Source organism: Pseudophryne corroboree, unplaced genomic scaffold, assembly GCF_028390025.1.
Source record: "Pseudophryne corroboree isolate aPseCor3 unplaced genomic scaffold, aPseCor3.hap2 scaffold_121, whole genome shotgun sequence".
Classification (NCBI taxonomy): Eukaryota; Metazoa; Chordata; class Amphibia; order Anura; family Myobatrachidae; genus Pseudophryne; species Pseudophryne corroboree.
The window spans coordinates 200,522-266,050 of record NW_026967835.1 but is presented as its reverse complement, the minus strand read 5'-3'; the positions used below and the strand labels follow the sequence as shown (position 1 = coordinate 266,050).

Sequence of the window (65,529 nt, the reverse complement as noted above, 5' to 3'; positions counted from 1 at the left end):
GCTGTGGCGCAATCAGTTAGTGTGTAAGGCTATTAACCAAAAGTGTTGGTGGTTCAATCCCACCCAGGGACTTAATTGACCTTGTGATCAGATTTTGGTGATCTTTAAGTAGACAAGTCAAAATTTCAAACCCCCTGTTATGGTGTAGGGTACCTGGCCTTCTCTGATGTAATCAGAGTTAGATTTGATTCAGTGATTTTATAAAAACTGCTAGGAAGCACAATTTAGCAGTGGGTTGCAGAGAAAAAGAAATATGCTGGCAGAAAAATCCAATTGAGTGATTAAACAGCTCTTCATTTTCTGGCTTTATTTTTATGCTAACTAATTTGTTCTCTGAAAAGTGTCCACAAAGCCAAGTATCTGATTAACATATTTGTAGTGATGGTTTTTCACCTATTACTAAATTAAACTTGCTTCATTGGAAAGGCAGCAAGATGCATCCTCATTTCAATATCTACTGAAATAATACAGGTTGACACCAGGAAACATTAACGCCACTGCATCCTTGCTGCTTTCTCATGTGGAAGTCTGTTTAATGTGAAAACAAGGTGATATCTAATTAGCACACAGGTAAGGAATTAAGAAAATCTTTATTTAAGGGTGAAGATGTTTCTCACAAAATCGTTGCCCCAATGCATCATTGAAATTCAAGCTGGAAAGATGATTTTAATATATCACTTGTACATTTTGTATTGCTCTTCTGGTGACAATGTAGTTTGTTTTTGTCAATTACCATTTTAATAATCGGGTAAAGAAAATTAATTGGATTTTTGAAAGAAAACAATACTGTCAATATACTATTAAAACAAATTAAAATGGTAAAAGTTATTGTACTTTAAGTAAAAATAAAAGAGCAAAAATATCAATCCCAGTTTTGGATTACTTTAATTAACAAAAAAAAAATGCATATAGCAGAGGATAGTTTCAATCTGCCTACCTCTGGGTTATGGACCCAGCATGCTTCCATTACAGTACTCTGCTGCACATGTAAGTGCAAGAGATCCTGAAGCACTCACTCATCATGGGAAAGTACCAATGTGTTTCTTCATTGGTTGATGGAAGAAACATCATACAAAAACTCTCCACATTATTGACTTTTTAAAATGTTTCTAGGAATCGTTCTAGATGAATGCTTATTAGCCTTTGTCAGTATGTACTTTTGCAAAGTGTTGCGGTGGCGCAATCAGTTAGTGTGTAAGGCTATTAACCAAAAGGTTGGTGGTTCAATCCCACCCAGGGACTTAATTGACCTTGTTATCAGATTTTGGTGATCTTTAAGTAGACAAGTCAAAATTTCAAACCCCCTGTTATGGTGTAGGGTACCTGGCCTTCTCTGATGTAATCAGAGTTAGATTTGATTCAGTGATTTTATAAAAACAGCTAGGAAGCACAATTTAGCAGTGGGTTGCAGAGAAAAAGAAAAATGCTGGCAGAAAAATCCAATTGAGTGATTAAACAGCTCTTCATTTTCTGGCTTTATTTTTATGCTAACTAATTTGTTCTCTGAAAAGTGTCCACAAAGCCAAGTATCTGATTAACATATTTGTAGGGATGGTTTTTCACCTATTACTAAATTAAACTTGCTTCATTGGAAAGGCAGCAAGATGCATCCTCATTTCAATATCTACTGAAATAATACAGGTTGACACCAGGAAACATTAACGCCACTGCATCCTTGCTGCTTTCTCATGTGGAAGTCTGTTTAATGTGAAAACAAGGTGATATCTAATTAGCACACAGGTAAGGAATTAAGAAAATCTTTATTTAAGGGTGAAGATGTTTCTCACAAAATCGTTGCCCCAATGCATCATTGAAATTCAAGCTGGAAAGATGATTTTAATATATCACTTGTACATTTTGTATTGCTCTTCTGGTGACAATGTAGTTTGTTTTTGTCAATTACCATTTTAATAATAGGGTAAAGAAAATTAAGTGGATTTTTGAAAGAAAACAATACTGTCAATATACTATTAAAACAAATTAAAATGGTAAAAGTTATTGTACTTTAAGTAAAAATAAAAGCTAAAATATCAATCCCAGTTTTGGATTACTTTAATGAACAAAAAAAAATGCATATAGCAAAGGATAGTTTCAATCTGCCTACCTCTGGGTTATGGACCCAGCATGCTTCCATTGCAGTACTCTGCTGCACATGTAAGTGCAAGAGATCCTGAAGCACTCACTCATCATGCGAAAGTACCAATGTGTTTCTTCATTGGTTGCTGGAAGAAACATCTTACAAACACTCTCCAGATTATTGACTTTTTAAAGTTTTCCTAGGAAACGTTCTAGATGAATGCTTATTAGTCTTTGTCAGTATATACTTTTTGCAAAGTGTCTCTGTGGCGCAATCGGTTAGTGTGTTCAGCTATTAATCAAAAGGTTGGTGGTTCAATCCCACCCAGGGACCTAATTGACCTTGTGATCAGATTTTGGTGATATTTAAGTAGACAAGTCAAAATTGCAAACCCCCTCTTATGGTGTAGGGTACCTGGCCTTCGCTGATGTAATCAGAGTTAGATTTGATTCAGTGATTTTATAAAAACAGCTAGGAAGCACAATTTAGCAGTGGGTTGCAGAGAAAAAGAAATATGCTGGCAGAAAAATCCAATTGAGTGATTAAACAGCTCTTCATTTTCTGGCTTTATTTTTATGCTAACTAATTTGTTCTCTGAAAAGTGTCCACAAAGCCAAGTATCTGATTAACATATTTGTAGTGATGGTTTTTCACCTATTACTAAATTAAACTTGCTTCATTGGAAAGGCAGCAAGATGCATCCTCATTTCAATATCTACTGAAATAATACAGGTTGACACCAGGAAACATTAACGCCACTGCATCCTTGCTGCTTTCTCATGTGGAAGTCTGTTTAATGTGAAAACAAGGTGATAGCTAATTAGCACACAGGTAAGGAATTAAGAAAATCTTTATTTAAGGGTGAAGATGTTTCTCACAAAATCGTTGCCCCAATGCATCATTGAAATTCAAGCTGGAAAGATGATTTTAATATATCACTTGTACATTTTGTATTGCTCTTCTGGTGACAATGTAGTTTGTTTTTGTCAATTACCATTTTAATAATCGGGTAAAGAAAATTAATTGGATTTTTGAAAGAAAACAATACTGTCAATATACTATTAAAAAAAATTAAAATGGTAAAAGTTATTGTACTTTAAGTAAAAATAAAAGCTAAAATATCAATCCCAGTTTTGGATTACTTTAATGAACAAAAAAAAATGCATATAGCAAAGGATAGTTTCAATCTGCCTACCTCTGGGTTATGGGCCCAGCATGCTTCCAGTGCAGTACTCTGCTGCACATGTAAGTGCAAGAGATCCTGAAGCACTCACTCATCATGCGAAAGTACCAATGTGTTTCTTCATTGGTTGCTGGAAGAAACATCTTACAAAAACTCTCCAGATTATTGACTTTTTAAAGTTTTTCTAGGAAACGTTCTAGATGAATGCTTATTAGTCTTTGTCAGTATGTACTTTTTGCAAAGTGTCTCTGTGGCGCAATCGGTTAGTGTGTTCAGCTATTAATCAAAAGGTTGGTGGTTCAATCCCACCCAGGGACGTAATTGACCTTGTGATCAGATTTTGGTGATATTTAAGTAGACAAGTCAAAATTTCGAAAACCCCTGTTATGGTGTAGGGTACCTGGCCTTCTCTGATGTAATCAGAGTTAGATTTGATTCAGTGATTTTATAAAAAATCAGCTAGGAAGCACAATTTAGCAGTGGGTTGCAGAGAAAAAGAAAAATGCTGGCAGAAAAATCCAATTGAGTGATTAAACAGCTCTTCATTTTCTGGCTTTATTTTTATGATAACAAATTTGTTCTCTGAAAAGTGTCCACAAAGCCAAGTATCTGATTAACATCTTTGTAGGGATGGTTTTTCACCTATTACTAAATTAAACTTGCTTCATTGGAAAGGCAGCAAGATGCATCCTCATTTCAATATCTACGGAAATAATACAGGTTGACACCAGGAAACATTAACGCCACTGCATCTTTGCTGTTTTCTCATGTGGAAGTCTGTTTAATGTGAAAACAAGGTGATATCTAATTAGCACACAGGTAAGGAATTAAGAAAATCTTTATTTAAGGGTGAAGATGTTTCTCACAAAATCGTTGCCCCAATGCATCATTGAAATTCAAGCTGGAAAGATGATTTTAATATATCACTTGTACATTTTGTATTGCTCTTCTGGTGACAATGTAGTTTGTTTTTGTCAATTACCATTTTAATAATCGGGTAAAGAAAATTAATTGGATTTTTGAAAGAAAACAATACTGTCAATATACTATTAAAACAAATTAAAATGGTAAAAGTTATTGTACTTTAAGTTCAAATAAAAGAGCAAAAATATCAATCCCAGTTTTGGATTACTTTAATTAACAAAAAAAATGCATATAGCAGAGGATAGTTTCAATCTGCCTACCTCTGGGTTATGGACCCAGCATGCTTCCATTACAGTACTCTGCTGCACATGTAAGTGCAAGAGATCCTGAAGCACTCACTCATCATGGGAAAGTACCAATGTGTTTCTTCATTGGTTGATGGAAGAAACATCTTACAAAAACTCTCCACATTATTGACTTTTTAAAATGTTTCTAGGAATCGTTCTAGATGAATGCTTATTAGCCTTTGTCAGTATATAGTTTTGCAAAGTGTCGCTGTGGCGCAATCAGTTAGTGTGTAAGGCTATTAACCAAAAGGTTGGTGGTTCAATCCCACCCAGGGACTTAATTGACCTTGTTATCAGATTTTGGTGATCTTTAAGTAGACAAGTCAAAATTTCAAACCCCCTGTTATGGTGTAGGGTACCTGGCCTTCTCTGATGTAATCAGAGTTAGATTTGATTCAGTGATTTTATAAAAACAGCTAGGAAGCACAATTTAGCAGTGGGTTGCAGAGAAAAAGAAATATGCTGGCAGAAAAATCCAATTGAGTGATTAAACAGCTCTTCATTTTCTGGCTTTATTTTTATGCTAACTAATTTGTTCTCTGAAAAGTGTCCACAAAGCCAAGTATCTGATTAACATATTTGTAGTGATGGTATTTCACCTATTACTAAATTAAACTTGCTTCATTGGAAAGGCAGCAAGATGCATCCTCATTTCAATATCTACTGAAATAATACAGGTTGACACCAGGAAACATTAACGCCACTGCATCCTTGCTGCTTTCTCATGTGGAAGTCTGTTTAATGTGAAAACAAGGTGATATCTAATTAGCACACAGGTAAGGAATTAAGAAAATCTTTATTTAAGGGTGAAGATGTTTCTCACAAAATCGTTGCCCCAATGCATCATTGAAATTCAAGCTGGAAAGATGATTTTAATATATCACTTGTACATTTTGTATTGCTCTTCTGGTGACAATGTAGTTTGTTTTTGTCAATTACCATTTTAATAATCGGGTAAAGAAAATTAATTGGATTTTTGAAAGAAAACAATACTGTCAATATACTATTAAAACAAATTAAAATGGTAAAAGTTATTGTACTTTAAGTAAAAATAAAAGCTAAAATATCAATCCCAGTTTTGGATTACTTTAATGAACAAAAAAAAAATGCATATAGCAAAGGATAGTTTCAATCTGCCTACCTCTGGGTTATGGGCCCAGCATGCTTCCAGTGCAGTACTCTGCTGCACATGTAAGTGCAAGAGATCCTGAAGCACTCACTCATCATGCGAAAGTACCAATGTGTTTCTTCATTGGTTGCTGGAAGAAACATCTTACAAAAACTCTCCAGATTATTGACTTTTTAAAGTTTTTCTAGGAAACGTTCTAGATGAATGCTTATTAGTCTTTGTCAGTATGTACTTTTTGCAAAGTGTCTCTGTGGCGCAATCGGTTAGTGTGTTCAGCTATTAATCAAAAGGTTGGTGGTTCAATCCCACCCAGGGACGTAATTGACCTTGTGATCAGATTTTGGTGATATTTAAGTAGACAAGTCAAAATTTCGAAAACCCCTGTTATGGTGTAGGGTACCTGGCCTTCTCTGATGTAATCAGAGTTAGATTTGATTCAGTGATTTTATAAAAACAGCTAGGAAGCACAATTTAGCAGTGGGTTGCAGAGAAAAAGAAATATGCTGGCAAAAAAATCCAATTGACTGATTAAACAGCTCTTCATTTTCTGGCTTTATTTTTATGCTAACAAATTTGTTCTCTGAAACGTGTCCACAAAGCCAAGTATCTGATTAACATCTTTGTAGGGATGGTTTTTCACCTATTACTAAATTAAACTTGCTTCATTGGAAAGGCAGCAAGATGCATCCTCATTTCAATATCTACTGAAATAATACAGGTTGACACCAGGAAACATTAACGCCACTGCATCCTTGCTGCTTTCTCATGTGGAAGTCTGTTTAATGTGAAAACAAGGTGATATCTAATTAGCACACAGGTAAGGAATTAAGAAAATCTTTATTTAAGGGTGAAGATGTTTCTCACAAAATCGTTGCCCCAATGCATCATTGAAATTCAAGCTGGAAAGATGATTTTAATATATCACTTGTACATTTTGTATTGCTCTTCTGGTGACAATGTAGTTTGTTTTTGTCAATTACCATTTTAATAATCGGGTAAAGAAAATTAATTGGATTTTTGAAAGAAAACAATACTGTCAATATACTATTAAAAAAAATTAAAATGGTAAAAGTTATTGTACTTTAAGTAAAAATAAAAGCTAAAATATCAATCCCAGTTTTGGATTACTTTAATGAACAAAAAAAAATGCATATAGCAAAGGATAGTTTCAATCTGCCTACCTCTGGGTTATGGGCCCAGCATGCTTCCAGTGCAGTACTCTGCTGCACATGTAAGTGCAAGAGATCCTGAAGCACTCACTCATCATGCGAAAGTACCAATGTGTTTCTTCATTGGTTGCTGGAAGAAACATCTTACAAAAACTCTCCAGATTATTGACTTTTTAAAGTTTTTCTAGGAAACGTTCTAGATGAATGCTTATTAGTCTTTGTCAGTATGTACTTTTTGCAAAGTGTCTCTGTGGCGCAATCGGTTAGTGTGTTCAGCTATTAATCAAAAGGTTGGTGGTTCAATCCCACCCAGGGACGTAATTGACCTTGTGATCAGATTTTGGTGATATTTAAGTAGACAAGTCAAAATTTCGAAAACCCCTGTTATGGTGTAGGGTACCTGGCCTTCTCTGATGTAATCAGAGTTAGATTTGATTCAGTGATTTTATAAAAACAGCTAGGAAGCACAATTTAGCAGTGGGTTGCAGAGAAAAAGAAATATGCTGGCAAAAAAATCCAATTGACTGATTAAACAGCTCTTCATTTTCTGGCTTTATTTTTATGCTAACAAATTTGTTCTCTGAAACGTGTCCACAAAGCCAAGTATCTGATTAACATCTTTGTAGGGATGGTTTTTCACCTATTACTAAATTAAACTTGCTTCATTGGAAAGGCAGCAAGATGCATCCTCATTTCAATATCTACTGAAATAATACAGGTTGACACCAGGAAACATTAACGCCACTGCATCCTTGCTGCTTTCTCATGTGGAAGTCTGTTTAATGTGAAAACAAGGTGATATCTAATTAGCACACAGGTAAGGAATTAAGAAAATCTTTATTTAAGGGTGAAGATGTTTCTCACAAAATCGTTGCCCCAATGCATCATTGAAATTCAAGCTGGAAAGATGATTTTAATATATCACTTGTACATTTTGTATTGCTCTTCTGGTGACAATGTAGTTTGCTTTTGTCAATTACCATTTTAATAATCGGGTAAAGAAAATTAATTGGATTTTTGAAAGAAAACAATACTGTCAATATACTATTAAAACAAATTAAAATGGTAAAAGTTATTGTACTTTAAGTAAAAATAAAAGAGCAAAAATATCAATCCCAGTTTTGGATTACTTTAATTAACAAAAAAAAAATGCATATAGCAGAGGATAGTTTCAATCTGCCTACCTCTGGGTTATGGACCCAGCATGCTTCCATTACAGTACTCTGCTGCACATGTAAGTGCAAGAGATCCTGAAGCACTCACTCATCATGGGAAAGTACCAATGTGTTTCTTCATTGGTTGCTGGAAGAAACATCTTACAAAAACTCTCCAGATTATTGACTTTTTAAAGTTTTTCTAGGAAACGTTCTAGATGAATGCTTATTAGTCTTTGTCAGTATGGACTTTTTGCAAAGTGTCTCTGTGGCGCAATCGGTTAGTGTGTTCAGCTATTAGTCAAAAGGTTGGTGGTTCAATCCCACCCAGGGACGTAATTGACCTTGTGATCAGATTTTGGTGATATTTAAGTAGACAAGTCAAAATTGCAAACCCCCTCTTATGGTGTAGGGTACCTGGCCTTCTCTGATGTAATCAGAGTTAGATTTGATTAAGTGATTTTATAAAAAATCAGCTAGGAAGCACAATTTAGCAGTGGGTTGCAGAGAAAAAGAAAAATGCTGGCAGAAAAATCCAATTGAGTGATTAAACAGCTCTTCATTTTCTGGCTTTATTTTTATGCTAACAAATTTGTTCTCTGAAAAGTGTCCACAAAGCCAAGTATCTGATTAACATCTTTGTAGGGATGGTTTTTCACCTATTACTAAATTAAACTTGCTTCATTGGAAAGGCAGCAAGATGCATCCTCATTTCAATATCTACGGAAATAATACAGGTTGACACCAGGAAACATTAACGCCACTGCATCTTTGCTGTTTTCTCATGTGGAAGTCTGTTTAATGTGAAAACAAGGTGATATCTAATTAGCACACAGGTAAGGAATTAAGAAAATCTTTATTTAAGGGTGAAGATGTTTCTCACAAAATCGTTGCCCCAATGCATCATTGAAATTCAAGCTGGAAAGATGATTTTAATATATCACTTGTACATTTTGTATTGCTCTTCTGGTGACAATGTAGTTTGTTTTTGTCAATTACCATTTTAATAATCGGGTAAAGAAAATTAATTGGATTTTTGAAAGAAAACAATACTGTCAATATACTATTAAAACAAATTAAAATGGTAAAAGTTATTGTACTTTAAGTAAAAATAAAAGAGCAAAAATATCAATCCCAGTTTTGGATTACTTTAATTAACAAAAAAAATGCATATAGCAGAGGATAGTTTCAATCTGCCTACCTCTGGGTTATGGACCCAGCATGCTTCCATTACAGTACTCTGCTGCACATGTAAGTGCAAGAGATCCTGAAGCACTCACTCATCATGGGAAAGTACCAATGTGTTTCTTCATTGGTTGATGGAAGAAACATCTTACAAAAACTCTCCACATTATTGACTTTTTAAAATGTTTCTAGGAATCGTTCTAGATGAATGCTTATTAGCCTTTGTCAGTATATAGTTTTGCAAAGTGTCGCTGTGGCGCAATCAGTTAGTGTGTAAGGCTATTAACCAAAAGGTTGGTGGTTCAATCCCACCCAGGGACTTAATTGACCTTGTTATCAGATTTTGGTGATCTTTAAGTAGACAAGTCAAAATTTCGAAAACCCCTGTTATGGTGTAGGGTACCTGGCCTTCTCTGATGTAATCAGAGTTAGATTTGATTCAGTGATTTTATAAAAACAGCTAGGAAGCACAATTTAGCAGTGGGTTGCAGAGAAAAAGAAATATGCTGGCAAAAAAATCCAATTGACTGATTAAACAGCTCTTCATTTTCTGGCTTTATTTTTATGCTAACAAATTTGTTCTCTGAAAAGTGTCCACAAAGCCAAGTATCTGATTAACATCTTTGTAGGGATGGTTTTTCACCTATTACTAAATTAAACTTGCTTCATTGGAAAGGCAGCAAGATGCATCCTCATTTCAATATCTACTGAAATAATACAGGTTGACACCAGGAAACATTAACGCCACTGCATCCTTGCTGCTTTCTCATGTGGAAGTCTGTTTAATGTGAAAACAAGGTGATATCTAATTAGCACACAGGTAAGGAATTATGAAAATCTTTATTTAAGGGTGAAGATGTTTCTCACAAAATCGTTGCCCCAATGCATCATTGAAATTCAAGCTGGAAAGATGATTTTAATATATCACTTGTACATTTTGTATTGCTCTTCTGGTGACAATGTAGTTTGTTTTTGTCAATTACCATTTTAATAATCGGGTAAAGAAAATTAATTGGATTTTTGAAAGAAAACAATACTGTCAATATACTATTAAAACAAATTAAAATGGTAAAAGTTATTGTACTTTAAGTAAAAATAAAAGCTAAAATATCAATCCCAGTTTTGGATTACTTTAATGAACAAAAAAAAAATGCATATAGCAAAGGATAGTTTCAATCTGCCTACCTCTGGGTTATGGGCCCAGCATGCTTCCAGTGCAGTACTCTGCTGCACATGTAAGTGCAAGAGATCCTGAAGCACTCACTCATCATGCGAAAGTACCAATGTGTTTCTTCATTGGTTGCTGGAAGAAACATCTTACAAAAACTCTCCAGATTATTGACTTTTTAAAGTTTTTCTAGGAAACGTTCTAGATGAATGCTTATTAGTCTTTGTCAGTATGTACTTTTTGCAAAGTGTCTCTGTGGCGCAATCGGTTAGTGTGTTCAGCTATTAATCAAAAGGTTGGTGGTTCAATCCCACCCAGGGATGTAATTGACCTTGTGATCAGATTTTGGTGATATTTAAGTAGACAAGTCAAAATTTCGAAAACCCCTGTTATGGTGTAGGGTACCTGGCCTTCTCTGATGTAATCAGAGTTAGATTTGATTCAGTGATTTTATAAAAACAGCTAGGAAGCACAATTTAGCAGTGGGTTGCAGAGAAAAAGAAATATGCTGGCAAAAAAATCCAATTGACTGATTAAACAGCTCTTCATTTTCTGGCTTTATTTTTATGCTAACAAATTTGTTCTCTGAAAAGTGTCCACAAAGCCAAGTATCTGATTAACATCTTTGTAGGGATGGTTTTTCACCTATTACTAAATTAAACTTGCTTCATTGGAAAGGCAGCAAGATGCATCCTCATTTCAATATCTACTGAAATAATACAGGTTGACACCAGGAAACATTAACGCCACTGCATCCTTGCTGCTTTCTCATGTGGAAGTCTGTTTAATGTGAAAACAAGGTGATATCTAATTAGCACACAGGTAAGGAATTAAGAAAATCTTTATTTAAGGGTGAAGATGTTTCTCACAAAATCGTTGCCCCAATGCATCATTGAAATTCAAGCTGGAAAGATGATTTTAATATATCACTTGTACATTTTGTATTGCTCTTCTGGTGACAATGTAGTTTGCTTTTGTCAATAACCATTTTAATAATCGGGTAAAGAAAATTAATTGGATTTTTGAAAGAAAACAATACTGTCAATATACTATTAAAACAAATTAAAATGGTAAAAGTTATTGTACTTTAAGTAAAAATAAAAGAGCAAAAATATCAATCCCAGTTTTGGATTACTTTAATTAACAAAAAAAAAATGCATATAGCAGAGGATAGTTTCAATCTGCCTACCTCTGGGTTATGGACCCAGCATGCTTCCATTACAGTACTCTGCTGCACATGTAAGTGCAAGAGATCCTGAAGCACTCACTCATCATGGGAAAGTACCAATGTGTTTCTTCATTGGTTGATGGAAGAAACATCATACAAAAACTCTCCACATTATTGACTTTTTAAAATGTTTCTAGGAATCGTTCTAGATGAATGCTTATTAGCCTTTGTCAGTATGTACTTTTGCAAAGTGTCGCGGTGGCGCAATCAGTTAGTGTGTTAGGCTATTAACCAAAAGGTTGGTGGTTCAATCCCACCCAGGGACTTAATTGACCCTGTTATCAGATTTTGGTGATCTTTAAGTAGACAAGTCAAAATTTCAAACCCCCTGTTATGGTGTAGGGTACCTGGCCTTCTCTGATGTAATCAGAGTTAGATTTGATTCAGTGATTTTATAAAAACAGCTAGGAAGCACAATTTAGCAGTGGGTTGCAGAGAAAAAGAAAAATGCTGGCAGAAAAATCCAATTGAGTGATTAAACAGCTCTTCATTTTCTGGCTTTATTTTTATGCTAACTAATTTGTTCTCTGAAAAGTGTCCACAAAGCCAAGTATCTGATTAACATATTTGTAGGGATGGTTTTTCACCTATTACTAAATTAAACTTGCTTCATTGGAAAGGCAGCAAGATGCATCCTCATTTCAATATCTACTGAAATAATACAGGTTGACACCAGGAAACATTAACGCCACTGCATCCTTGCTGCTTTCTCATGTGGAAGTCTGTTTAATGTGAAAACAAGGTGATATCTAATTAGCACACAGGTAAGGAATTAAGAAAATCTTTATTTAAGGGTGAAGATGTTTCTCACAAAATCGTTGCCCCAATGCATCATTGAAATTCAAGCTGGAAAGATGATTTTAATATATCACTTGTACATTTTGTATTGCTCTTCTGGTGACAATGTAGTTTGTTTTTGTCAATTACCATTTTAATAATCGGGTAAAGAAAATTAATTGGATTTTTGAAAGAAAACAATACTGTCAATATACTATTAAAAAAAATTAAAATGGTAAAAGTTATTGTACTTTAAGTAAAAATAAAAGCTAAAATATCAATCCCAGTTTTGGATTACTTTAATGAACAAAAAAAAATGCATATAGCAAAGGATAGTTTCAATCTGCCTACCTCTGGGTTATGGGCCCAGCATGCTTCCAGTGCAGTACTCTGCTGCACATGTAAGTGCAAGAGATCCTGAAGCACTCACTCATCATGCGAAAGTACCAATGTGTTTCTTCATTGGTTGCTGGAAGAAACATCTTACAAAAACTCTCCAGATTATTGACTTTTTAAAGTTTTTCTAGGAAACGTTCTAGATGAATGCTTATTAGTCTTTGTCAGTATGTACTTTTTGCAAAGTGTCTCTGTGGCGCAATCGGTTAGTGTGTTCAGCTATTAATCAAAAGGTTGGTGGTTCAATCCCACCCAGGGATGTAATTGACCTTGTGATCAGATTTTGGTGATATTTAAGTAGACAAGTCAAAATTTCGAAAACCCCTGTTATGGTGTAGGGTACCTGGCCTTCTCTGATGTAATCAGAGTTAGATTTGATTCAGTGATTTTATAAAAACAGCTAGGAAGCACAATTTAGCAGTGGGTTGCAGAGAAAAAGAAATATGCTGGCAAAAAAATCCAATTGACTGATTAAACAGCTCTTCATTTTCTGGCTTTATTTTTATGCTAACAAATTTGTTCTCTGAAAAGTGTCCACAAAGCCAAGTATCTGATTAACATCTTTGTAGGGATGGTTTTTCACCTATTACTAAATTAAACTTGCTTCATTGGAAAGGCAGCAAGATGCATCCTCATTTCAATATCTACTGAAATAATACAGGTTGACACCAGGAAACATTAACGCCACTGCATCCTTGCTGCTTTCTCATGTGGAAGTCTGTTTAATGTGAAAACAAGGTGATATCTAATTAGCACACAGGTAAGGAATTAAGAAAATCTTTATTTAAGGCTGAAGATGTTTCTCACAAAATCGTTGCCCCAATGCATCATTGAAATTCAAGCTGGAAAGATGATTTTAATATATCACTTGTACATTTTGTATTGCTCTTCTGGTGACAATGTAGTTTGCTTTTGTCAATTACCATTTTAATAATCGGGTAAAGAAAATTAATTGGATTTTTGAAAGAAAACAATACTGTCAATATACTATTAAAACAAATTAAAATGGTAAAAGTTATTGTACTTTAAGTAAAAATAAAAGAGCAAAAATATCAATCCCAGTTTTGGATTACTTTAATTAACAAAAAAAAAATGCATATAGCAGAGGATAGTTTCAATCTGCCTACCTCTGGGTTATGGACCCAGCATGCTTCCATTACAGTACTCTGCTGCACATGTAAGTGCAAGAGATCCTGAAGCACTCACTCATCATGGGAAAGTACCAATGTGTTTCTTCATTGGTTGATGGAAGAAACATCATACAAAAACTCTCCACATTATTGACTTTTTAAAATGTTTCTAGGAATCGTTCTAGATGAATGCTTATTAGCCTTTGTCAGTATGTACTTTTGCAAAGTGTCGCGGTGGCGCAATCAGTTAGTGTGTAAGGCTATTAACCAAAAGGTTGGTGGTTCAATCCCACCCAGGGACTTAATTGACCTTGTTATCAGATTTTGGTGATCTTTAAGTAGACAAGTCAAAATTTCAAACCCCCTGTTATGGTGTAGGGTACCTGGCCTTCTCTGATGTAATCAGAGTTAGATTTGATTCAGTGATTTTATAAAAACAGCTAGGAAGCACAATTTAGCAGTGGGTTGCAGAGAAAAAGAAAAATGCTGGCAGAAAAATCCAATTGAGTGATTAAACAGCTCTTCATTTTCTGGCTTTATTTTTATGCTAACTAATTTGTTCTCTGAAAAGTGTCCACAAAGCCAAGTATCTGATTAACATATTTGTAGGGATGGTTTTTCACCTATTACTAAATTAAACTTGCTTCATTGGAAAGGCAGCAAGATGCATCCTCATTTCAATATCTACTGAAATAATACAGGTTGACACCAGGAAACATTAACGCCACTGCATCCTTGCTGCTTTCTCATGTGGAAGTCTGTTTAATGTGAAAACAAGGTGATATCTAATTAGCACACAGGTAAGGAATTAAGAAAATCTTTATTTAAGGGTGAAGATGTTTCTCACAAAATCGTTGCCCCAATGCATCATTGAAATTCAAGCTGGAAAGATGATTTTAATATATCACTTGTACATTTTGTATTGCCCTTCTGGTGACAATGTAGTTTGTTTTTGTCAATTACCATTTTAATAATAGGGTAAAGAAAATTAAGTGGATTTTTGAAAGAAAACAATACTGTCAATATACTATTAAAACAAATTAAAATGGTAAAAGTTATTGTACTTTAAGTAAAAATAAAAGCTAAAATATCAATCCCAGTTTTGGATTACTTTAATGAACAACAAAAAAATGCATATAGCAAAGGATAGTTTCAATCTGCCTACCTCTGGGTTATGGACCCAGCATGCTTCCATTGCAGTACTCTGCTGCACATGTAAGTGCAAGAGATCCTGAAGCACTCACTCATCATGCGAAAGTACCAATGTGTTTCTTCATTGGTTGCTGGAAGAAACATCTTACAAACACTCTCCAGATTATTGACTTTTTAAAGTTTTTCTAGGAAACGTTCTAGATGAATGCTTATTAGTCTTTGTCAGTATATACTTTTTGCAAAGTGTCTCTGTGGCGCAATCGGTTAGTGTGTTCAGCTAACCCTTGTGCACTATCCTGACTTCTCCTCCTGTCTGCTTACTTTGTGCCTTCCAATGCACAATGCAAACTACAGGTAGTGCTGCAGGGCCCACACCCTTTTACTTGCCTTACGGAGCAGCTCTGGAGCTGTTTCAGTGCCAAGCTGCTGTAAGAAATAAGCTTGAATGCTTCAGAGGCTGGGGCATTGTCAACATGAGCCCCACACCAAAGGAGGGTGGAGGTGTTTAATGCGAACTAGGGGTCATCCAAGCGCCGCAAAAGGCCGCCATACCCTGCACGCCCCTTTTCTCTTTTCATATGCAGATGAGGATTGAAGCCAACTTTGACCCACTGCTTGGATGACATCACCATATGCAAATCCATCTGCTGCAGGCCTTCCCCCCGGAATGCTTGCACTAGTTGTTGCATTTGGTTTGTTGTTTGGGGGTGCTTCAGTATTAGGCAGCCTTCTGCCCTCCCATGTTCATCTGAAAATATGTGTTCTCCCTGCAGTTGTTGTCCCCAGATGAGAGTTCCCTTGTGCTGCCTCAGTTGAATCTCCTTTACTTGACAGAGATGTGCCTGAGCAGCGGCCCTCCCCAGCCCTATCCCAAATCATACTTATTTTGCATAGGAGATACCATGGTCATGAAGATTGTTCTCCCAGGGTGAGGTTCATTCATTGCATTTTGGGTATGCTGACCCCTGTGATTTCCCCAAATGTGGGTAACTCGACTGCATTATTTGTGGTAGTGGGGGACTGTGTTTGTGTTTTCCTCTGGTCAGCTCTGGTAAAAGTCAGATTTCTTTGTTTCAGATCTTCCTCTAGCCTTGTTCTTCTTTCGAGAGTTCCCTTGTGCTTCCTCAGTTGGATCTCCTTCAGTTGACAGGGCGGTGCCCGAGCAGCGACCCTCCCCAGCTCAAGCCCAACTCCTACTTACCTGCCAGGTGAGATACTATGATCATGAAGGTGCTTCTTCCAGGGCAAGGCTTACCCATTGCACTCTGGGTGTGCTGCCCCTGCGATTTCCCCAAATGTGGGAAACTTGACTGCATAATTTGTGTTTCCCCTGGTCGGCTCTCGTATAATTCAGATCTCTTTGTCTCAGGTCTCTCTCCAGCCTAGTTTGCTGTCTGTTTCCACTTCTTTTTTCTTGAGCCCCTCCCTTTTATACCCTTGTGCACTATCCTGACTTCTCCTCCTGTCTGCTTACTTTGTGCCTTCCAATGCACAATGCAAACTACACACCCTTTTACTTGCCTTACAGAGCAGCTCTGGAGCTGTTACAGTGCCAAGCTGCTGTAAGAAATCAGCTTGAATGCTTCAGGGGCTGGGGCATTGTCAACATGAGCCCCACACCGAAGGAGGGTGGGGGTGTTTAATGCGAACTAAGGGTCATCCAAGCGCCGCAAAAGGCCGCCATGCCCTGCATGCCCCTTTTCTCTTTTCATATGCAGATGAGGGTTCCAGCCAACTTTGGCCCACTGCTTGGATGACATCACCGTATGCAAATCCGTCTTCTGCAGAACTTCCCCCAGGAATGCTTGTACTAGTTGTTGCATTTGGTTTGTTGTTTGGGGGTGCTTCAGTATTAGGCAGCCTTCTGCCCTCCCATGTTCATCTGAAAATATGTGTTCTCCCTGCAGTTGTTGTCCCCAGATGAGAGTTCCCTTGTGCTGCCTCAGTTGAATCTCCTATACTTGACAGAGATGTGCCTGAGCAGCGGCCCTCCCCAGCCCTATCCCAAATCATACTTATTTTGCATAGGCGATACCATGGTCATGAAGATTGTTCTCCCAGGGTGAGGTTCATTCATTGCATTCTGGGTATGCTGACCCCTGTGATTTCCAAAATGTGGGAAACTCGACTGCATTATTTGTGGTAGTGGGGGACTGTGTTTGTGCTTTCCTCTGGTCAGCTCTGGTAAAAGTCAGATTTCTTTGTCTCAGATCTTCCTCTAGCCTTGTTCTTCTTTCGAGAGTTCCCTTGTGCTGCCTCAGTTGGATCTCCTTCACTTCACAGGGGGTGCCCGAGCAGCAATCCTCCACAGCTCTGGCCCAACTCCTACTTACCTGCCAGATGAGATACTATGATCTTCACTGTTAGGGCAATCAGGATGTGGAATTCCCTGCCAGGGAAGGTGGTAATGGCGGACTCTGTAATTGGATTTAAAAAAGGAATGGATACATTTCTGAATGAAAAAGCTATCCAAGTTTATAATACTTAAAATATCAACATGGTTAATCCGGGGGTAACATGAGTTGTAGTAGCTAACTAGTCATAATACATTATTAAGCAAGTATGTAGAATCATCACAACTTAAAACAGGTTGAACACGATGGGCAATTTGCCTCTATTCAACCTCAAAAACTATGTTACTATATGTTACTATATTACTATGTTACTGTAGTATACAGAACACCACAATGCAATGAGCAGTGATAGTGAGCACTGATGAGGATACTAGAACTGACACTGAGCAGCAAGATGCAGCACTGGACTATTAGTAATGTACTGTAGTATGCTGAGCACAACAATGCAGCACAAGACAATGAGCAGTGATACTGAGCACTGATGAGGATACTACTGAGAACTGACACTGAGCAGGAGAGACACACTACTAGTATTACTGAGCAGCAATAAGTATCCACTGATACTGAGCACTGATATTGAGATTTCCACTGAGAGAACATAGCCACGTCCTCTCCGCTCTCTCTTCAATGCACGAGTAAAAATGGCGGCAACGCGCAGCTCTTTATATGGAATCCGAATCTCGCGAGAATCCGACAGCGGGATGATGACATTTTCCCTTGTTCATAGAATTTGGGAGTCATTTTGATCCCAAAGTATTATTAACCTCAATAACCATAATTTCCACTCATTTTCAGTCTATTCTTAACACCTTACACCTCACAATATTATTTTTAGTCCTAAAATTTGCACCGAGGTCGCTGGATGACTAAGCTCAGCGACCCAAGTGGCCGACACAAACACCTGGCCCATCTAGGAGTGGCACTGCAGTGTCACGCAGGATAGCCCTTCCAAAAAACACTCCCCAAACAGCACATGACGCAAAGAAAAAAAGAGGCGCAATGAGGTAGCTGTGTGACTAAGCTCAGCGACCCAAGTGGCCGACACAAACACCTGGCCCATCTAGGAGTGGCACTGCAGTGTCACGCAGGATGGCCCTTCCAAAAACACTCCCCAAACAGCACATGACGCAAAGAAAAAAAGAGGCGCAATGAGGTAGCTGTGTGACTAAGCTCAGCGACCCAAGTGGCCGACACAAACACCTGGCCCATCTAGGAGTGGCACTGCAGTGTCACGCAGGATGGCCCTTCCAAAAAAAACTCCCCAAACAGCACATGACGCAAAGAAAAAAAGAGGCGCAATGAGGTAGCTGTGTGACTAAGCTCAGCGACCCAAGTGGCCGACACAAACACCTGGCCCATCTAGGAGTGTCACTGCAGTGTCACGCAGGATGGCCCTTCCAAAAAACACTCCCCAAACAGCACATGACGCAAAGAAAAAAAGAGGCGCAATGAGGTAGCTGTGTGACTAAGCTCAGCGACCCAAGTGGCCGACACAAACACCTGGCCCATCTAGGAGTGGCACTGCAGTGTCACGCAGGATGGCCCTTCCAAAAACACTCCCCAAACAGCACATGACGCAAAGAAAAATGAAAGAAAAAAGAGGTGCAAGATGGAATTGTCCTTGGGCACTCCCACCCACCCTTATGTTGTATAAACAGGACATGCACACTTTAACCAACCCATCATTTCAGTGACAGGGTCTGCCACACGACTGTGACTGAAATGACGGGTTGGTTTGGACCCCCACCAAAAAAGAAGCAATTAATCTCTCCTTGCACAAACTGGCTCTACAGAGGCAAGATGTCCACCTCATCATCATCCTCCGATTCATCACCGTGTACATCCCCCTCCTCACAGATTATCAATTCGTCCCCACTGGAATCTACCATCTCAGCTCCCTGTGTACTTTGTGGAGGCAATTGCTGCTGGTCAATGTCTCCACGGAGCAATTGATTATAATTCATTTTAATGAACATCATCTTCTCCACATTTTCTGGAAGTAACCTCGTACGCCGATTGCTGACAAGGTGAGCGGCGGCACTAAACACTCTTTCGGAGTACTACTTGTGGGAGGGCAACTTAGGTAGAATAAAGCCAGTTTGTGCAAGGGCCTCCAAATTGCCTCTTTTTCCTGCCAGTATACGTACGGACTGTCTGACGTGCCTACTTGGATGCGGTCACTCATATAATCCTCCACCATTCTTTCAATGGTGAGAGAATCATATGCAGTGACAGTAGACGTCATGTCCGTAATCGTTGGCAGGTCCTTCAGTCCGGACCAGATGTCAGCATCAGCAGTCGCTCCAGACTGCCCTGCATCACCGCCAGCGGGTGGGCTCGGAATTCTGAGCCTTTTCCTCGCACCCCCAATTGCGGGAGAATGTGAAGGAGGAGCTGTTGACCGATCAAGTTCCACTTGACTTGATAATTTTCTCACCAGCAGGTCTTTGAACCCCTGCAGACTTGTGTCTGCCGGAAAGAGAGATACAACGTAGGTTTTAAATCTAGGATCGAGCACGGTGGCCAAAATGTAGTGCTCTGATTTCAACAGATTGACCACCCGTGAATCCTGGTTAAGCGAATGAAGGGCTCCATCCACAAGTCCCACATGCCTAGCGGAATCGCTCTGTCTTAGCTCCTCCTTCAATGTCTCCAGCTTCTTCTGCAAAAGCCTGATGACGGGAATGACCTGACTCAGGCTGGCAGTGTCTGAACTGACTTCACGTGTGGCAAGTTCAAAAGGTTGCAGAACCTTGCACAACGTTGAAATCATTCTCCACTGCGCTTGAGACAGGTGCATTCCACCTCCTATATCGTGGTCAGATGTATAGGCTTGAATGGCCTTTTGCTGCTCCTCCATCCTCTGAAGCATATAGAGGGTTGAATTCCACCTCGTTACCACTTCTTGCTTCAGATGATGGCAGGGCAGGTTCAGGCGTTTTTGGTGTTGCTCCAGTCTTCTGTACGTGGTGCCTGTACGCCGAAAGTGTCCCGCAATTCTTCTGGCCACCGACAGCATCTCTTGCACACCCCTGTCGTTTTTTAAATAATTCTGCACCACCAAATTCAAGGTATGTGCAAAACATGGGACGTGCTGGAATTTGCCCAGATATAATGCACGCACAATATTGCTGGCGTTGTCCGATGCCACAAATCCACAGGAGAGTCCAATTGGGGTAAGCCATTCTGCGATGATCTTCCTCAGTTGCCGTAAGAGGTTTTCAGCTGTGTGCGTATTCTGGAAAGCGGTGATACAAAGCGTAGCCTGCCTAGGAAAGAGTTGGCGTTTGCGAGATGCTGCTACTGGTGCCGCCGCTGCTGTTCTTGCGGCGGGAGTCAATACATCTACCCAGTGGGCTGTCACAGTCATATAGTCCTGAGTCTGCCCTGCCCCATTTGTCCACATGTCCGTGGTTAAGTGGACATTGGGTACAACTGCATTTTTTAGGACACTGGTGAGTCTTTTTCTGAGGTCTGTGTACATTTTCGGTATCGCCTGCCTAGAGAAATGGAACCTAGATGGTATTTGGTACCGGGGACACAGTACCTCAATCAAGTCTATAGTTGGCTCTGAAGTAATGATGGATACCGGAACCACGTTTCTCACCGCCCAGGATGCCAAGGCCTCAGTTATCCGCTTTGCAGCAGGATGACTGCTGTGATATTTCATCTTCCTTGCAAAGGACTGTTGGACAGTCAATTGCTTGGTGGAAGTAGTAAAAGTGGTCTTACGACTTCCCCTCTGGGATGACCATCGACTCCCAGCAGCAACAACAGCAGCGCCAGCAGCAGTAGGCGTTACACTCAAGGATGCATCGGAGGAATCCCAGGCAGGAGAGAACTCGTCAGAATTGCCAGTGACATGGCCTGCAGGACTATTGGCATTCCTGGGGAAGGAGGAAATTGACACTGAGGGAGTTGGTGGGGTGGTTTGCGTGAGCTTGGTTACAAGAGGAAGGGATTTACTGGTCAGTGGACTGCTTCCGCTGTCGCCCAAAGTTTTTGAACTTGTCACTGACTTATGATGAATGCGCTGCAGGTGACGTATAAGGGAGGATGTTCCGAGGTGGTTAACGTCCTTACCCCTACTTATTACAGCTTGACAAAGGCAACACACGGCTTGACACCTGTTGTTCGCATTTCTGTTGAAATACTTCCACACCGAAGAGCAGTTTTTTTTGGTATTTTCACCAGGCAAGTCAATGGCCATATTCCTCCCACGGACAACAGGTGTCTCCCCGGGTGCCTGACTTAAACAAACCACCTCACCTCCCCAGCGCCAGCAACACCCATATCCTCCTCATCCTGGTGTACTTCAACACTGACATCTTCAATCTGACTATCAGGAACTGGACTGCGGGTGCTCCTTCCAGCACTTGCAGGGGGTGTGCAAATGGTGGAAGGTGCATGCTCTTCACGTCCAGTGTTGGGAAGGTCAGGCATCGCAACCGACACAATTGGACTCTCCTTGTGGATTTGTGATTTTGAAGAACGCACAGTTCTTTGCTGTGCTTTTGCCAGCTTAAGTCTTTTCATTTTTCTAGCGAGAGGCTGAGTGCTTCCATCCTCATGTGAAGCTGAACCACTAGCCATGAACATAGGCCAGGGCCTCAGCCGTTCCTTGCCACTCCGTGTGGTAAATGGCATATTGGCAAGTTTACGCTTCTCCTCCGACGATTTTTATTTAGATTTTTGAGTCCTTTTTTTTACTGATCTTTTGTGTTTTGAATTTTACATGCTCTGTACTATGACATTGGGCATCGGCCTCGGCAGACGACGTTGATGGAATTTCATCGTCTCGGCCATGACTAGTGGCAGCAGCTTCAGCACGAGGTGGAAGTGGATCTTGATCTTTCCCTATTTTTGGAACCTCAACATTTTTGTTCTCCATATTTTAATAGGCACAACTAAAAGGCACCTCAGGTAAACAATGGAGATGGATGGATACTAGTATACTTATGGATGACGAGTGACTGACGACACAGAGGTAGCTACAGCCGTGGACTACCGTACTGCGTCTGCTAGTATAGAGATGATAATTAATGATATAAAAAAAAAATATATATAACTACTGTAGGTATATATTATATAATGACGGACCTGGTGGACACTGTCAGCAGACTGCTAAACTACTAGTATGATGAAGATAGAAAAAAAAACCCCACCACAGGTAGGTAGGTATACAATTATGGACGAGCACTGACGACACAGAGATAGCCACAGCCGTGGCCTACCGTACTGCGTCTGCTAGTATAGAGATGATAATTAATGATATAAAAAAAAATATATATAACTACTGTAGGTATATATAATGTAATGACGGACCTGGTGGACACTGTCAGCAGACTGCTAAACTACTAGTATGAAGAAGATAGAAAAAAAACTTCACCACAGGTAGGTATACAATTATGGACGAGTGACGACACAGAGGTAGGTACAGCCGTGGACTACCGTACTGCGTCTGCTAGTATAGATAATATACTAAATATATTACTACTGTAGGTATATAATATAATGACGGACCTGGTGGACACTGTCAGCAGACTCCTAAACTACTAGTATGAAGTAGATAGAAAAAAAAACCCACCACAGGTAGGTAGGTATACAATTATGGACGAGCACTGACGACACAGAGATAGCCACAGCCGTGGCCTACCGTACTGCGTCTGCTAGCATAGATAATATACTAAATATATTACTACTGTAGGTATATAATATAATGACGGACCTGGTGGACACTGTCAGCAGACTGCTAAACTACTAGTATGAAGAAGATAGAAAAAAAAACCCCACCACAGGTAGGTATACAATTATGGACGAGTGACGACACAGAGGTAGGTACAGCCGTGGACTACAGTACTGCGTCTGCTAGTATAGATAATATACTAAATATATTACTACTGTAGGTATATAATATAATGACGGACCTGGTGGACACTGTCAGCAGACTCCTAAACTACTAGTATGAAGAAGATAGAAAAAAAACCCCCACCACAGTTAGGTATACAATTATGGACGAGTGACGACACAGAGGTAGGTACAGCCGTGGACTACCGTACTGCGTCTGCTAGTATAGATAATATACTAAATATATTACTACTGTAGGTATATAATATAATGACGGACCTGGTGGACACTGTCAGCAGACTCCTAAACTACTAGTATGAAGAAGATAGAAAAAAAACACCCCACCACAGGTAGGTATACAATTATGGACGAGCACTGACGACACAGAGATAGCCACAGCCGTGGACTACCGTACTGCGTCTGCTAGTATAGATAATATAATAAATATATTACTACTGTAGGTATATAATATAATGATGGACCTGGTGGACACTGTCAGCAGACTCCTAAACTACTAGTATGAAGAAGATAGAAAAAAAAAACCCACCACAGGTAGGTAGGTATACAATTATGGACGAGCACTGACGACACAGAGATAGCCACAGCCGTGGACTACCGTACTGCGTCTGCTAATATAGAGATGATAAAGATGATAGAGATGAAAAAAAAATATAACACTACTGCAGGTAAATATTTATATAATATAATGTATGACCGACCTGCTGGACACTGTCAGCAGAATGCGTTTATAGAATAAAAAAAAAAAACACCACAGGAGTGTTTAACTTTTTCAGGCAGACAATATACTGGTGGTCACACTGGCAGCAAAAGTGTGCACTGTACTCCTGCTATAACTGCTCCCCAGTCTCCCCCACAATTAAGCTGTGTGAGCAGTGAGCACTCAGCACAGTCAGATATACATAGATGATATATCATGCAGCACACTGAGGCTGAGCACATATATGGTATGTGTATCGTTTTTTTTCAGGCAGAGAACGGATTATAAATAATAAAACTGGTGGTCACTATCAGCAAAACTCTGCACTACTGAGTACTCCTGACAAGTTCAACTGCTCCCCAAATTAGTAGTAAATCAAATGTCACTCGTCTCTATCTTCTAATCTAAACGGAGAGGACGCCAGCCACGTCCTCTCCCTATCAATCTCAATGCACGTGTGAAAATGGCGGCGACGCGCGGCTCCTTATATAGAATCCGAGTCTCGTGAGAATCCGACAGCGGGATGATGACGTTCGGGCGCGCTCGGGATAACCGAGCAAGGCGGGAGGATCCGAGTCTGCTCGGACCCGTGCAAAAAAGGGTGAAGTTCGGGCGGGTTCGGATTCCGAGGAACCGAACCCGCTCATCTCTAATGGCCACCCAGCATGACGCCTCCCTTCTTGACCATGCTGTAATTGCAGTCGCACTGCAGTTCAGCGTGATCATAAAGAATGGTGTAGCCTCCTGCTGGTGCAGACTGTATGTGCGCGCAGGAAGCCGCCACCATTTTTGTGATCACAGCGGCTGAATGTGATGTAATACAGCCGCTGTGACCACGCCCCCTGTGTCTCCTCCATTGCAGACCCCATTTTGAAGCCTTGCCCCCGCACCGCTCCATCCCTGACTTGGAAATGGAGTGTTGCTGACCCCCCTCTCCCCCCCTGCCCCGATTGACAGGCAGAGGCGATCGCATTCTCTGCGGGGTGCCGCAGAAAATGCAGGCACATGCGTATGCTCTTAGCAATTTTTGCAGTTGGATCGCTTATTGTGATTGCAATCCAACCTGAATCAGGCCCTATTACCTATCACAATGCGCTGCGGGCAGTACAAAATTGGTTTAATATAGGAGAAAAACCCCCAGACCTGTGCTCCTTAACTGTACCTGGTGGCTAGTGGAGCGGCTGCCCAGTAATCAGTGTCCACGCCAGTGCGCACACGGTCCACCCCCTACGGCCACGCTCCCCTTCATCAGCGGCCTCGTGATCCGGAAGGGCGGTGTGTGTGTGACTGACCTTAGGATGAAACCGGAGCCTCCGCTGCAGTGACCCAGCAACCAGGGCACGGGAGTATACAGCGCCGCTGGGAGTGATGAAGCTGCAGTAAAGATGTCTATTAGACCTAGCCTGCTGCAGCCCTTGTAGATTCTCATAAAACAAGTTCTTCTTTTCTTGTCAAAATTAATAGCTAAGAATAGGCTGCCTGAGGCAGGCCCCTGTTAAGTGGCCTGCTACTGAAGGCACCAACTACAAACTGAGCTCCCTGTTCATGGAAGCGGGGTTATAGAGGAGAATGCACTGAGCTTCTTGGGAACAGTCAAAAGCTTTGAGCCGGTTGGTGCCTCAGATCAAGATCCTACTCTACACCCCAATGTGAATCCTTGTGGAGTCCAGTGTACCCCACAGAAGAAATTAATGTGTCACACCCATTGGCAGCAACCTTAGAATAGCTGCTGACGGGCACAATTGAGAAAGGAAGGGGGGGGGGACATTTGAATCCAACACATAAATGCAATTCAAATATGTAATTTGTACCTTCCTATTTTAAAATATAATGGATGAACCTCACCCTGTGAGAACAATCTTCATGATCAAGAGATCTCATATGCAAAATAAGTATGAGTTGGGATAGGGCTGGGGAGGGTGGCTGCTCGGGCAGCCCCTCCCCCGTCAAGTTAAGGAGATTCAACTGAGGAAGCACAAGGGAACTTTCGTCTGGGGACAACAACTGCAGGGAGACCACATCTTTTCAGATGAACATGGGAGGGCGGAAGGCTGCCTAATACTGAAGCACCATCAAATATCAAACCATATGCAACAACTAGTACAAGCATTCCTGGGGGAAGGTCTGCAGAAGACGGATTTGCATACGGTGATGTCATCCAACAGTGGGCCAAAGTTGGCTGGAACCCTCATCTGCATATGAAAAGAGAAAAGGGGCATGCAGGGCATGGCGGCCTTTTGCGGTGCTTGGATGACCCTTAGTTCGCATTAAACACCCCCACCCTCCTTTTGTGTGGGGCTCATGTTGGCTCTGCCCCAGCCCCTGAAGCATTCAAGCTGATTTCTTGCAGCAGCTGGGCACTGTAACAGCTCCAGAGCTGCTCTGTAAGGCAACTAAAAGGGTGTGGGCCCTGCAGCACTACCTGTAGTTCGCATTGTGCGTTTGAAGGCACAAAGTAAGCAGACAGGAGGATAAGTCAGGATAGTGCGCAAGGGCATAGAAGGGAGCGGCTCAAGAAAAGAGAAGTGGAAACAGACAGCAAACTAGGCTGGAGAGAGACCTGAGACAAAGAGATCTGAATTATACGAGAGCCGACCAGGGGAAACACAAATTATGCAGTCAAGTTTCCCACATTTGGGGAAATCGCAGGGGCAGCACACCCAGAGTGCAATGGGTGAGCCTTGCCCTGGGAGAAGCACCTTCATGATCATAGTATCTCACCTGGCAGGTAAGTAGGAGTTGGGCTAGAGCTGGGGAGGGTCGCTGCTCGGGTACCCCCCTGTAAAGTGAAGGAGATCCAACTGAGGCAGCACAAGGGAACTCTCGAAAGAAGAACAAGGCTAGAGGAAAATCTGAGACAAAGAAATCTGACTTTTACCAGAGCTGACCAGAGGAAAGCACAAACACAGTCCCCCACTACCAAAAATAATGCAGTCAAGTTTCCCACATTTGGGGAAATCACAGGGGTCAGCATACCCAAAATGCAATGAATGAACCTCACCCTGGGAGAACAATCTTCATGACCATGGTATCTCCTATGCAAAATAAGTATGATTTGGAATAGGGCTGGGGAGGGCCGCTGCTCAGGCACATCTCTGTCAAGTAAAGGAGATTCAACTGAGGCAGCACAAGGGAACTCTCATCTGGGGACAACAACTGCAGGGAGAACACATATTTTCAGATGAACATGGGAGGGCAGAAGGCTGCCTAATACTGAAGCACCCCCAAACAACAAACCAAATGCAACAACTAGTGCAAGCATTCCTGGGGGAAGTTCTGCAGAAGACGGATTTGCATACGGTGATGTCATCCAAGCAGTGGGTCAAAGTTGGCTTCAACCCTCATCTGCATATGAAAAGAGAAAAGGGGCGTGCAGGGCTTGGCGGCCTTTTGCGGTGCTTGGATGACCCCTAGTTCGCATTAAACTCCTCCACCCTCCTTTGGTGTGGGGCTCATGTTGGCCATGCCCCATCCCCTGAAGCATTCAAGCTGATTTCTTGCAGCAGCTGGGCACTGTAACAGCTCCAGAGCTGCTCTGTAAGGCAAGTAAAAGGGTGTGGGCCCTGCAGCACTACCTGTAGTTTGCATTGTGCATTGGAAGGCACAAAGTAAGCAGACGGGAGGAGAAGTCAGGATAGTGCACAAGGGTATAGAAGGGAGCGGCTAAAGAAAAGAGAAGTGGAAACAGACAGCAAACTAGGCTGGAGAGAGACCTGAGACAAAGAGATCTGAATTATACGAGAGCCGACCAGGGGAAACACAAATTATGCAGTCAAGTTTCCCACATTTGGGGAAATCGCAGGGGCAGCACACCCAGAGTGCAATGGGTGAGCCTTGCCCTGGGAGAAGCACCTTCATGATCATAGTATCTCACCTGGCAGGTAAGTAGGAGTTGGGCTAGAGCTGGGGAGGGTCGCTGCTCGGGCACCCCCCTGTCAAGTGAAGGAGATCCAACTGAGGCAGCACAAGGGAACTCTCGAAAGAAGAACAAGGCTAGAGGAAGATCTGAAACAAAGAAATCTGACTTTTACCAGAGCTGACCAGAGGAAAACACAAACACAGTCCCCCACTACCACAAATAAAGCAGTCGAGTTTCCCACATTTGGGGAAATCACAGGGGTCAGCATACCCAGAATGCAATGAATGAACCTCACCCTGGGAGAATAATCTTCATGACCATGGTATCTCCTATGCAAAATAAGTATGATTTGGGATAGAGCTGGGGAGGGCCGCTGCTCAGGCACATCTCTGTCAAGTAAAGGAGATTCAACTGAGGCAGCACAAGGGAACTCTCATCTGGGGATAACAACTGCAGGGAGAACACATATTTTCAGATGAACATGGAGGGCAGAAGGCTGCCTAATACTGAAGCACCCCCAAACAACAAACCAAATGCAACAACTAGTGCAAGCATTCCTGGGGGAAGGCCTGCCGCAGATGGATTTGCATATGGTGATGTCATCCAAGCAGTGGGTCAAAGTTGGCTTCAACCCTCGTCTGCATATGAAAAGAGAAAAGGGGCGTGCAGGGCATGGTGGCCTTTTGCGGCGCTTGGCTGACCCCTAGTTTGCATTAAACACCTCCACCCTCCTTCGGTGTGGGGCTCATGTTGGCTATGCCCCAGCCCCTGAAGCATTCAAGCTGATTTCTTGCAGCAGCTGGGCACTGTAACAGCTCCAGAGCTGCTCTGTAAGGCAAGTAAAAGGGTGTGGGCCCTGCAGCACTACCTGTAGTTTGCATTGTGCATTGGAAGGCACAAAGTAAGCAGACGGGAGGAGAAGTCAGGATAGTGCACAAGGGTATAGATGGGAGGGGCTCAAGAAAAAAGAAGTGGAAACAGACAGCAAACTAGGCTGGAGAGAGACCTGAGACAAAGAGATCTAAATTATACGAGAGCCGACCAGGGGAAACACAAATTATGCAGTCAAGTTTCCCACATTTCGGGAAATCGCAGGGGCAGCACACCCAGAGTGCAATGGTGGGCCTTGCCCTGGGAGAAGCACCTTCATGATCATAGTATCTCACCTGGCAGGTAAGTAGGAGTTGGGCTAGAGCTGGGGAGGGTCGCTGCTCGGGCACCCCCCTGTCAAGTGAAGGAGATCCAACTGAGGCAGCACAAGGGAACTCTCGAAAGAAGAACAAGGCTAGAGGAAGATCTGAAACAAAGAAATCTGACTTTTACCAGAGCTGACCAGAGGAAAACACAAACACAGTCCCCCACTACCACAAATAAAGCAGTCGCGTTTCCCACATTTGGGGAAATCACAGAGGTCAGCATACCCAGAATGCAATGAATGAACCTCACCCTGGGAGAACAATCTTCATGACCATGGTATCTCCTATGCAAAATAAGTATGATTTGGAATAGGGCTGGGGAGGGCCACTGCTCATGCACATCTCTGTCAAGTAAAGGAGATTCAACTGAGGCAGCACAAGGGAACTCTCATCTGGGGACAACAACTGCAGGGAGAACACATATTTTCAGATGAACATGGGAGGGCAGAAGGCTGCCTAATACTGAAGCACCCCCAAACAACAAACCAAATGCAACAACTAGTACAAGCATTCCTGGGGGAAGTTCTGCAGAAGACGGATTTGCATATGGTGATGTCATCCAAGCAGTGGGTCAAAGTTGGCTTCAACCCTCGTCTGCATATGAAAAGAGAAAAGGGGCGTGCAGGGCATGGCGGCCTTTTGCGGCGCTTGGATGACCCCTAGTTCGCATTAAACACCTCCACCCTCCTTCGGTGTGGGGCTCATGTTGGCTATGCCCCAGCCCCTGAAGCATTCAAGCTGATTTCTTGCAGCAGCTGGGCACTGTAACAGCTCCAGAGCTGCTCTGTTAGGCAAGTAAAAGGGTGTGGGCCCTGCAGCACTACCTGTAGTTCGCATTGTGCGTTGGAAGGCACAAAGTTAGCAGAGAGGAGGAGAAGTCAGGATAGTGCGCAAGGGCATAGAAGGGAGCGGCTCAAGAAAAGAGAAGTGGAAACAGACAGCAAACTAGGCTGGAGAGAGACCTGAGACAAAGAGATCTGAATTATACGAGAGCCGACCAGGGGAAACACAAATTATGCAGTCAAGTTTCCCACATTTGGGGAAATCGCAGGAGCAGCACACCCAGAGTGCAATGGGTGAGCCTTGCCCTGGGAGAAGCACCTTCATGATCATAGTATCTCACCTGGCAGGTAAGTAGGATTTGGGCTAGAGCTGGGGAGGGTCGCTGCTCGGGTACCCCCCTGTCAAGTGAAGGAGATCCAACTGAGGCAGCACAAGGGAACTCTCGAAAGAAGAACAAGGCTAGAGTAAAATATGAGACAAAGAAATCTGACTTTTACCAGAGCTGACCAGAGGAAAGCACAAACACAGTCCCCCACTACCACAAATAATGCAGTCAAGTTTCCCACATTTGGGGAAATCACAGGGGTCAGCATACCCAAAATGCAATGAATGAACCTCACCCTGAGAGAACAATCTTCATGACCATGGTATCTCCTATGCAAAATAAGTATGATTTGGAACAGGGCTGGGGAGGGCCGCTGCTCATGCACATCTCTGTCAAGTAAAGGAGATTCAACTGAGGCAGCACAAGGGAACTCTCATCTGGGGACAACAACTGCAGGGAGAACACATATTTTTAGATGAACATGGGAGGGCAGAAGGCTGCCTAATACTGAAGCACCCCCAAACAACAAACCAAATGCAACAACTAGTGCAAGCATTCCTGGGGGAAGTTCTGCAGAAGACGGATTTGCATACGGTGATGTCATCCAAGCAGTTGGTCAAAGTTGGCTTCAACCCTCATCTGCATATGAAAAGAGAAAAGGGGCGTGCAGGGCATGGCGGCCTTTTGCGGTGCTTGGATGACCCCTAGTTCGCATTAAACACCTCCACCCTCCTTTGGTGTGGGGCTCATGTTGGCCATGCCCCATCCCCTGAAGCATTCAAGCAGATTTCTTGCAGCAGCTGGGCACTGTAACAGCTCCAGAGCTGCTCTGTAAGGCAAGTAAAAGGGTGTGGGCCCTGCAGCACTACCTGTAGTTTGCATTGTACATTGGAAGGCACAAAGTAAGCAGACGGGAGGAGAAGTCAGGATAGTGCACAAGGGTATAGAAGGGAGCGGCTGAAGAAAAGAGAAGTGGAAACAGACAGCAAACTAGGCTGTAGAGAGATCTGAGACAAAGAGATCTGAATTATACGAGAGCCGACCAGGGGAAACACAAATTATGCAGTCAAGTTTCCCACATTTGGGGAAATCGCAGGGGCAGCACACCCAGAGTGCAATGGGTGAGCCTTGCCCTGGGAGAAGCACCTTCATGATCATAGTATCTCACCTGGCAGGTAAGTAGGAGTTGGGCTAGAGCTGGGGAGGGTCGCTGCTCGGGCACCCCCCTGTTAAGAGAAGGAGATCCAACTGAGGCAGCACAAGGGAACTCTCAAAAGAAGAACAAGGCTAGAGGAAGATCTGAAACAAAGAAATCTGACTTTTACCAGAGCTGACCAGAAGAAAACACAAACACAGTCCCCCACCACCACAAATAAAGCAGTCGAGTTTCCCACATTTGGGGAAATCACAGGGGTCAGCATACCCAGAATGCAATGAATGAACCTCACCCTGGGAGAATAATCTTCATGACCATGGTATCTCCTATGCAAAATAAGTATGATTTGGGATAGAGCTGGGGAGGGCCGCTGCTCAGGCACATCTCTGTCAAGTTAAGGAGATTCAACTGAGGCAGCACAAGGGAACTCTCATCTGGGAACAACAACTGCAGGGAGAACACATATTTTCAGATGAACATGGGAGGGCAGAAGGCTGCCTAATACTGAAGCACCCCCAAACAACAAACCAAATGCAACAACTAGTGCAAGCATTCCTGGGGGAAGGCCTGCCGCAGATGGATTTGCATATGGTGATGTCATCCAAGCAGTGGGTCAAAGTTGGCTTCAACCCTCGTCTGCATATGAAAACAGAAAAGGGGCGTGCAGGGCATGGTGGCCTTTTGCGGCGCTTGACTGACCCCTAGTTTGCATTAAACACCTCCACCCTCCTTCGGTGTGGGGCTCATGTTGGCTATGCCCCAGCCCCTGAAGCATTCAAGCTGATTTCTTGCAGCAGCTGGGCACTGTAACAGCTCCAGAGCTGCTCTGTAAGGCAAGTAAAAGGGTGTGGGCCCTGCAGCACTACCTGTAGTTCGCATTGTGCGTTGGAAGGCACAAAGTTAGCAGAGAGGAGGAGAAGTCAGGATAGTGCGCACGGGCATAGAAGGGAGCGGCTCAAGAAAAGAGAAGTGGAAACAGACAGCAAACTAGGCTGGAGAGAGACCTGAGACAAAGAGATCTGAATTATACGAGAGCCGACCAGGGGAAACACAAATTATGCAGTCAAGTTTCCCACATTTGGGGAAATCGCAGGAGCAGCACACCCAGAGTGCAATGGGTGAGCCTTGCCCTGGGAGAAGCACCTTCATGATCATAGTATCTCACCTGGCAGGTAAGTAGGATTTGGGCTAGAGCTGGGGAGGGTCGCTGCTCGGGTACCCCCCTGTCAAGTGAAGGAGATCCAACTGAGGCAGCACAAGGGAACTCTCGAAAGAAGAACAAGGCTAGAGTAAAATATGAGACAAAGAAATCTGACTTTTACCAGAGCTGACCAGAGGAAAGCACAAACACAGTCCCCCACTACCACAAATAATGCAGTCAAGTTTCCCACATTTGGGGAAATCACAGGGGTCAGCATACCCAAAATGCAATGAATGAACCTCACCCTGAGAGAACAATCTTCATGACCATGGTATCTCCTATGCAAAATAAGTATGATTTGGAACAGGGCTGGGGAGGGCCGCTGCTCATGCACATCTCTGTCAAGTAAAGGAGATTCAACTGAGGCAGCACAAGGGAACTCTCATCTGGGGACAACAACTGCAGGGAGAACACATATTTTTAGATGAACATGGGAGGGCAGAAGGCTGCCTAATACTGAAGCACCCCCAAACAACAAACCAAATGCAACAACTAGTGCAAGCATTCCTGGGGGAAGTTCTGCAGAAGACGGATTTGCATACGGTGATGTCATCCAAGCAGTTGGTCAAAGTTGGCTTCAACCCTCATCTGCATATGAAAAGAGAAAAGGGGCGTGCAGGGCATGGCGGCCTTTTGCGGTGCTTGGATGACCCCTAGTTCGCATTAAACACCTCCACCCTCCTTTGGTGTGGGGCTCATGTTGGCCATGCCCCATCCCCTGAAGCATTCAAGCAGATTTCTTGCAGCAGCTGGGCACTGTAACAGCTCCAGAGCTGCTCTGTAAGGCAAGTAAAAGGGTGTGGGCCCTGCAGCACTACCTGTAGTTTGCATTGTACATTGGAAGGCACAAAGTAAGCAGACGGGAGGAGAAGTCAGGATAGTGCACAAGGGTATAGAAGGGAGCGGCTGAAGAAAAGAGAAGTGGAAACAGACAGCAAACTAGGCTGTAGAGAGATCTGAGACAAAGAGATCTGAATTATACGAGAGCCGACCAGGGGAAACACAAATTATGCAGTCAAGTTTCCCACATTTGGGGAAATCGCAGGGGCAGCACACCCAGAGTGCAATGGGTGAGCCTTGCCCTGGGAGAAGCACCTTCATGATCATAGTATCTCACCTGGCAGGTAAGTAGGAGTTGGGCTAGAGCTGGGGAGGGTCGCTGCTCGGGCACCCCCCTGTTAAGAGAAGGAGATCCAACTGAGGCAGCACAAGGGAACTCTCAAAAGAAGAACAAGGCTAGAGGAAGATCTGAAACAAAGAAATCTGACTTTTACCAGAGCTGACCAGAAGAAAACACAAACACAGTCCCCCACCACCACAAATAAAGCAGTCGAGTTTCCCACATTTGGGGAAATCACAGGGGTCAGCATACCCAGAATGCAATGAATGAACCTCACCCTGGGAGAATAATCTTCATGACCATGGTATCTCCTATGCAAAATAAGTATGATTTGGGATAGAGCTGGGGAGGGCCGCTGCTCAGGCACATCTCTGTCAAGTTAAGGAGATTCAACTGAGGCAGCACAAGGGAACTCTCATCTGGGAACAACAACTGCAGGGAGAACACATATTTTCAGATGAACATGGGAGGGCAGAAGGCTGCCTAATACTGAAGCACCCCCAAACAACAAACCAAATGCAACAACTAGTGCAAGCATTCCTGGGGGAAGGCCTGCCGCAGATGGATTTGCATATGGTGATGTCATCCAAGCAGTGGGTCAAAGTTGGCTTCAACCCTCGTCTGCATATGAAAACAGAAAAGGGGCGTGCAGGGCATGGTGGCCTTTTGCGGCGCTTGACTGACCCCTAGTTTGCATTAAACACCTCCACCCTCCTTCGGTGTGGGGCTCATGTTGGCTATGCCCCAGCCCCTGAAGCATTCAAGCTGATTTCTTGCAGCAGCTGGGCACTGTAACAGCTCCAGAGCTGCTCTGTAAGGCAAGTAAAAGGGTGTGGGCCCTGCAGCACTACCTGTAGTTTGCATTGTGCATTGGAAGGCACAAAGTAAGCAGACGGGAGGAGAAGTCAGGATAGTGCACAAGGGTATAGAAGGAAGCGGCTGAAGAAAAGAGAAGTGGAAACAGACAGCAAACTAGGCTGGAGAGAGACCTGAGACAAAGAGATCTGAATTATACGAGAGCCGACCAGGGGAAACACAAATTATGCAGTCAAGTTTCCCACATTTGGGGAAATCGCAGGAGCAGCACACCCAGAGTACAATGGGTGAGCCTTGCCCTGGGAGAAGCACCTTCATGATCATAGTATCTCACCTGGCAGGTAAGTAGGAGTTGGTCTAGAGCTGGGGAGGGTTGCTGCTCGGGTACCCCCCTGTAAAGTGAAGGAGATCCAACTGAGGCAGCACAAGGGAACTCTCGAAAGAAGAACAAGGCTAAAGGAAAATCTGAGACAAAGAAATCTGACTTTTACCAGAGCTGACCAGAAGAAATCACAAACACAGCCTCCCACTACCACAAATAATGCAGTCAAGTTTCCCACATTTGGGGAAATCACAGGGGTCAGCATACCCAAAATGCAATGAATGAACCTCACCCTGGGAGAAAAATCTTCATGACCATGGTATCTCCTATGCAAAATAAGTATGATTTGGAATAGGGCTGGGGAGGGCCGCTGCTCATGCACATCTCTATCAAGTAAAGGAGATTCAACTGAGGCAGCACAAGGGAACTCTCATCTGGGGACAACAACTGCAGGGAGAACATATATTTTCAGATGAACATGGGAGGGCAGAAGGCTGCCTAATACTGAAGCACCCCCAAACAACAAACCAAATGCAACAACTAGTGCAAGCATTCCTGGGGGAAGGCCTGCCGCAGATGGATTTGCATATGGTGATGTCATCCAAGCAGTGGGTCAAAGTTGGCTTCAACCCTCGTCTGCATATGAAAAGAGAAAAGGGGCGTGCAGGGCATGGTGGCCTTTTGCGGCGCTTGGCTGACCCCTAGTTTGCATTAAACACCTCCAACCTCCTTTGGTGTGGGGCTCATGTTGGCTATGCCCCAGCCCCTGAAGCATTCAAGCTGATTTCTTGCAGCAGCTGGGCACTGTAACAGCTCCAGAGCTGCTCTGTAAGGCAAGTAAAAGGGTGTGGGCCCTGCAGCACTACCTGTAGTTCGCATTGTGCGTTGGAAGGCACAAAGTAAGCAGACAGGAGGAGAAGTCAGGATAGTGCGCAAGGGCATAGAAGGGAGCGGCTCAAGAAAAGAGAAGTGGAAACAGACAGCAAACTAGGCTGGAGAGAGACCTGAGACAAAGAGATCTGAATTATACGAGAGCCGACCAGGGGAAACACAAATTATGCAGTCAAGTTTCCCACATTTGGGGAAATCGCAGGGGCAGCACACCCAGAGTGCAATGGGTGAGCCTTGCCCTGGGAGAAGCACCTTCATGATCATAGTATCTCACCTGGCAGGTAAGTAGGAGTTGGGCTAGAGCTGGGGAGGGTCTCTGCTCGGGCACCCCCCTGTCAAGTGAAGGAGATCCAACTGAGGCAGCACAAGGGAACTCTCGAAAGAAGAACAAGGCTAGAGGAAGATCTGAAACAAAGAAATCTGACTTTTACCAGAGCTGACCAGAGGAAAACACAAACACAGTCCCCCACTACCACAAATAAAGCAGTCAAGTTTCCCACATTTGGGGAAATCACAGGGGTCAGCATACCCAGAATGCAATGAATGAACCTCACCCTGGGAGAATAATCTTCATGACCATGGTATCTCCTATGCAAAATAAGTATGATTTGGGATAGAGCTGGGGAGGGCCGCTGCTCAGGCACATCTCTGTCAAGTTAAGGAGATTCAACTGAGGCAGCACAAGGGAACTCTCATCTGGGGACAACAACTGCAGGGAGAACACATATTTTCAGATGAACATGGGAGGGCAGAAGGCTGCCTAATACTGAAGCACCCCCAAACAACAAACCAAATGCAACAACTAGTGCAAGCATTCCTGGGGGAAGGCCTGCCGCAGATGGATTTGCATATGGTGATGTCATCCAAGCAGTGGGTCAAAGTTGGCTTCAACCCTCGTCTGCATATGAAAACAGAAAAGGGGCGTGCAGGGCATGGTGGCCTTTTGCGGCGCTTGTCTGACCCCTTGTTTGCATTAAACACCTCCACCCTCCTTCGGTGTGGGGCTCATGTTGGCTATGCCCCAGCCCCTGAAGCATTCAAGCTGATTTCTTGCAGGAGCTGGGCACTGTAACAGCTCCAGAGCTGCTCTGTAAGGCAAGTAAAAGGGTGTGGGCCCTGCAGCACTACCTGTAGTTTGCATTGTGCATTGGAAGGCACAAAGTAAGCAGACGGGAGGAGAAGTCAGGATAGTGCACAAGGGTATAGAAGGGAGCGGCTGAAGAAAAGAGAAGTGGAAACAGACAGCAAACTAGGCTGGAGAGAGACCTGAGACAAAGAGATCTGAATTATACGAGAGCCGACCAGGGGAAACACAAATTATGCAGTCAAGTTTCCCACATTTGGGGAAATCGCAGGAGCAGCACACCCAGAGTACAATGGGTGAGCCTTGCCCTGGGAGAAGCACCTTCATGATCATAGTATCTCACCTGGCAGGTAAGTAGGAGTTGGGCTAGAGCTGGGGAGGGTCGCTGCTCGTGTACCCCCCTGTAAAGTGAAGGAGATCAAACTGAGGCAGCACAAGGGAACTCTCGAAAGAAGAACAAGGCTAAAGGAAAATCTGAGACAAAGAAATCTGACTTTTACCAGAGCTGACCAGAGGAAAGCACAAACACAGTCTCCCACTACCACAAATAATGCAGTCAAGTTTCCCACATTTGGGGAAATCACAGCGGTCAGCATACCCAAAATGCAATGAATGAACCTCACCCTGGGAGAAAAATCTTCATGACCATGGTATCTCCTATGCAAAATAAGTATGATTTGGAATAGGGCTGGGGAGGGCCGCTGCTCATGCACATCTCTGTCAAGTAAAGGAGATTCAACTGAGGCAGCACAAGGGAACTCTCATCTTGGGACAACAACTGCAGGGAGAACATATATTTTCAGATGAACATGGGAGGGCAGAAGGCTGCCTAATACTGAAGCACCCCCAAACAACAAACCAAATGCAACAACTAGTGCAAGCATTCCTGGGGGAAGGCCTGCCACAGATGGATTTGCATATGGTGATGTCATCCAAGCAGTGGGTCAAAGTTGGCTTCAACCCTCGTCTGCATATGAAAATAAAAAAGGGGTGTGCAGGGCATGGCGGCCTTTTGCGGCGCTTGGATGACCCCTAGTTCGCATTAAACACCTCCACCCTCCTTCGGTGTGGGGCTCATGTTGGCTATGCCCCAGCCCCTGAAGCATTCAAGCTGATTTCTTGCAGCAGCTGGGCACTGTAACAGCTCCAGAGCTGCTCTGTAAAGCAAGTAAAAGGGTGTGGGCCCTGCAGCACTACCTGTAGTTTGCATTGTGCGTTGGAAGGCACAAAGTAAGCAGACGGGGAAGTCAGGATAGTGCACAAGGGCATAGTAGGGAGCGGCTCAAGAAAAGAGAAGTGGAAACAGACAGCAAACTAGGCTGGAGAGAGACCTGAGACAAAGAGATCTGAATTATACGAGAGCCGACCAGAGGAAACACAAATTATGTAATCAAGTGTCCCACATTTGGGGAAATCTTAGGAGCAGCACACCCAGAGTGCATTGGGTGAGCCTTGCCCTGGGAGAAGCACCTTCCTGATCATAGTATCTCACCTGGCAGGTAAGTAGGAGTTGGGCTAGAGCTGGGGAGGGTCGCTGTTCGGGCACCCCCCTGCCAAGTGAAGGAGATCCATCTGAGGCAGCACAAGGAAACTCTCGAAAAAAGAACAAGGCTAGAGGAAGATCTGAGACAAAGAAATCTGACTTTTACCAGAGCTGACCAGAGGAAAGCACAAACACAGTCCCCCACTACCACAAATAATGCAGTCGAGTTTCCCACATTTGGGGAAATCACAGGGGTCAGCATACCCAGAATGCAATGAATGAACCTCACCCTGGGAGAACAATCTTCATGATAATGGTATCTCCTATGCAAAATAAGTATGATTTGGGATAGGGCTGGGAAGGGCCGCTGCTCAGGCACATCTCTGTCAAGTAAAGGAGATTCAACTGAGGCAGCACAAGGGAACTCTCATCTGGGGACAACAACAGCAGGGAGAACACATATTTTCAGATGAAAATGGGAGAGCAGAAGGCTGCCTAATACTGAAGCACCCCCAAACAACAAACCAAATGCAACAACTAGTACAAGCATTCCTGGGAAAAGGTCTGCAGAAGACGGATTTGCATACGGTGATGTCATCCAAGCAGTGGGCCAAGGTTGGCTGGAACCCTCATCTGCATATGAAAAGAGAAAAGGGTTATGCAGGGCATGGCGGCCTTTTGCGGTGCTTGGATGACCCTTAGTTCGCATTAAACACCTCCACCCTCCGTCGGTGTGGGGCTCATGTTGGCTATGCCCCAGCCCCTGAAGCATTCAAGCTGATTTCTTGCAGCAGCTGGGCACTGTAACAGCTCCAGAGCTGCTCTGTAAGGCAAGTAAAAGGGTGTTGGCCCTGCAGCACTACCTGTAGTTTGCATTGTGCGTTGGAAGGCACAAAGTAAGCAGACAGGAGAAGTCAGGAGAGTGCACAAGGGCATAGAAGGCAGGGGCTCAAGAAAAGAGAAGTGGAAACAGACAGCAAACTAGGCTAAAGAGAGACCTGAGACAAAGAGATCTGAATTATACGAGTAGCCGACCAGAGGAAACACAAATTATGCAATCAAGTGTCCCACATTTGGGGAAATCGTAGGAGCAGCACACCCAGAGTGCAATGGGTGAGCCTTGCCCTGGGAGAAGCACCTTCCTGATCATAGTATCTCACCTGGCAGGTAAGTAGGAGTTGGGCTTGAGCTGGGGAGGGTCGCTGCTCGGGCACCCCCCTGTCAAGTGAAGGAGATCCAACTGAGGCAGCACAAGGAAACTCTCAAAAAGAGAACAAGGCTAGAGGAAGATCTGAGACAAAGAAATCTGACTTTTACCAGAGCTGACCAGAGGAAAGCACAAACACAGTCCCCCACTACCACAAATAATGCAGTCGAGTTTCCCACATTTGGGGAAATCACAGGGGTCAGCATACCCAGAATGCAATGAATGAACCTCACCCTGGGAGAACAATCTTCATGACCATGGTATCTCCTATGCAAAATAAGTATGATTTGGGATAGGGCTGGGGAGGGCCGCTGCTCAGGCACATCTCTGTCAAGTAAAGGAGATTCAACTGAGGCAGCACAAGGGAACTCTCATCTGGGGACAACAACTGCAGGGAGAACACATATTTTCAGATGAACATGGGAGAGCAGAAGGCTGCCTAATACTGAAGCACCCCAAACAACAAACCAAATGCAACAAATAGTACAAGCATTCCTGGGGGAAGGTCTGCAGAAGACGGATTTGCATACGGTGATGTCATCCAAGCAGTGGGCCAAAGTTGGCTGGAACCCTCATCTGCATATGAAAAGAGAAAAGGGGTATGCAGGGCATGGCGGCCTTTTGCGGCGCTTGGATGACCCTTAGTTCGCATTAAACACCTCCACCCTCCGTCGGTGTGGGGCTCATGTTGGCTATGCCCCAGCCCCTGAAGCATTCAAGCTGATTTCTTGCAGCAGCTGGGCACTGTAACAGCTCCAGAGCTGCTCTGAAAGGCAAGTAAAAGGGTGTGGGCCCTGCAGTACTACCTGTAGTTTGCATTGTGCGTTGGAAGGCACAAAGTAAGCAGACAGGAGGAGAAGTCAAGAGAGTCCACAAGGGTATAGAAGGGAGGGGCTCAAGAAAAAAGAAGTGGAAACAGACAGCAAACTAGGCTGGAGAGAGACCTGAGACAAAGAGATCTGAATTATATGAGAGCCGACCAGGGGAAACACAAATTATGCAGTCAAGTTTCCCACATTTGGGGAAATCGCAGGGGCAGCACACCCAGAGTGCAATGGGTGAGCCTTGCCCTGGGAGAAGCACCTACATGATCATAGTATCTCACCTGGCAGGTAAGTAGGAGTTGGGCTAGAGCTGGGGAGGGTCGCTGCTCGGGCACCCCCCTGTCAAGTGAAGGAGATCCAACTGAGGCAACACAAGGGAACTCTCGAAAGAAGAACAAGGCTAGAGGAAGATCTGAGACAAAGAAATCTGACTTTTACCAGAGCTGACCAGAGGAAAGCACAAACACAGTCCCCCACTACCACAAATAATGCAGTTGAGTTTCCCACATTTGGGGAAATCACAGGGGTCAGCATACCCAGAATGCAATGAATGAACCTAACCCTGGGAGAACAATCTTCATGACCATGGTATCTCCTATGCAAAATAAGTATGATTTGGGATAGGGCTGGGGAGGGCCGCTGCTCAGGCACATCTCTGTCAAGTAAAGGAGATTCAACTGAGGCAGCACAAGGGAACTCTCATCTGGGGACAACAACTGCAGGGAGAACACATATTTTCAGATGAACATGGGAGGGCAGAAGGCTGCCTAATACTGAAGCACCCCCAAACAACAAACCAAATGCAACAACTAGTAAAAGCATTCCTGGGAGAAGGTCTGCAGAAGACGGATTTGCATACGGTGATGTCATCCAAGCAGTGGGCCAAAGTTGGATGGAACCCTCATCTGCATATGCAAAGAAAAAAGGGTTATGCAGGGCATGGCGGCCTTTTGCGGTGCTTGGATGACCCCTAGTTCGCATTAAACACCTCCATTCTCCTTCGGTGTGGGGCTCATGTTGGCTATGCCCCAGCCCCTGAAGTATTCAAGCTGATTTCTTGCAGCAGCTGGGCACTGTAACAGCTCCAGAGCTGCTCTGTAAGGCAAGTAAAAGGGTGTGGGCCCTGCAGCACTACCTGTAGTTCGCATTGTGCGTTGGAAGGCACAAAGTAAGCAGACAGGAGAAGTCAGGAGAGTGCACAAGGGCATAGAAGGCAGGGGCTCAAGAAAAGAGAAGTGGAAACAGACAGCAAACTAGGCTAAAGAGAGACCTGAGACAAAGAGATCTGAATTATACGAGTAGCCGACCAGAGGAAACACAAATTATGCAATCAAGTGTCCCACATTTGGGGAAATCGTAAGAGCAGCACACCCAGAGTGCAATGGGTGAGCCTTGCCCTGGGAGAAGCACCTTCCTGATCATAGTATCTCACCTGGCAGGTAAGTAGGAGTTGGGCTTGAGCTGGGGAGGGTCGCTGCTCGGGCACCCCCCTGTCAAGTGAAGGAGATCCAACTGAGGCAGCACAAGGAAACTCTCAAAAAGAGAACAAGGCTAGAGAAAGATCTGAGACAAAGAAATCTGACTTTTACCAGAGCTGACCAGAGGAAAGCACAAACACAGTCCCCCACTACCACAAATAATGCAGTCGAGTTTCCCACATTTGGGGAAATCACAGGGGTCAGCATACCCAGAATGCAATGAATGAACCTCACCCTGGGAGAACAATCTTCATGACCATGGTATCTCCTATGCAAAATAAGTATGATTTGGGATAGGGCTGGGGAGGGCCGCTGCTCAGGCACATCTCTGTCAAGTAAAGGAGATTCAACTGAGGCAGCACAAGGGAACTCTCATCTGGGGACAACAACTGCAGGGAGAACACATATTTTCAGATGAACATGGGAGAGCAGAAGGCTGCCTAATACTGAAGCACCCCAAACAACAAACCAAATGCAACAAATAGTACAAGCATTCCTGGGGGAAGGTCTGCAGAAGACGGATTTGCATACGGTGATGTCATCCAAGCAGTGGGCCAAAGTTGGCTGGAACCCTCATCTGCATATGCAAAGAAAAAAGGGTTATGCAGGGCATGGCGGCCTTTTGCGGTGCTTGGATGACCCCTAGTTCGCATTAAACACCTCCATTCTCCTTCGGTGTGGGGCTCATGTTGGCTATGCCCCAGCCCCTGAAGTATTCAAGCTGATTTCTTGCAGCAGCTGGGCACTGTAACAGCTCCAGAGCTGCTCTGTAAGGCAAGTAAAAGGGTGTGGGCCCTGCAGCACTACCTGTAGTTCGCATTGTGCGTTGGAAGGCACAAAGTAAGCAGACAGGAGAAGTCAGGAGAGTGCACAAGGGCATAGACGGCAGGGGCTCAAGAAAAGAGAAGTGGAAACAGACAGCAAACTAGGCTGGAGAGAGACCTGAGACAAAGAGATCTGAATTATACAAGCGCCGACCAGGGGAAACACAAATTATGCAGTCAAGTTTCCCACATTTGGGGAAATCGCAGGAGCAGCACACCCAGAGTGCAATGGGTGAGCCTTGCCCTGGGAGAAGCACCTTCATGATCATAGTATCTCACCTGGCAGGTATGTAGGAGTTGGGCTAGAGCTGGGGAGGGTCGCTACTCGGGTACCCCCCTGTCAAGTGAAGGAGATCAAACTGAGGAAGCACAATGGAACTCTCGAAAGAAGAACAAGGCTAGAGGAAGATCTGAGACAAAGAAATCTGACTTTTACCAGAGCTGACCAGAGGAAAACACAAAAACAGTCCCCCACTACCACAAATAATGCAGTTGAGTTTCCCACATTTGGGGAAATCACAGGGGTCAGCATACCCAGAATGCAATGAATGAACCTCATCCTGGGAGAACAGTCTTTATGACCATGGTATCTCCTATGCAAAATAAGTATGATTTGGGATAGGGCTGGGGAGGGCCGCTGCTCAGGCACATCTCTGTCAAGTAAAGGAGATTCAACTGAGGCAGCACAAGGGAACTCTCATCTGGGGACAACAACTGCAGGGAGAACACATATTTTCAGATGAACATGGGAGGGCAGAAGGCTGCCTAATACTGAAGCACGCCCAAACAACAAACCAAATGCAACAACTAGTACAAGCATTCCTGGGGGAAGGTCTGCAGAAGACGGATTTGCATACGGTGATGTCATCCAAGCAGTGGGCCAAAGTTGGCTGGAACCCTCATCTGCATATGAAAAGAGAAAAGGGGTATGCAGGGCATGGCGGCCTTTTGCGGCGCTTGGATGACCCTTAGTTCGCATTAAACACCCCCACCCTCCTTCGGTGTGGGGCTCATGTTGGCCATGCCCCAGCCCCTGAAGCATTCAAGCTGATTTCTTGCAGCAGCTTGGCACTGTAACAGCTCCAGAGCTGCTCTGTAAGGCAAGTAAAAGGGTGTGGGCCCTGCAGCACTACCTGTAGTTTGCATTGTGCATTGGAAGGCACTTAAGAAAAGAGAAGTGGAAACAGACAGCAAACTAGGCTGGAGAGAGACCTGAGACAAAGAGATCTGAATTATACGAGAGCCGACCAGGGGAAACACAAATTATGCAGTCAAGTTTCCCACATTTGGGGAAATCGCAGGAGCAGCACACCCAGAGTGCAATGGGTGAGCCTTGCCCTGGGAGAAGCACCTACGTGATCATAGTATCTCACCTGGCAGGTAAGTAGGAGTTGGGCTAGAGCTGGGGAGGGTCGCTGCTCGGGTACCCCCCCTGTCAAGTGAAGGAGATCCAACTGAGGCAGCACAAGGGAATTCTCGAAAGAAGAACAAGGCTAGAGGAAGATCTGAGACAAAGAAATCTGACTTTTACCAGAGCTGACCAGAGGAAAACACAAACACAGTCCCCCACTACCACAAATAATGCTGTCGAGTTTCCCACATTTGGGGAAATCACAGGGGTCAGCATACCCAGAATGCAATGAATGAACCTCATACTGGGAGAATAATCTTCATGACCATGGTCTCTCCTATGCAAAATAAGTATGATTTGGGATAGGGCTGGGGAGGGCCGCTGCTCAGGCACATCTCTGTCAAGTAAAGGAGATTCAACTGAGGCAGCATAAAGGAACTCTCATCTGGGGACAACAACTGCAGGGAGAACACATATTTTCAGATGAACATGGGAGGGCAGAAGGCTGCCTAATACTGAAGCACCCCCAAACAACAAACCAAATGCAACAACTAGTGCAAGCATTCCTGGGGGAAGGCCTGCAGCAGATGGATTTGCATATGGTGATGTCATTCAAAGCAGTGGGTCAAAGTTGGCTTCAACCCTCGTCTTTATATGAAAAGAGAAAAGGGGCGTGCAGGGCATGGCGGCCTTTTGCGGCGCTTGGATGACCCCTAGTTCGCATTAAACACCTCCACCCTCCTTCGGTGAGGGGCTCATGTTGGCTATGCCCCAGCCCCTGAAGCATTCAAGCTGATTTCTTGCATTAGCTGGGCACTGTAACTGCTCCAGAGCTGCTCTGTACGGCAAGTAAAAGGGTGTGGGCCCTGCAGCACTACCTGTAGTTTGCATTGTGCATTGGAAGGCACAAAGTAAGCAGACGGGAGAAGTAAGGATAGTGCGCAAGGCCATAGAATGGAGCGGCTTAAGAAAAGAGAAGTGGAAACAGACAGCAAACTAGGCTGGAGAGAGACCTGAGACAAAGAGATCTGAATTATACCAGAGCCGACCAGGGGAAACACAAATTATGCAGTCAAGTTTCCCACATTTGGGGAAATCGCAGGGGCAGCACATCCAGAGTAAAATGGGTGAGCCTTGCCCTGGGAGAAGCACCTTCATGATTATAGCATCTCACCTGGCAGGTAAGTAGAAGTTGGGCTAGAGCTGGGGAGAGTCGCTGCACGGGCACCCCCCTGTCAAGTGAAGGAGATCCAACTGAGGCAGCACAAGGGAACTCTCGAAAGAAGAACAAGGCTAGAGGAAGATCTGAAACAAAGAAATCTGACTTTTACCAGAGCTGACCAGAGGAAAGCACAAACACAGTCCCCCACTACCACAAATAATGCAGTTGAGTTTCCCACATTTGGGGAAATCACAGGGGTCAGCATACCCAGAATGCAATGAATGAACCTCACCCTGGGAGAACAATCTTCAAGACCATGGTCTCTCCTATGCAAAATAAGTTTGATTTGGGATAGGGCTGGGGAGGGCCGCTGCTCAGGCACATCTCTGTCAAGTAAAGGAGATTCAACTGAGGCAGCACAAGGGAACTCTCATCTGGGGACAACAACTGCAGGGAGAACACATATTTTCAGATGAACATGGGAGGGCAGAAGGCTGCCTAATACTGAAGCACCCCCAAACAACAAACCAAATGCAACAACTAGTGCAAGCATTCCTGGGGGAAGGCCTGCAGCAGATGGATTTGCATATGGTGATGCCATCCAAGCAGTGGGTCAAAGTTGGCTTCAACCCTCGTCTGCATATGAAAAGAGAAAAGGGGCGTGCAGGGCATGGCGGCCTTTTGCGGCGCTTGGATGACCCCTAGTTCGCATTACACACCTCCACCCTCCTTCGGTGTGGGGCTCATGTTGGCTATGCCCCAGCCCCTGAAGCATTCAAGCTGATTTCTTGCAGCAGCTGGGCACTGTAACTGCTCCAGAGCTGCTCTGTAAGGCAAGTAAAAGGGTGTGGGCCCTGCAGCACTACCTGTAGTTTGCATTGTGCGTTGGAAGGCACGAAGTAAGCAGACGGGAGAAGTCAGGATAGTGCGCAAGGGCATAGAAGGGAGCGGCTCAAGAAAAGAGAAGTGGAAACAGACAGCAAACTAGGCTGGAGAGAGACCTGAGACAAAGAGATCTGAATTATACGAGAGATGACCAAGGGAAACACAAATTATGCAGTCAAGTTTCCCACATTTGGGGAAATCGCAGGGGCAGCACAACCAGAGTGCAATGGGTGAGCCTTGCCCTGGGAGAAGCACCTTCATGATCATAGTATCTCACCTGGCAGGTAAGTAGGAGTTGGGCTAGAGCTGGGGAGGGTCACTGCTCGGGCACCCCCCTCTCAAGTGAAAGAGATCCAACTGAGGCAGCACAAGGGAACTCTCGAAAGAAGAACAAGGCTAGAGAAAGATCTGATATAAAGAAATCTGATTTTTACCAGAGCTGACCAGAGGAAAGCACAAACACAGTCCCCCACTACCACAAATAATGCAGTCGAGTTTCCCACATTTGGGGAAATCACAGGGGTCAGCATACCCAAAATGCAATGAATGAACCTCACCCTCGGAGAACAATCTTCATGAAAATGGTATCTCCTATGCAAAATAAGTATGATTTGGGATAGGGCTGGGGAGGGCCGCTGCTCAGGCACATCTCTGTCAAGTAAAGGAGATTCAACTGAGGCAGCACAAGGAAACTCCCATCTGGGGACAACAACTGCAGGGAGAACACATATTTTCAGATGAACATGGGAGGGCAGAAGGCTGCCTAATACTGAAGCACCCCCAAACAACAAACCAAATGCAACAACTAGTACAAGCATTCCTGGGGGAAGTTCTGCAGAAGACGGATTTGCATACGGTGATGTCATCCAAGCAGTGGGCCAAAGTTGGCTGGAACCCTCATCTGCATATGAAAAGAGAAAAGGGGTATGCAGGGCATGGCGGCCTTTTGCGGCGCTTGGATGACCCTTAGTTCACATTAAACACCCCCACCCTCCTTCGGTGTGGGGCTCATGTTTGCTATGCCCCAGCCCCTGAAGCATTCAAGCTGATTTCTTGCAGCAGCTGGGCACTGTAACAGCTCCAGAGCTGCTCTGTACGGCAAGTAAAAGGGTGTGGGCCCTGCAGCACTACCTGTAGTTTGCATTGTGCATTGGAAGGCACTTAAGAAAAGAGAAGTGGAAACAGACAGCAAACTAGGCTGGAGAGAGCCTGAGACAAAGAGATCTGAATTATACGAGAGCCGACCAGGGGAAACACAAATTATGCAGTCAAGTTTCCCACATTTGGGGAAATCGCAGGAGCAGCACACCCAGAGTGCAATGGGTGAGCCTTGCCCTGGGAGAAGCACCTACGTGATCATAGTATCTCACCTGGCAGGTAAGTAGGAGTTGGGCTAGAGCTGGGGAGGGTCGCTGCTCGGGTACCCCCCTGTCAAGTGAAGGAGATCCAACTGAGGCAGCACAAGGGAATTCTCGAAAGAAGAACAAGGCTAGAGGAAGATCTGAGACAAAGAAATCTGACTTTTACCAGAGCTGACCAGAGGAAAACACAAACACAGTCCCCCACTACCACAAATAATGCTGTCGAGTTTCCCACATTTGGGGAAATCACAGGGGTCAGCATACCCAGAATGCAATGAATGAACCTCACACTGGGAGAATAATCTTCATGACCATGGTATCTCCTATGCAAAATAAGTATGATTTGGGATAGGGCTGGGGAGGGCCGCTGCTCAGGCACATCTCTTTCAAGTAAAGGAGATTCAACTGAGGCAGCATAAGGGAACTCTCATCTGGGGACAACAACTGCAGGGAGAACACATATTTTCAGATGAACATGGGAGGGCAGAAGGCTGCCTAATACTGAAGCACCCCCAAACAACAAACCAAATGCAACAACTAGTGCAAGCATTCCTGGGGGAAGGCCTGCAGCAGATGGATTTGCATATGGTGATGTCATCCAAAGCAGTGGGTCAAAGTTGGCTTCAACCCTCGTCTGCATATGAAAAGAGAAAAGGGGCGTGCAGGGCATGGCGGCCTTTTGCGGCGCTTGGATGACCCCTAGTTCGCATTAAACACCTCCACCCTCCTTCGGTGTGGGGCTCATGTTGGCTATGCCCCAGCCCCTGAAGCATTCAAGCTGATTTCTTGCAGTAGCTGGGCACTGTAACTGCTCCAGAGCTGCTCTGTACGGCAAGTAAAAGGGTGTGGGCCCTGCAGCACTACCTGTAGTTTGCATTGTGCATTGGAAGGCACAAAGTAAGCAGACGGGAGAAGTAAGGATAGTGCGCAAGGCCATAGAATGGAGCGGCTTAAGAAAAGAGAAGTGGAAACAGACAGCAAACTAGGCTGGAGAGAGACCTGAGACAAAGAGATCTGAATTATACGAGAGCCGACCAGGGGAAACACAAATTATGCAGTCAAGTTTCCCACATTTGGGGAAATCGCAGGGGCAGCACATCCAGAGTGCAATGGGTGAGCCTTGCCCTGGGAGAAGCACCTTCATGATTATAGTATCTCACCTGGCAGGTAAGTAGAAGTTGGGCTAGAGCTGGGGAGAGTCGCTGCACGGGCACCCCCCTGTCAAGTGAAGGAGATCCAACTGAGGCAGCACAAGGGAACTCTCGAAAGAAGAACAAGGCTAGAGGAAGATCTGAAACAAAGAAATCTGACTTTTACCAGAGCTGACCAGAGGAAAGCACAAACACAGTCCCCCACTACCACAAATAATGCAGTTGAGTTTCCCACATTTGGGGAAATCACAGGGGTCAGCATACCCAGAATGCAATGAATGAACCTCACCCTGGGAGAACAATCTTCAAGACCATGGTCTCTCCTATACAAAATAAGTATGATTTGGGATAGGGCTGGGGAGGGCCGCTGCTCAGGCACATCTCTTTCAAGTAAAGGAGATTCAACTGAGGCAGCACAAGGGAACTCTCATCTGAGGACAACAACTGCAGGGAGAACACATATTTTCAGATGAACATGGGAGGGCAGAAGGCTGCCTAACACTGAAGCACCCCCAAACAACAAACCAAATGCAACAACCAGTGCAAGCATTCCTGGGGGAAGGCCTGCAGCAGATGGATTTGCATATGGTGATGCCATCCAAGCAGTGGGTCAAAGTTGGCTTCAACCCTCGTCTGCATATGAAAAGAGAAAAGGGGCGTGCAGGGCATGGCGGCCTTTTGCGGCGCTTGGATGACCCCTAGTTCGCATTACACACCTCCACCCTCCTTCGGTGTGGGGCTCATGTTGGCTATGCCCCAGCCCCTGAAGCATTCAAGCTGATTTCTTGCAGCAGCTGGGCACTGTAACTGCTCCAGAGCTGCTCTGTAAGGCAAGTAAAAGGGTGTGGGCCCTGCAGCACTACCTGTAGTTTGCATTGTGCGTTGGAAGGCACGAAGTAAGCAGACGGGAGAAGTCAGGATAGTGCGCAAGGGCATAGAAGGGAGCGGCTCAAGAAAAGAGAAGTGGAAACAGACAGCAAACTAGGCTGGAGAGAGACCTGAGACAAAGAGATCTGAATTATACGAGAGATGACCAAGGGAAACACAAATTATGCAGTCAAGTTTCCCACATTTGGGGAAATCGCAGGGGCAGCACAACCAGAGTGCAATGGGTGAGCCTTGCCCTGGGAGAAGCACCTTCATGATCATAGTATCTCACCTGGCAGGTAAGTAGGAGTTGGGCTAGAGCTGGGGAGGGTCGCTGCTCGGGCACCCCCCTCTCAAGTGAAAGAGATCCAACTGAGGCAGCACAAGGGAACTCTCGAAAGAAGAACAAGGCTAGAGGAAGATCTGATATAAAGAAATCTGATTTTTACCAGAGCTGACCAGAGGAAAGCACAAACACAGTCCCCCACTACCACAAATAATGCAGTCGAGTTTCCCACATTTGGGGAAATCACAGGGGTCAGCATACCCAGAATGCAATGAATGAACCTCACCCTGGGAGAACAATCTTCATGACCATGGTATCGCCTATGCAAAATAAGTATGATTTGGGATAGGGCTGGGGAGGGCCGCTGCTCAGGCACATCTCTGTCAAGTAAAGGAGATTCAACTGAGGCAGCACAAGGGAACTCTCATCTGGGGACAACAACTGCAGGGAGAACACATATTTTCAGATGAACATGGGAGGGCAGAAGGCTGCCTAATACTGAAGCACCCCCAAACAACAAACCAAATGCAACAACTAGTGCAAGCATTCCTGGGGGAAGGCCTGCAGCAGATGGATTTGCATATGGTGATGTCATCCAAACAGTGGGTCAAAGTTGGCTTCAACCCTCGTCTGCATATGAAAAGAGACAAGGGGCGTGCAGGGCATGGCGGCCTTTTGCGGCGCTTGGATGACCCCTAGTTCGCATTACACACCTCCACCCTCCTTCGGTGTGGGGCTCATGTTGGCTATGCCCCAGCCCCTGAAGCATTCAAGCTGATTTCTTGCAGCAGCTGGGCACTGTAACTGCTCCAGAGACGCTCTGTAAGGCAAGTAAAAGGGTGTGGGCCCTGCAGCACTACCTGTAGTTTGCATTGTGCGTTGGAAGGCACGAAGTAAGCAGACGGTAGAAGTCAGGATAGTGCGCAAGGGCATAGAAGGGAGCGGCTCAAGAAAAGAGAAGTGGAAACAGACAGCAAACTAGGCTGGAGAGAGACCTGAGACAAAGAGATCTGAATTATACGAGAGCCGACCAGGGGAAACACAAATTATGCAGTCAAGTTTCCCACATTTGGGGAAAACGCAGAAGCAGCACACCCAGAGTGCAATGGGTGAGCCTTGCCCTGGGAGAAGCACCTTCATGATCATAGTATCTCACCTGGCAGGTAAGTAGGAGTTGGGCTAGAGCTGGGGAGGGTCGCTGCTCGAGCATCCCCCTGTCAAGTAAAGGAGATTCAACTGAGGCAGCACAAGGGAACTCTCATCTGGGGACAACAACTGCAGGGAGAACACATATTTTCAGATAAAAATCTTGGTCATGCTCTGGTTTCTCTTCAGAACGAACAAATCTTTCGCCTTTTACTAAAGATTTCCGTGGAGAGGAGCAAAACCGAGTTTTATCTCAATTTTTGCATGCCCCATCTTTTTGGGGTTTCTTTTATCGGTTTAAAGATAGAATGAGTGTGCTTTAATGTAAGCTCATTTGCATAGAAATGACAGTAAATGTTTGTTTCTTTTCAAACAGAACTTTCTTGACCATGCTACTTGCTTGAAAGATCTGGGAGCACATGGAATACAGTACAAACCATGCTTATAGCAAGGAGAAGACAGGTGAGAAATCTGCTTTCTTTCAAATTGGGCGCTCACTTTGATCTGAATGAGGACTGCTGGCACGGCACTCAGGCGACAGGTGGAATCTTGGTCATGCTCTGGTTTCTCTTCAGAACGAACAAATCTTTCGCCTTTTACTAAAGATTTCCGTGGAGAGGAGCAAAACTGAGTTTTATCTCAATTTTTGCATGCCCCATATTATTGGGGTTTCTTTTATCGGATTAAAGACAGAACGAGTGTGCTTTCTTGTTAGCTTTAATGTAAGTTTATTTGCATAACAATGACAATAAATGTCTGTTTCTTTTCAAGCAGAACTTTCTTGACCATACTAATTGCTTGAAAGATCTGGGAGCACATGGAAAAGAGTACAAACCATGCTTATAGCAAGGGGAAGCCTGGTGAGAAATCTGCTTTCTTTCTTTCAAATTGGGTGCTCACTTTGAGCTGAATGAGGACTGCTGGCATGGCACTCAGGCGACAGGTGGAATCTTGGTCATGCTCTGGTTTCTCTTCAGAACGAACAAATCTTTCGCCTTTTACTAAAGATTTCCGTGGAGAGGAGCAAAACTGAGTTTTATCTCAATTTTTGCATGCCCCGTCTTATTGGGGTTTCTTTTATCAGTTTAAAGATAGAACGAGTGTGCTTTAATGTAAGCACATTTGCATAGAAATGACAGTAAATGTTTGTTTCTTTTCAAACAGAACTTTCTTGACTATACTAATTGCTTGAAAGATGTGGGAGCACATGGAAAAGAGTACAAACCATGTTTATAGCAAGGGGAAGCCTGGTGAGAAATCTGCTTTCTTTCTTTCTTTCAAATTGGGTGCTCACTTTGAGCTGAATGAGGACTGCTGGCATGGCACTCAGGCGACAGGTAGAATCTTGGTCATGCTGTGGTTTCTCTTCAGAACGAACAAATCTTTCGCCTTTTACTAAAGATTTCCGTGAAGAGGAGCAAAACTGAGTTTTATCTCAATTTTTGCATGCCCCATCTTATTGGGGTTTTATTTTATCGGTTTAAAGATAGAACGAGTGTGCTTTAATGTAAGCTCATTTGCATAGAAATGACAGTCAATGTTTGTTTCTTTTCAAACAGAACTTTCTTGACCACACTAATTGTTTGAAAGATCTGGGAGCACATGGAAAAGAGTACAAACCATGTTTATAGCAAGGGGAAGCCTGGTGAGAAATCTGCTTTCTTTCATTCAAATTGGGTGCTCACTTTGAGCTGAATGAGAACTGCTGGCATGGCACTCAGGCGACAGGTGGAATCTTGGTCATGCTCTGGTTTCTCTTCAGAACTAACAAATATTTCGCCTTTTATTAAAGATTTCCGTGGAGAGGAGCAAAACTGAGTTTTATCTCAATTTTTGCATGCCCCATATTATTGGGGTTTCTTTTATCAGTTTAAAGACAGAACGAGTGTGCTTTCTTGTTAGCTTTAATGTAAGTTTATTTGCATAACAATGACAGTAAATGTTTGTTTCTTTTCAAACAGAACTTTCTTGACCATGCTACTTGCTTGAAAGATCTGGGAGCACATGGAAAACAGTACAAACCATGCAGTATCACAAGAGCCTTTATTTGATCTTTCATGAAGATAGAGCAGAATTGAGGACACGTCAACAATTTCTGCCAAAGGTGGTTCATCTTTCCACATGGTGCCTTTGGCCACTGACACCTTCGTTGAGTCAAAGTCTCTGGCTGTGGTCAGAACTTTGAAAATTTATGTCACCAGAACGGTTCAGATTAGGAAAACAGAGGCTCTGTTTGTCCTGTATGCTCCCAACAGGATTGGGTGTCCTGCTTCCATGCAGACCATTATGCGCTGAATCTGTGGTAAGATTCAGCATGCTCATTCCACGGCAGGATTGCCGTTACTGAATTAGGTGAAGACCCATTCTACTAGAAAGGTGGGTTCATCCTGGGCAGCTGGTCGGGGAGTCTCAGCATTGCAACTTTGCCGAGCAGCTATTTAGTAAACACTTTTGCTAAGTTTTACAAGTTTGATACCTTGGCTGATGATAACCTCAAGTTGGGTCATTCGGTGCTGCAGAGTCGTACGCACTCTCCCACCCGTTCAAGAGCTTTGGTATAACCCCATGGTTCTTAATGTGACCCCAGCATCCTCTAGGTCGTATGAGAAAATAGGATTTTAATACCTACCGGTAAATCCTTTTCTCTTAGTACGTAGAGGATGCTGGGCACCCGTCCCAGTCCATACTGTGTCTGCAGTTATTACTTGTGGTTATACACATGTTGTGTTACGGTTCTGGTCAGCTTTTTGCTGCAATTGTTCATGCCGTTGGCTTGTGTTCTGTTGAATGCCACGTTCTGCGGCATGCTTAAGGTGTGAGCTGGTAAGATGCTCACCTTAGTTTAACAATAAATCCTTTCCTCGAAATGTCCGTCTCCCTGGGCACAGTTCCTATAACTGGAGTCTGGAGGAGGGGCATAGAGGGAGGAGCCAGTTCACACCCTTTGAAAGTCTTAAAGTGCCCATGTCTCTTGCGGATCCCGTCTATACCCCATGGTTCTTAATGTGACCCCAGCATCCTTTACGGACTAAGAGAAAAGGATGCCCTTGTGTACTATCCTGACTTCTCCTCCCGTCTGCTTACTTTGTGCCTTCCAACGCACAATGCGAACTACAGGTGGTGCTGCAGGGCCCACACCCTTTTACTTGCCTTACAGAGCAGCTCTGGAGCTGTTACAGTGCCCAGCTGCTGCAAGAAATCAGCATGAATGCTTCAGGGGATGGGGCATGGCCAACATGAGCCCCACACCAAAGGAGGGTGGGGGTGTTTAATGCAAACTAGGGGTCATCCAAGCACTGCAAAAGGCCGCCATGCCCTGCATGCCCCTTTTCTCTTTTTATATGCAGATGAGGGTTCCAGCCAACTTTGGCCCACTGCTTGGATGACATCACCGTATGCAAATCCGTCTGCTGCAGACCTTCCCCCAGGAATGCTTGTACTAGTTGTTGGATATGGTTTGATATTTGATGGTGCTTCAGTATTAGGCAGCCTTCCGCCCTCCCATGTTCATCTGAAAAGATGTGGTCTCCCTGCAGTTGTTGTCCCCAGACGAGAGTTCCCTTGTGCTTCCTCAGTTGAATCTCCTTAACTTGACAGGGGAGGGGCTGCCCGAGCTGCCACCCTCCCCAGCCCTATCCCAACTCATACTTATTTTACATATTAGATCTCTTGATCATGAAGATTGTTCTCACAGGGTGAGGTTCATCCATTATATTTTAAAATAGGAAGGTACAAATTACATATTTGAATTGCATCTATGTGCTGGATTCAAATGCCCCCCCCCCTTCCTTTCTCAATTGTGCCCGTCAGCAGCTATTCTAAGGTTGCTGCCAATGGGTGTGACACATTAATTTCTTCTGTGGGGTACACTGGACTCCACAAGGATTCACATTGGGGTGTAGAGTAGGATCTTGATCTGAGGCACCAACCGGCTCAAAGCTTTTGACTGTTCCCAAGATGCTCAGCGCATCCTCCTCTATAACCCCGCTTCCATGAACAGGGAGCTCAGTTTGTAGTTGGTGCCTTCAGTAGCAGGCCACTTAACAGGGGCCTGCCTCAGGCAGCCTATTCTTAGCTATTAATTTTGACAAGAAAAGAAGAACTTGTTTTATGAGAATCTACAAGGGCTGCAGCAGGCTAGGTCTAATAGACATCTTTACTGCAGCTTCATCACTCCCAGCGGCGCTGTATACTCCCGTGCCCTGGTTGCTGGGTCACTGCAGCGGAGGCTCCGGTTTCTTCCTAAGGTCAGTCACACACACACACCGCCCTTCCGGATCACGAGGCCGCTGATTAAGGGGAGCGTGGCCGTAGGGGGTGGGCCGTGTGCGCACTGGGGTGGACACTGATTACTGGGCAGCCGCTCCACTAGCCACCAGGTACAGTTAAGGAGCACAGGTCTGGGGGTTTTTCTCCTATATTAACCCAATTTTGTACTGCCCGCAGCGCATTGTGATAGGTAATAGGGCCTGATTCAGGTTGGATTGCAATCACAATAAGCGATCCAACTGCAAAAATTGCTAAGAGCATACGCATGTGCCTGCATGCGATCGCCTCTGCCTGTCAATCGGGGCAGGGGGGGAGAGTGGGGTCAGCAACACTCCATTTCCAAGTCAGGGATGGAGCAGTGCGGGGGCAAGGCTTCAAAATGGGGTCTGCAATGGAGGAGACACAGGGGGCGTGGTCACAGCGGCTGTATGACATCACATTCAGCCGCTGTGATCACAAAAATGGTGGCGGCTTCCTGCGCGCACATACAGTCTGCACCAGCAGGAGGCTACACCATTGTTTATGATCACGCTGAACTGCAGTGCGACTGCAATTACAGCATGGTCAAGAAGGGAGGTGTCATACTGGGTGGCCATGCCCTGTCACTGTGCAGGAGCCAGCACCGCTTACACACTAGTCCCCGGGTGCAGCACCCAACCCCCGGGACACCCGGAGCAACAAAATGTAGATTCAGGCCACCAGGCCACGCCCCTACCTATGAAATCATGCCTCCTTTTTACCATTGCGCTGCTTATTTGCACGCACTGCATTACAATCTCCCTCGACACCTCTCTGGGTGTCACCAGTGATAGTGACACCTCTGCCATGCTTGTAGCAGCTAGTCCAAAGATCTATGCCTCAAGCCCTGAGTGTTTGCCCTTGTGACTTGTTGATCATCATAGCGAAGCAGATGCTTACAGAAAACTGCAGGGGCTTAGATTGAAAATAAAAAAAATTGATGGGTATAAGGTAGAGAGGAGCGGGTTCGGTTCTCCGAGAACCGAATTCCCCACGAACTCCACGTGGTTTACACTGGTCTGAGGCAGGCTCGGTTGTTCCCGCCTGACTCGGAAAACCTGAACAAGGGAAAATGTCATCATCCCGCTGTCGGATTCTCGCGAGATTCGGATATTATATATAGAGCTGCGCGTTGCCGCCATTTTTACTCGTGCATTGAAGAGAGAGCGGAGAGGACGTGGCTATGTTCTCTCAGTGGAAATCTCAATATCAGTGCTCAGTATCAGTGGTTACTTATTGCTGCTCAGTAATACTAGTAGTGTGTCTCTCCTGCTCAGTGTCAGTTCTCAGTAGTATCCTCATCAGTGCTCAGTATCACTGCTCATTGTCTTGTGCTGCATTGTGGTGCTCAGCATACTACAGTACATTACTAATAGTCCAGTGCTGCATCTTGCTGCTCAGTGTCAGTTCTAGTATCCTCATCAGTGCTCACTATCACTGCTCATTGCATTGTGGTGTTCTGTATACTACAGTAATATAGTAACATATAGTAACATAGTTTTTGAGGTTGAATAGAGGCAAATTGCCCATCGTGTTCAACCTGTTTTAAGTTGTGATGATTCTACATACTTGCTGAATAATGTTTTATGACTAGTTAGCTACTATAACTCATGTTACCCCCGGATTAACCATGTTGATATTTTAAGTATTATAACCTTGGATAGCTTTTTCATTCAGAAATGTATCCATTCCTTTTTTAAATCCAATTACAGAGTCCGCCATTACCACCTTCCCTGGCAGGGAATTCCACATCCTGATTGCCCTAACAGTGAAGAAACCTTTCCTCCATTGCGTTCTGAACTTTCCTCCAGTCGCAGCGAGTGACCACGTGTTCTTTTAATAAATAATTCCTCTGATAACTCTTTGTTATGTATCTTTACATATTTGAAGATATTAATAATATCTCCTCTTAGGCACCTCTTTTCTAGTGTATACATATTCAGCCTAGTAAGTCTTTCCTTATAGTCCAGTACTTTTAGGCCTTTAATCAATTTAGTCTTCAGGATCTCTCGGACTTCCAAGAGCAGCAGAGTAGTGCAATGGAAGGATGCTGGGCGCATAACCCAGAGGTCGATTAATCGAAACTATCCTCTGCTATGTGCATTTTTTTTTATAATTAAAGTAATCAAAAACTGGGATTGATATTTTGGCTCTTTTATTTTTACTTAAAGTACAATAACTTTTATCATTTTAATTTGTTTTAATAGTATATTGACAGCATTGTTTTCTTTAAAAAATCCACTTAATTTTCTTTACCCTATTACTGAAATGGTAATTGACAAAAACAAACTACATTGTCACCAGAAGAGCAATGCAAAATGTACAAGTGATATATTAAAATCATCTTCCATCTTGAATTTCAATGATGCATTGGGACAACAATTTTGTGAGAAACATCTTCACCCATAAAGAAAGATTTTCTTAATTCCTTATCTGTGTGCTGATTAGATATTATCTTGTTTTTTACATTAAACAGACTTCCACATGAGAAAGCAGCAAGGATGCAGTAACGTTTATGTTTCCTGGTGTCAACCTGTATTATTTCAGTAGACATTGAAATGAGGATGCATCTTGCTGCCTTTCCAATGTAGCAAGTTTAATTCAGTAATAGGTGAAAAAACATTCCTACAAAGGTGTTAATCAGAGACTTGGCTTTGTGGACACTTTTCAGAGAGCAAATTTGTTAGCATAAAAATAAAGTCAGAAAATGAAGAGCTGTTTAATCACTCAATTGGACTTTTCTGCCAGCATAATTTTTTTTTCTCTGCAACCCACTGCTAAATTGTGCTTCCTAGCTGTTTTTTATAAAATCACTTAATCAAATCTAACTCTGATTACATCAGAGAAGGCCAGGTACCCTACACCATAAGAGGGGGTTTGAAATTTTGACTTGTCTACTTAAAGATCACCAAAATCTGATCACAAGGTCAATTACATCCCTGGGTGGGATTGAACCACCAACCTTTTGGTTAATAGCCAAACATGCTAACCGATTGCACCACAGAGACACCTCGTAAAAGTCCATTCTGACAAAGGCTAATAAGCATTCATCTAGAACGTTTCCTAGAAAAACTTTAAAAAGTCAATAATCTGGAGAGTTTTTGTAAGAAACACATTGCTACTTTCCCATGATGAGTGAGTGCTTCAGGATCTCTTGCACTTACATGAGCAGCAGAGTACTGCAACGGAAGCATGCTGGGCCCATAACTCAGATGTAGGCAGATTGAAACTATCTTCTGCTATATGCATTGTTTTTTGTTAATTAAAGTAATCCAAAACTGGGATTGATATTTTGGCTCTTTTATTTTTACTTAAAGTACAATAACTTTTACCATTTTAATTTGTTTTAATAGTAAATTGACAGTATTGTTTTCTTTCAAAAATCCACTTAATTTTCTTTACCCTATTATTAAAATGGTAATTGACAAAAACAAACTACATTGTCACCAGAAGAGCAGTATAAAATGTACAAGTGATATATTAAAATCATCATTCCAGCTTGAATTTCAATGATGCTTTGGTGCAACAATTTTGTGAGAAACATCTTCACCCATAAAGAAAGATTTTCTTAATTCCTTACCTGTGTGCTGATTAGATATCACCTTGTTTTCACATTAAACAGACTTCCCCATGAGGAAGCAGCAAGGATGCAGTGACGTTTATGTTTCCTGGTGTCAACCTGTATTATTTCAGTAGACATTGAAATGAGGATGCATCTTGCTGCCTTTCCAATGAAGCAAGTTTAATTCAGTAATAGGTGAAAAACCATTCCTACAAAGGTGTTAATCAGAGACTTTACTTTGTGGACACTTTTCAGAGAGCAAATTTGTTAGCATAAACATAAAATCAGAAAATGAAGAGCTGTTTAATCACTCAATTGGACTTTTCTGCCAGCATAGTTTTTTTTCTCTGCAACCCACTGCTAAATTGTGCTTCCTAGCTGTTTTTTATAAAATCACTTAATCAAATCTAACTCTGATTACATCAGAGAAGGCCAGGTACCCTACACCATAAGAGGGAGTTTGACATTTTGACTTGTCTACTTAAAGATTACCAAAATCTAATCACAAGGTCAATTACATCCATGGGTGGGATTGAACCACCAACCTTTTGGTTAATAGCCAAACATGCTAACCGATTGCACCACAGAGACACCTCGTAAAAGTATATACTGACAAAGGCTAATAAGCATTCATCTAGAACGTTTCCTAGAAAAACTTTAAAAAGTCAATAATCTGGAGAGTTTTTGTAAGAAACACATTGGTACTTTCCCATGATGAGTGAGTGCTTCAGGATCTCTTGCACTTACATGAGCAGCAGAGTACTGCAACGGAAGCATGCTGGGCCCATAACCCAGAGGTAGGCAGATTGAAACTATCCTCTGCTATATGCATTGTTTTTTGTTAATTAAAGTAATCCAAAACTGGGATTGATATTTTGGCTCTTTTATTTTTACTTAAAGTACAATAACTTTTACCATTTTAATTTGTTTTAATAGTATATTGACAGTATTGTTTTCTTTCAAAAATCCACTTAATTTTCTTTACCCTATTATTAAAATGGTAATTGACAAAAACAAACTACATTGTCACCAGAAGAGCAGTACAAAATGTACAAGTGATATATTAAAATCATCTTTCCAGCTTGAATTTCAATGATGCTTTGGTGCAACAATTTTGTGAGAAACATCTTCACCCATAAAGAAAGATTTTCTTAATTCCTTACCTGTGTGCTGATTAGATATCACCTTGTTTTCACATTAAACAGACTTCCCCATGAGGAAGCAGCAAGGATGCAGTGACGTTTATGTTTCCTGGTGTCAACCTGTATTATTTCAGTAGACATTGAAATGAGGATGCATCTTGCTGCCTTTCCAATGAAGCAAGTTTAATTCAGTAATAGGTGAAAAACCATCCCTACAAAGGTGTTAATCAGAGACTTGGCTTTGTGGACACTTTTCAGAGAGCAAATTTGTTAGCATAAACATAAAATCAGAAAATGAAGAGCTGTTTCGTCACTAAATTGGACTTTTCTGCCAGCATAATTTTTTTTCTCTGCAACCCACTGCTAAATTGTGCTTCCTAGCTGTTTTTTTATAAAATCACTTAATCAAATCTAACTCTGATTACATCAGAGAAGGCCAGGTACCCTACACCATAAGAGGAGGTTTGAAATTTTGACTTGTCTATTTAAAGATCACCAAAATCTGATTACAAGGTTATTTACATCCCTGGGTGGGATTGAACCACCAACCTTTTGGTTAATAGCCAAACATGCTTACCGATTGCGCCACATAGACACCTTGCAAAAGTAGATACTGACAAAGGCTAATAAGCATTTATCTAGAACGTTTCCTAGAAAAACTTTAAAAAGTCAATAATCTGGAGAATTTTTGTAAGAAACACATTGGTACTTTCCCATGATGAGTGAGTGCTTCAGGATCTCTTTCACTTACATGGGCTATTAACCAAAAGGTTGGTGGTTCAATCCCACCCAGGGATGTAATTGACCTTGTGATCAGATTTTGGTGATCTTTAAGTAGACAAGTCAAAATGTCAAACCCCCTCTTATGGTGTAGGGTACCTGGCCTTCTCTGACGTAATCAGAGTTAGATTTAATTAAGTGATTTTATAAAAAACAGCTAGGAAGCACAATTTAGCAGTGGGTTGCAGAGAAAAAAATAACATTTTAAACCTACCGGTAAATTTTTTTTCTCGTAGTCCGTAGAGGATGATGGGGACTCCGTAAGGACCATGGGGGATAGACGGGCTCCGCAGCAGACATGGGCACTTTAAGAAAGACTTTAGATCTGGGTGTGCACTGGCTCCTCCCTCTATGCCCCTCCTCCATACCTCAGTTAGAGAAACTGTGCCCAGAGGAGACGGACAGTACGAGGAAAGGATTTTTGTTAATCCAAGGTCAAGATTCATACCAGCCACACCAATCACACCGTATAACTTGTGATATACTACCCAGTTAACAGTATGAAAACAACATAGCATCAGTCCAAGACCGATGAAAACTAACATATAACCCTTATGTAAGCAATAACTATATACAAGTCTTGCAGAAGTAGTCCGCACTTGGGACGGGCACCCAGCATCCTCTACGGACTACGAGAAAAAGATTTACCGGTAGGTTTAAAATCTTATTTTCTCTTACGTCCTAAAAGATGCTGGGGACTCCGTAAGGACCATGGGGATTATACCAAAGCTCCCAAACGGGCTCCTGCGGATGACTCTGCAGCACCGATTGAGCAAACAGGAGGTCCTCCTCAGCCAGGGTATCAAACTTATAGAACTTTGCAAAGGTGTTTGAACCCGACCAAGTAGCAGCTCGGCACAGCTGTAGTGCCGAGACCCCCGGGCAGCTGCCCAAGAAGAGCCCACCTTCCTAGTGGAATGGGCCTTGACTGAATTAGGCAACGGCAATCCCGCCATAGAATGCGCCTGCTGAATCGTGTTACAGATCCAGAGAGCAATAGTCTGATTTGAAGCAGGGGTGCCAATCTTGTTGGCTGCATACAGGACAAACAGTGCTTCTGTTTTTCTGACTCTAGCCGTTCTGGCCACGTAAATTTTCAAAGCCCTGACCACATCAAGGGACTCGGAATCCTCCAAGTCACGCGTAGCCACAGGCACCACAATAGGTTGGTTCATATGAAAGGATGAGTCCACTTTTAGCAGGAATTGAGGACGGGTCTGCAATTCCGCTCTATCCATATGGAAAACCAGATAGGGGATTTTATGTGATAAAGCTGCTAATTCCGACACTCGCCTAGCGGAAGCCAAGGCTAATAACATGACCACCTTCCAAGTGAGATATTTAAACTCCACCATTTTAAGTGGTTCAAACCATAACCTTAACACCACGTTAAGGTCCCAAGGGACCACCGGAGGTACAAAAGGAGGCTGAATATGCAGTACTCCCTTCACAAAAGTTTGTACTTACTTCAGGAAGAGAGGCCAATTCCTTTTGAAAGAAAATGGATAAGGCCAAAATCTGAACCTTAATAGAGCCTAATTTTAGGCCCAAATTCACTCCAGTTTGTAGGAAGTGAAGGAAGTGGCCCAGGTGGAATTCTTACGTATGAGCATTCCTGGCCTCACACAAAGAAACATATTTTCGCCATATACAGTGATAATGTTTAGATGTCACGTCCTTCCTAGCCTTTATTAGCGTAGGAATGACCTCATCTGGAATACCCTTTTCCGCTAGGATCCGGCGTTCAACCGCCATGCCGTCAAACGCAGCCGCGGTAAGTCTTGGAACAGACAGGGCCCCTGTTGCAACAGGTCCTGTCTTAGAGGAAGTGGCCACGGATCTTCTGTGAGCATTTCCTGCAGATCTGGATACCAGGTCCTTCGTGGCCAATCTGGAACAATGAGAATTGTTCTTACTCCTCTTTTTCTTACTATTATCAACACCTTGGGTATGAGAGGTAGAGGAGGAAATACATAGACCGACCGGAACACCCACGGTGTCACTAGGGCATCTACAGCTACTGCCCGAGGGTCTCTTGACCTGTTGCAATACCTCTGTAGCTTTTTGTTGAGGCGGGACGCCATCATGTCTATCTGGAACAGTCCCCACCGACTTGCAATCTGTGCGAAGACTTCCTGATGGAGTCCCCACTCTCCTGGATGTAGGTCGTGTCTGCTGAGGAAGTCTGCATCCCAGTTGTCCACTCCCGGAATGAACACTGCTGACAGTGCGCTTTGATAAAGCTAAATATTTATCTTATTTAAAACCCTTTGTGAGGTCTAAGAACACTGTACGCTATTTGCGTATGGAGTACCGTAAGGGTACGCTCGTTGCGTAACAATCGCTTAGCCGTGGTCGAGACGCTCAAGCGTCACGTTCGCTCACGGCCAAGAGATCACAGGCAGGCACGCTATTGGCTGCTGACTAACGTAATGGTTCGCTATAGCGTAACGGACGCTGTATCGGGAGCGGGCTGCTCAAGCGATACAGACGCTCACGAGAATACGCTGTTGGTATCGGGCACACTTATAGGTGAGCGACTACCGTAATGCTACGCTATCAGCGTAGCGGACGCTCGAGACCACGAGGAGATCACGAGCGGCGCCGACGCTCACAATGTTAAACCTTTATGTCTAAACCACAAACAATGTAATTTGCTGTAAAACCTTAGTGTAGAGATAGGGTGTAAATGCAACACTGTATAACCTTATTAACTCAAAAGCTGTTCGAGCGTCACCGACGCTCTGAGAATACTTAACACTATAAGAAATACACAAATACCGTGCTTAGGGTCCAACGCCTAATATATATATTATGAATGTTATACTTGCAAAAGAATTAATACAATACAAGTCATACACTACAATATAACATAGACTAACTAACCAGGTAACTACACAGTAAATACAATACAAGTACGTTTAAGAGAAAATGAGAGAAAGAGAAGAGAGAGAGAGAAAGATATGGCCCATAATAACAAGAAAAGACAATATGATTACGGAGAAAACTTACGCACAAAGGAAACGATCGCATGCGCCTCTGGACATCCAGCTCCCGATTTTCAGCAATGATAACCGATGAAGAGTGAGTGCTGGATGTGATCGGCCTGTCTATTTATGCCCCACACACAATACAATTCAATGGTCCCTACAATCTCATTGTTCATTGGACACAGGAATTCGTCTTCGCATTATAACAAAAGGTCATAGGTTGATTCATACAGGTGGGCTGTGACTATTTCCAACAGCTCAGGTGGGAGGGAAACTGGGTTTCCCGCCGCATGGATAAGTAAGTGCAAATACAGTAAATGTTCATAAACTTCTTATGTCCATAACTATTCGCACGAGCGATTGATCCGCTTCAAACCAACACCGGAATATTGCTAATTAAATACTCTTCCGATGGATACTAAACACCACTGTATTACTCCTGTCTGACCCTTCGTATCAAACAATGAGGGATCTCTCTGTCCAGGAACATACTACATTAACTAAACTTTCAGAATCTATCAAAGGGACCATAATCTACAAAATGCATTATATGGTGAAAATATGTAACGAAAGAGTCGCCCGCTAGACGCACACAATCTCTACCGTAAATGTGCATACCGTGCGCCTGCGGGTGCCCGCAACAGCGAGTATGCGCACGCACGGTAGAGCGCACGCATGCGCAGCAGGGACACATATGAGGTGCAAATATGGCAGTGTGCATCGTGACTTTGACAGTCCACCCTTTGGCAGTCAACAATAACTGCCACTTCCTAAAACATTTCAAAAAGAGAAAAATATATGTCAGGGGTTAATACATTTACATGGTTGGGTAGGGGAGGAGAGGAGAAGGTAGGAAAAGGGTATGACCTAGTGAGATAGCAGAAGCATGTGTGTATGAATCCATGTTTGGGGGGTCATGTATCATCGTGCCGTACGTGTTTTAAATCAAGCTTTGAGGTATTGCGAAGTATACATTTGAATTCCTTCTTATCCCGTGGTACGGGTCTGTGGATGGGCTGTCAAACTTTACCGAGCTTTTTTCGGATTTTGGTTGTAACAAAAATGGGGAGCACATTTTAGTTGATGATACATGAATGGGGGAATATGTGATTGCTGATATCTGTGCCTGTATTCCCTATACTATGTGTGTAATTACCTGAAGGTTGTAGAGATGAAGAAAATACATAGTTACGGTAAATGCAGTGGTATTCTATGTCAGGTTAATGAACATTCGTCGATTGAGGTCTTGTTTGGTGTCTGTTGAATGCAGTCTTCTTTGTGCTTTTGCCCATAAGGTGCGAGCAAAAAGCTTTGTCAATGTCCATAGATTTACAAAAGTGTTGGGCTAGAGTAATTTTAAAATTTCTAGGGAAACTGGGGATCTATGGCATAGTTCATCAAAAATCTGTGTATAAGGTTGTCAAAACTTCTTCTTTAATCCATCTGTTGTCTGTATATCGGCTCATCAAATTCCTCGTCCAAGTGGGTCTTTTTACCTCAGAGGAAAACGGAAAAACAGGTGAAAGAAACGGACCGTAGAAATCGCATTACAATTTCCTCACTCCTTAAACTCATCACCCTGGTACTTCGTTTGCACTTCGTTAAAGCCTGACCGCATCTAAATATCAAGCCAATCGTTATGATAACACCTAAGATACATAGGAGAAACTTCCCTACATCCATTATAACTCCTTGAGCCCATTCTCCTAAACCGGAGAACCAATTTCGCGGGTTCAACCATGACACCCAACTAGTCAGCTCATTACTCACAGCAGCAAGGGTGAGATTGTGTCTCCTGCGAAATTCCCACTTCAATTGGAGAATATCGTCCATCTTTTGGTCTATGACCTCGACCGGGTCCTCGGTACTATTCGTTATATATGTGCAGCATTTCACGCCGTACTGCGTTGCCAGTGTGACACAATATCCACCTGTTACTGCTGTGAGATAATTGAGAATCATTCTATGCTGAACTAGTTCTGTTTTATAAGCTTGAAGTTCTCTTCCAGTATACCTAAACGTGTCATCATACATTTCTGTGATATTGTCTAACAAATTTGCGAGCGCAGATATGTATTTATAATTCAACACTCCTCTGGCGGTGCGAGTGAG

At 44.3% G+C, this 65,529-nt stretch overlaps 49 non-coding genes and 3 pseudogenes across 49 annotated transcripts; 8 read left to right on the top strand and 44 right to left on the bottom strand.

Moving 5' to 3' along the window:
• Window positions 1-15,836: 15,836 nt before the first annotated feature.
• Window positions 15,837-16,000, top strand: LOC134992192 (U1 spliceosomal RNA). The gene has a single exon (XR_010196379.1). It is a non-coding gene; the product is annotated as a U1 spliceosomal RNA (small nuclear RNA).
• Window positions 16,001-16,152: 152 nt separating this feature from the next.
• LOC134992501 (U1 spliceosomal RNA) lies at window positions 16,153-16,315 on the top strand. Its single transcript, XR_010196660.1, has one exon. It is a non-coding gene; the product is annotated as a U1 spliceosomal RNA (small nuclear RNA).
• Window positions 16,316-16,970: 655 nt separating this feature from the next.
• Window positions 16,971-17,133, top strand: LOC134992255 (U1 spliceosomal RNA). Its single transcript, XR_010196439.1, has one exon. It is a non-coding gene; the product is annotated as a U1 spliceosomal RNA (small nuclear RNA).
• A 9,318-nt stretch (window positions 17,134-26,451) lies between these two features.
• Window positions 26,452-26,614, bottom strand: LOC134992386 (U1 spliceosomal RNA). Its single transcript, XR_010196559.1, has one exon. It is a non-coding gene; the product is annotated as a U1 spliceosomal RNA (small nuclear RNA).
• A 152-nt stretch (window positions 26,615-26,766) lies between these two features.
• LOC134992122 (U1 spliceosomal RNA) lies at window positions 26,767-26,930 on the bottom strand. The gene has a single exon (XR_010196313.1). It is a non-coding gene; the product is annotated as a U1 spliceosomal RNA (small nuclear RNA).
• A 674-nt stretch (window positions 26,931-27,604) lies between these two features.
• Window positions 27,605-27,767, bottom strand: LOC134992385 (U1 spliceosomal RNA). Its single transcript, XR_010196558.1, has one exon. It is a non-coding gene; the product is annotated as a U1 spliceosomal RNA (small nuclear RNA).
• A 152-nt stretch (window positions 27,768-27,919) lies between these two features.
• LOC134992238 (U1 spliceosomal RNA) lies at window positions 27,920-28,083 on the bottom strand. Its single transcript, XR_010196423.1, has one exon. It is a non-coding gene; the product is annotated as a U1 spliceosomal RNA (small nuclear RNA).
• A 694-nt stretch (window positions 28,084-28,777) lies between these two features.
• On the bottom strand, window positions 28,778-28,918 carry LOC134991922 (U1 spliceosomal RNA; annotated as a pseudogene).
• Window positions 28,919-29,070: 152 nt separating this feature from the next.
• LOC134992290 (U1 spliceosomal RNA) lies at window positions 29,071-29,234 on the bottom strand. Its single transcript, XR_010196472.1, has one exon. It is a non-coding gene; the product is annotated as a U1 spliceosomal RNA (small nuclear RNA).
• Window positions 29,235-29,908: 674 nt separating this feature from the next.
• Window positions 29,909-30,071, bottom strand: LOC134992415 (U1 spliceosomal RNA). The gene has a single exon (XR_010196587.1). It is a non-coding gene; the product is annotated as a U1 spliceosomal RNA (small nuclear RNA).
• A 152-nt stretch (window positions 30,072-30,223) lies between these two features.
• Window positions 30,224-30,387, bottom strand: LOC134992195 (U1 spliceosomal RNA). The gene has a single exon (XR_010196382.1). It is a non-coding gene; the product is annotated as a U1 spliceosomal RNA (small nuclear RNA).
• A 674-nt stretch (window positions 30,388-31,061) lies between these two features.
• LOC134992384 (U1 spliceosomal RNA) lies at window positions 31,062-31,224 on the bottom strand. Its single transcript, XR_010196557.1, has one exon. It is a non-coding gene; the product is annotated as a U1 spliceosomal RNA (small nuclear RNA).
• A 152-nt stretch (window positions 31,225-31,376) lies between these two features.
• On the bottom strand, window positions 31,377-31,540 carry LOC134992297 (U1 spliceosomal RNA). Its single transcript, XR_010196478.1, has one exon. It is a non-coding gene; the product is annotated as a U1 spliceosomal RNA (small nuclear RNA).
• Window positions 31,541-32,214: 674 nt separating this feature from the next.
• On the bottom strand, window positions 32,215-32,377 carry LOC134992412 (U1 spliceosomal RNA). Its single transcript, XR_010196585.1, has one exon. It is a non-coding gene; the product is annotated as a U1 spliceosomal RNA (small nuclear RNA).
• A 152-nt stretch (window positions 32,378-32,529) lies between these two features.
• Window positions 32,530-32,693, bottom strand: LOC134992194 (U1 spliceosomal RNA). Its single transcript, XR_010196381.1, has one exon. It is a non-coding gene; the product is annotated as a U1 spliceosomal RNA (small nuclear RNA).
• A 674-nt stretch (window positions 32,694-33,367) lies between these two features.
• On the bottom strand, window positions 33,368-33,530 carry LOC134992383 (U1 spliceosomal RNA). Its single transcript, XR_010196556.1, has one exon. It is a non-coding gene; the product is annotated as a U1 spliceosomal RNA (small nuclear RNA).
• Window positions 33,531-33,682: 152 nt separating this feature from the next.
• LOC134992295 (U1 spliceosomal RNA) lies at window positions 33,683-33,846 on the bottom strand. Its single transcript, XR_010196476.1, has one exon. It is a non-coding gene; the product is annotated as a U1 spliceosomal RNA (small nuclear RNA).
• Window positions 33,847-34,520: 674 nt separating this feature from the next.
• Window positions 34,521-34,683, bottom strand: LOC134992460 (U1 spliceosomal RNA). The gene has a single exon (XR_010196622.1). It is a non-coding gene; the product is annotated as a U1 spliceosomal RNA (small nuclear RNA).
• A 152-nt stretch (window positions 34,684-34,835) lies between these two features.
• On the bottom strand, window positions 34,836-34,999 carry LOC134992311 (U1 spliceosomal RNA). Its single transcript, XR_010196491.1, has one exon. It is a non-coding gene; the product is annotated as a U1 spliceosomal RNA (small nuclear RNA).
• Window positions 35,000-35,673: 674 nt separating this feature from the next.
• LOC134992382 (U1 spliceosomal RNA) lies at window positions 35,674-35,836 on the bottom strand. The gene has a single exon (XR_010196555.1). It is a non-coding gene; the product is annotated as a U1 spliceosomal RNA (small nuclear RNA).
• Window positions 35,837-35,988: 152 nt separating this feature from the next.
• LOC134992278 (U1 spliceosomal RNA) lies at window positions 35,989-36,152 on the bottom strand. The gene has a single exon (XR_010196460.1). It is a non-coding gene; the product is annotated as a U1 spliceosomal RNA (small nuclear RNA).
• A 674-nt stretch (window positions 36,153-36,826) lies between these two features.
• On the bottom strand, window positions 36,827-36,989 carry LOC134992459 (U1 spliceosomal RNA). The gene has a single exon (XR_010196621.1). It is a non-coding gene; the product is annotated as a U1 spliceosomal RNA (small nuclear RNA).
• A 152-nt stretch (window positions 36,990-37,141) lies between these two features.
• On the bottom strand, window positions 37,142-37,305 carry LOC134992329 (U1 spliceosomal RNA). Its single transcript, XR_010196508.1, has one exon. It is a non-coding gene; the product is annotated as a U1 spliceosomal RNA (small nuclear RNA).
• Window positions 37,306-37,975: 670 nt separating this feature from the next.
• On the bottom strand, window positions 37,976-38,138 carry LOC134991951 (U1 spliceosomal RNA). Its single transcript, XR_010196156.1, has one exon. It is a non-coding gene; the product is annotated as a U1 spliceosomal RNA (small nuclear RNA).
• A 152-nt stretch (window positions 38,139-38,290) lies between these two features.
• On the bottom strand, window positions 38,291-38,454 carry LOC134991966 (U1 spliceosomal RNA). Its single transcript, XR_010196165.1, has one exon. It is a non-coding gene; the product is annotated as a U1 spliceosomal RNA (small nuclear RNA).
• A 671-nt stretch (window positions 38,455-39,125) lies between these two features.
• On the bottom strand, window positions 39,126-39,289 carry LOC134992481 (U1 spliceosomal RNA). The gene has a single exon (XR_010196641.1). It is a non-coding gene; the product is annotated as a U1 spliceosomal RNA (small nuclear RNA).
• A 152-nt stretch (window positions 39,290-39,441) lies between these two features.
• Window positions 39,442-39,605, bottom strand: LOC134992249 (U1 spliceosomal RNA). Its single transcript, XR_010196433.1, has one exon. It is a non-coding gene; the product is annotated as a U1 spliceosomal RNA (small nuclear RNA).
• A 694-nt stretch (window positions 39,606-40,299) lies between these two features.
• On the bottom strand, window positions 40,300-40,441 carry LOC134992558 (U1 spliceosomal RNA; annotated as a pseudogene).
• A 152-nt stretch (window positions 40,442-40,593) lies between these two features.
• LOC134992531 (U1 spliceosomal RNA) lies at window positions 40,594-40,757 on the bottom strand. Its single transcript, XR_010196688.1, has one exon. It is a non-coding gene; the product is annotated as a U1 spliceosomal RNA (small nuclear RNA).
• Window positions 40,758-41,428: 671 nt separating this feature from the next.
• LOC134992574 (U1 spliceosomal RNA) lies at window positions 41,429-41,592 on the bottom strand. Its single transcript, XR_010196718.1, has one exon. It is a non-coding gene; the product is annotated as a U1 spliceosomal RNA (small nuclear RNA).
• A 152-nt stretch (window positions 41,593-41,744) lies between these two features.
• On the bottom strand, window positions 41,745-41,908 carry LOC134992237 (U1 spliceosomal RNA). The gene has a single exon (XR_010196422.1). It is a non-coding gene; the product is annotated as a U1 spliceosomal RNA (small nuclear RNA).
• Window positions 41,909-42,578: 670 nt separating this feature from the next.
• Window positions 42,579-42,741, bottom strand: LOC134992454 (U1 spliceosomal RNA). The gene has a single exon (XR_010196617.1). It is a non-coding gene; the product is annotated as a U1 spliceosomal RNA (small nuclear RNA).
• A 152-nt stretch (window positions 42,742-42,893) lies between these two features.
• LOC134992281 (U1 spliceosomal RNA) lies at window positions 42,894-43,057 on the bottom strand. The gene has a single exon (XR_010196463.1). It is a non-coding gene; the product is annotated as a U1 spliceosomal RNA (small nuclear RNA).
• A 615-nt stretch (window positions 43,058-43,672) lies between these two features.
• On the bottom strand, window positions 43,673-43,835 carry LOC134992503 (U1 spliceosomal RNA). The gene has a single exon (XR_010196662.1). It is a non-coding gene; the product is annotated as a U1 spliceosomal RNA (small nuclear RNA).
• A 153-nt stretch (window positions 43,836-43,988) lies between these two features.
• LOC134992358 (U1 spliceosomal RNA) lies at window positions 43,989-44,152 on the bottom strand. The gene has a single exon (XR_010196530.1). It is a non-coding gene; the product is annotated as a U1 spliceosomal RNA (small nuclear RNA).
• A 683-nt stretch (window positions 44,153-44,835) lies between these two features.
• Window positions 44,836-44,987, bottom strand: LOC134991949 (U1 spliceosomal RNA; annotated as a pseudogene).
• Window positions 44,988-45,139: 152 nt separating this feature from the next.
• LOC134992151 (U1 spliceosomal RNA) lies at window positions 45,140-45,303 on the bottom strand. The gene has a single exon (XR_010196339.1). It is a non-coding gene; the product is annotated as a U1 spliceosomal RNA (small nuclear RNA).
• Window positions 45,304-45,974: 671 nt separating this feature from the next.
• Window positions 45,975-46,137, bottom strand: LOC134992543 (U1 spliceosomal RNA). Its single transcript, XR_010196694.1, has one exon. It is a non-coding gene; the product is annotated as a U1 spliceosomal RNA (small nuclear RNA).
• A 152-nt stretch (window positions 46,138-46,289) lies between these two features.
• On the bottom strand, window positions 46,290-46,453 carry LOC134992201 (U1 spliceosomal RNA). The gene has a single exon (XR_010196387.1). It is a non-coding gene; the product is annotated as a U1 spliceosomal RNA (small nuclear RNA).
• Window positions 46,454-47,067: 614 nt separating this feature from the next.
• On the bottom strand, window positions 47,068-47,230 carry LOC134992502 (U1 spliceosomal RNA). Its single transcript, XR_010196661.1, has one exon. It is a non-coding gene; the product is annotated as a U1 spliceosomal RNA (small nuclear RNA).
• A 152-nt stretch (window positions 47,231-47,382) lies between these two features.
• LOC134992315 (U1 spliceosomal RNA) lies at window positions 47,383-47,546 on the bottom strand. Its single transcript, XR_010196495.1, has one exon. It is a non-coding gene; the product is annotated as a U1 spliceosomal RNA (small nuclear RNA).
• Window positions 47,547-48,218: 672 nt separating this feature from the next.
• On the bottom strand, window positions 48,219-48,381 carry LOC134992575 (U1 spliceosomal RNA). Its single transcript, XR_010196719.1, has one exon. It is a non-coding gene; the product is annotated as a U1 spliceosomal RNA (small nuclear RNA).
• Window positions 48,382-48,533: 152 nt separating this feature from the next.
• LOC134992190 (U1 spliceosomal RNA) lies at window positions 48,534-48,697 on the bottom strand. Its single transcript, XR_010196377.1, has one exon. It is a non-coding gene; the product is annotated as a U1 spliceosomal RNA (small nuclear RNA).
• Window positions 48,698-49,368: 671 nt separating this feature from the next.
• On the bottom strand, window positions 49,369-49,531 carry LOC134992542 (U1 spliceosomal RNA). Its single transcript, XR_010196693.1, has one exon. It is a non-coding gene; the product is annotated as a U1 spliceosomal RNA (small nuclear RNA).
• Window positions 49,532-49,683: 152 nt separating this feature from the next.
• On the bottom strand, window positions 49,684-49,847 carry LOC134992165 (U1 spliceosomal RNA). Its single transcript, XR_010196353.1, has one exon. It is a non-coding gene; the product is annotated as a U1 spliceosomal RNA (small nuclear RNA).
• A 671-nt stretch (window positions 49,848-50,518) lies between these two features.
• Window positions 50,519-50,681, bottom strand: LOC134991890 (U1 spliceosomal RNA). Its single transcript, XR_010196111.1, has one exon. It is a non-coding gene; the product is annotated as a U1 spliceosomal RNA (small nuclear RNA).
• Window positions 50,682-50,825: 144 nt separating this feature from the next.
• Window positions 50,826-50,941, top strand: LOC134991984 (U5 spliceosomal RNA). The gene has a single exon (XR_010196183.1). It is a non-coding gene; the product is annotated as a U5 spliceosomal RNA (small nuclear RNA).
• Window positions 50,942-51,211: 270 nt separating this feature from the next.
• On the top strand, window positions 51,212-51,327 carry LOC134991977 (U5 spliceosomal RNA). The gene has a single exon (XR_010196176.1). It is a non-coding gene; the product is annotated as a U5 spliceosomal RNA (small nuclear RNA).
• Window positions 51,328-51,613: 286 nt separating this feature from the next.
• Window positions 51,614-51,729, top strand: LOC134991993 (U5 spliceosomal RNA). Its single transcript, XR_010196191.1, has one exon. It is a non-coding gene; the product is annotated as a U5 spliceosomal RNA (small nuclear RNA).
• A 278-nt stretch (window positions 51,730-52,007) lies between these two features.
• On the top strand, window positions 52,008-52,123 carry LOC134992011 (U5 spliceosomal RNA). The gene has a single exon (XR_010196208.1). It is a non-coding gene; the product is annotated as a U5 spliceosomal RNA (small nuclear RNA).
• A 275-nt stretch (window positions 52,124-52,398) lies between these two features.
• On the top strand, window positions 52,399-52,514 carry LOC134992047 (U5 spliceosomal RNA). The gene has a single exon (XR_010196241.1). It is a non-coding gene; the product is annotated as a U5 spliceosomal RNA (small nuclear RNA).
• A 5,363-nt stretch (window positions 52,515-57,877) lies between these two features.
• Window positions 57,878-57,951, bottom strand: TRNAN-AUU (transfer RNA asparagine (anticodon AUU)). The gene has a single exon. It is a non-coding gene; the product is annotated as a tRNA-Asn (tRNA).
• Window positions 57,952-65,529: the final 7,578 nt, after the last annotated feature.